Source organism: Choristoneura fumiferana, chromosome 18, assembly GCF_025370935.1.
Source record: "Choristoneura fumiferana chromosome 18, NRCan_CFum_1, whole genome shotgun sequence".
Taxonomy (NCBI): Eukaryota; Metazoa; Arthropoda; class Insecta; order Lepidoptera; family Tortricidae; genus Choristoneura; species Choristoneura fumiferana.
Genome location: NC_133489.1, coordinates 13,585,987 through 13,657,022, shown reverse-complemented (window position 1 = coordinate 13,657,022; position 71,036 = coordinate 13,585,987). Strand labels below are relative to the sequence as shown.

Below are 71,036 nucleotides of genomic sequence, written 5' to 3'. Positions count from 1 at the left end.
GTCATCTAAGTCTTTTTAGAAGGGATAACTAACGTACGCAGTCCGGAAGTTGACTTTATACATAATTTGAAATAGTTTTATTACATTACAGGCAGGGTTATGTGATAAAACTGCCAAGTTATGTAGTAACAACTTAGGTGCCGCAAAAAATATACAGCACAAGGCCGTCTCCATAACGTACTCAAATTTGAATTAGACAACAAACAAGCCAGTGTGCTGCTAATCGGTAGCTCAGTAATTCGACAAGTCCAGATAGATAAGAGTTCGCAGTTTTTGCAAAGTGACGCCGGTCGGCGACCCGCCACAGCCGACTCCGACGGCTACGTATCGCGCCACAACTACAGGTTTATGTATCTAATCTTGCGCAAACAACTTTACAACAGTTCCCCGTTGCTTTCCGCTGCACTCTCTGTTTATTCTTAGTTACGACCCATTTCGCTCGGCACATTGTTTATTCTGTAAATCGCGCAAGATTATTTATTCTTTTATAAAAGTTCGCTTTGTAACAACAGTTTTTAATCTTTACAAAAACACCTTGGGACTGTGGCAAAATGAAAATACCTACCATTTATTTGAACACGACTCATATATTCCGTTCTGTTCAGATCTAGTTAAGTAAGATCCAAATTAGAATAAATACTCAGTAATACAAAACATATTATAAATATACAATTCGATAACATGTAATCGCATAGCTACGGCAATCCATAACTCAAGCTAGCAACGATCAAGAGCATCACATTGTGCGCATGAAACAAAAATACGACGCAGACGGACGTAGGGCGCTAGTCGAGGGTGTTTGGCGAGCTGCCAGGTCTAGCCAGATATTGCTTTAGCACCGCAAATTTCGATGACTGAAACTAAAATTCCATTAATTCATCATCACGTCACATCATTTATGATACCAAATATCGTTAGCGTCAAGTTGCAAACATATACTTAACGAGTTTTGTTGTTAGCAATTAATTAATTTGTAATTATGCAATAAGATTAATAAGAACCTAAATTAAATACTCAAAGATAATATTCCTTGTTTAAGTATGGTTTTATTAATACAACATAACACAGTACAAATACTTTTCATTCAATTAAATGTATTCAATTGAAAACGCAAACATAATTTTGATTTAATTTCACCGGTTAAATTCAAGTGGCCCTTATATTCTTTTGAGTAGTATACTAAAACATGTGTCAGTTGCAAGATAAGAAGGCTCAAACCATTTTGTATTACTCAGTTTTCTAATTTATCCGAATTTATTCCCGCATTTTCCTAAACATGTAGTACGCGTTAATGTAAAAGTAACATTGTTCAGGAAGATCGCAGCAGCAAGGTACAGTAGTTATCAGTAACTTGCATTGCAAAGTATCGCGCACAAACACTAGACGTAAAGTGCAATACCGTGTTGAAAGTACCTACATACATAGAGATACGTAGTCTCCAAGAAGTATTAATAGGGAACCACCTGTGTATCTAACATTGCATGACGTCCGTATACCTACGTACTAGAAACCTAAGAGACCTTTTGTGACCCTGCATCGACTGCTGGTACCGATTTGTTATCCGCTCCGGTTGTCCTAAAAAACGTAGCTGCGACACGAACGAGTAATTGACATTTCCTCACGACACAATACAATGCAGCCGCTTTACAACAAGCTGTTATGAAATACATGCTCTTTACAAATTCTTCTGAGCTAATTGAGCGAAAAGAATACATTATTTTTAATTTAAATCTTTCGCGTTGCTACTTAAAAATTAAAAATCACAAAATTGCTACTTATTTCTGCTCCCTAACCCTCACCTTCTGTAACGCATTTTGATTTTTTGTCCACAGCGTCTAGAATGGCAATCAACGGATGCACATAGGGAGCTATGCCAATTGAAGGGCAAATCAGCAGACGAATGTCAAAACTACCCGCGCGTGGCGGCACGTTCTCACGGCCGCCTGATGGTCTGCGGCACCAACGCGTTCAAGCCGCTGTGCCGGCGGTACGCCCGACACCCGCCGACACACCACCTCGAAGAATTCGATGGCTCCGGGCGCTGCCCCTACGATCCCCAACACAATTCGACCGCCATTTTTGCTGGTAAGCATAAACCACCATTCTATTTCGCGCTAAAGATGATGGTGATGAGACTAAGCTTTACAATTCAAACAATTTCCTGGGTACCGCGTGATCACACACAGCTATCATCTACAGAAAGGGCACGAAAACACTTGTGACGCCTAGCGAGGGGTTGCACCGAACACGACGCGACGGCCGCGATATCGATCAATTTATTGCCTTTACTGTTAGTCCTATCCAGCCCACATTCGGTACCGTTCGTTGTATTCTAAAATCGTGTGATAAACTCAAATGTATTAAAACCGAGGTAGGTAAGTCTTAAACCGCGACTGAAATTACAGTTAACTTAATGATAGTAGTTCAAGTAATGTACAGACACGAATGGGATGAAGAAACCGCATAATTAGGCTCACGATTCCTTATTTGACTCTACCTATCCGTTAATGGGCCTCGCTGTAATTTGCATAAAACTTTGAAACCATCGAACGTCTAACCTAACCTACTTACTTTCACTATTTTTACGACACCACATTGGCTTACTACGAGTAGTGTGTCTTCACTATTTAAAACAAAGTTTGCTAAAGAAGTGTTTCACACCGTGTGGATGTGATGATTGATTACCTGTGTTCCGTGAGTCAATATTAATAGAGTGATACTGTGTAGCAATGTCTTATAAAGGAGATAACTTATATTAAAGGCTATATGCTATAATATGCTCGGTAGTTTTTTTTGTTGGAACTGTCTGTTGCTGTTAGCCTCTGATGGCTTTTAAAGCTTACGAGAGAGGATAAGCTGCCTGATGGGCTGCTCAACAGGGGAAATTTAACTTAGGTAGCGCAAAAAGCTGTCCTACAAATTTAATCTACCCTACAAATTATACTTACCATTGTATGCATTATCTATAATCATCATTGGCCTATCTTAGTCTACTGCTGGACATGGGCCTCTCCAATTGCACGCCACGCCACTGAGCACGATCCTCGGCCACTCTCATCCAGTTCTTGCCAGCCACCTCGCGAAGATCATTGCTCCACCTAGTCTGAGGGCGTCCCACGCCACGCTTGCCCATTCACGGTCTTCACTCAAGACCTCGTTTACTCCAGCGGTTATCAGTTCTTCGGCTGATATGGCCGGCCCACTGCCACTTCAGTTTGCTTATCCGGTGAGCTATGTCGATGACTGACTATAGTTCTGTGTCGGATCTCCTCGTTCCGAATTCGATCCTTCAGAGAAACTCCGAGCATAGCCCTTTCAATAGCTCGCTGAGCAACTTTAAAATTGTGGACCAACCAAACCGTGAGCATCCACGTCTCTGCACTTATCTATAATAACTAAAGACAAATACATTCTGTAAAGCTTTTATTAATTAGTATATTTATTTACTCATTGCAGACGGTCAATTATATACTGCGACAGCGGCCGACTTCTCCGGGACGGATCCGCTAATCTACCGCGAGCCGGTGCGGACGGAGCGCTCCGACCTGCGCCTACTGAACGACCCCTCATTTGTTGGTGCCATCGCATCAACAAGCCACGTCTACTTTTTTTATCGCGAAACCGCGGTCGAATACATGAACTGCGGCAAGGTAAGCAAAAAAAATAAATCGTTAATATCTTTTACGGCAGCTTTTAGATCACATCCATACTAATATTATAAATGCGAAAGTGTGTGTCTTTGTTTGTTTGTTTGTTTGTTTATACTATTTATTGTACAAAAAGGAAAAACAAAAAGGTTACATAAATAAAAGTTGTGTTATGTACAAAGGCGGACTTATCCCTGCAGGGATCTCTGCCAGTCAACCTTTGAGTGGTAGAGGAGCAATCCAAAAAACAAGGATCGACAAATAGAGCAAAACATTTGAATAAATATAAATGCATATGTAAACCTCAAATACCTAACTATATACAATAAATATATAACACATATATAAAACATTAATATATCTATAACTAAATATAAAATAAAATACATAAATACACACATTTACATACAATACATAAATAATACAAGTATAAAGGATAATTACTTACTAAATAATCAAGGAACTAGTGTTGTGTGTTTGTATGGTTGTCCGTCTTTCACGTCGAAACGGAGCGACGGATCGACGTGATTTTTGGCATAGAGATAGTTTATGGGCCAGAGTGTGACATAGGCCACTTTTTATCCCGGAAAAATAATATAAAAAATAGCGCGCGATAACCGAACTCCACGCAGGCGACGCTGCGGGCAAAAGCTAGTACCTCATAATTGAACACTATGTATATACTAGCTGGAGACTGATAAGAGGTTTGCGCAATGTTAACCGTGACAGTAGGATCTGTTACAGCCCGGCCGTAAATAAAATTTCATATGCAGTGTTTTTCGTGTAGGTAATCATTAACTATCAGATGGTTGCATTCGAAGATTAACGTGTCCTTTTGTCGTTTTTTCAGTCGGTGTATTCGCGAGTGGCCAGAGTGTGTCTTAACGATAAAGGTGGTCCACACACGTTCAGCGACCGGTGGACTTCTTTCCTCAAAACCCGCCTCAACTGTTCGATGCCCGGAGAATATCCATTCTATTTTGACGAAATTCGTAAGTATCTAACAAGCAGCGCGTTAACCACGAGTAGCGCATATACTATTTAGTTGGTAATATACGTAATATATTACGTATGTTAATTTCAGAGGCGACGACGGAGTTAATTAACGGGATTTATGGAAGTGGCAGTAGCAGAAATGATATCATATATGCAGTATTTACTACACCGCAAAATGCTATAGGAGGCTCAGCAGTGTGTGCATTTGCGATGAGAGATATTTTAGATGCTTTTGAGGGAACGTTCAAAGGCCAAGAGAGTATGAACTCTAATTGGTTGCCATTAGAGAAAGAAAAGGTTCCTGAGCCTAGACCAGGCTCATGTGTGGAAGACAGCCGAACTCTATCTGACTCGGGCGTTAACTTTATAAAAACACATCCACTAATGGACAAAGCAATTCCCTCTTTCTTATCGAGACCAATATTAATTAGAGTTAGTTTACAATATAGATTTTCAGCTATCGCTGTACATCCTCAAGTGCAAGCCATGAATGGCAATAAATATGATGTTATATACGTTGGCACTGATGATGGTAGAGTCATAAAATCTGTCAACGTAGCATCAAATGAGGGTGTTTTCGATTCGAGCACTGAAGAGGACAGTAGAAGTCCTGTAAGAACTGCAGTGATATCAGAGGTTCAAGTTCTCCCTCAAGGAGTGCCCATAAAGCAGATGCACGTCGCACTCACTACAGAGAAATTAATTATAGCATCCGGTGACATCATTAAAGCTGTGTCATTGTCACATTGTGGCAACGTGCAGTCGTGCAGGTATGTAGAACTGTATTTGTAATTCTTTACATTAACCATGTTATCGTAGACAATGTTGTAAACAATGAATGCGATTCAGCGCAACACGTCACTCGACACACCTAGTTCATTTACTACCTACTGAACTCGACTGATTAGACATTTTACAATTTCAGAGAATGTGTAGCACTTCAAGATCCGCATTGCGCATGGGACTCCAAGCAACAACAATGCGCTTGGGTCGGAAACCGACAATTTCCGAACCCAGAAAGATTTCTACAAAATGTAGAGCACGGAAAGACTGAAATATGTAATAAACTACCCGCCCTTCTGCCGGGTGACCGACATAGTAATAGAAACCCGGGCACAAAGAAGCCCGTGCTATCTGAACCCGACACACGAAAGACTGATGACATTCAAAATGAAATATTAATAGAAGTTGTCGAAACGAACGTTCTCTCCGAAGAAAAAACTAATAATAACAAACACGAAACAGGTATGTAATTCAAACTTTTTGCTGGTGCTGAACATAGAATTTTGGATGGAGGAAAACTAATTTATTTATGTATTTCTATAGACTCGCTGACGGTTGAAGCCGCAGATGGCAACATATACAGCGCGCAGGCGCTGATGACAGCTGTGGTGGCGTCCTGCTTGGTCACGCTGATGGTTGGCTTTGTTATCGGATATCTGTTCTCGCGAAGATTTCGACACCCATTTTTTACCGATACCTCACCCTTTAATGAACAACACAATCATTTAAACAGGTAATTAAAAAATATTATGATGATCAATGTTTTATACGAATGTTACAGTAGATTTGCTTTAGATTTAAAAAAATTGTAACTCCGATTGCTGTTAGCTCGTTGGCTAGAGCTAAGTTGATCTAAGTTAGTAACGCAGTAGTTTTTCTTACAGGCGAGTTTTTATGATTTCGAGAAGTGAGTTATCCGTAATCCACAGCTCACTTTTAAAACATTTTGCACTATTTTAAAGCATCTTCGTATTCAATATTATTTCGCAATAACATCATTACGCACTTGCACGACGCAATGACTATGACAAATAGTCTAATATTTCCATATTTTCGTTTCTGCATAAACCTTGTACATATCTACTCGTACATGCATTCTCGCCAGACATGTCTCTAGGCTACATAGATCATTAATCTTCTTTTGTTTTCCAGATTAAGTCCATTAGAGACGCCTCTGAATGCTAACTCCGCGTACATGCCACCGCGTTCAAAGAACGTTAACATGGTGGCCAACGTCTGTCCACTCGCCAAGCAGGACAACCTACATCTCGAGCTCGGCAAGGAGCGCACGCTAGACCTCCGCAACTCTACAGAATCACTCGACAAGGATCTCAAATGCGGCACCCTACAGAAAGTGAAAAAGACTTACATTTGAAACCTACCGCAACAAACCGATTACGGATCAATTACGAAGTGATAAACAATTTCCATGCGTGTGCCAAGTCTTCCGATAATTCGGCTAGGACAAGTGTGTGCTTGATTCAGTGATTTTATGTGAATGGTGTCTCAGACTCTTGTAAATACTCGTATTGCGGTGTACTGTACAGTTGACTTTGAACATTGATACATGGCTAACGTGCCCGAGACGATATACATACAGTGAGCAGAGATGGTTGCATTTAATTTATAGACGTATGAAAAAAAGAAATGGTCTATTAGTTGATAAATGGCTGAAAAATGAGTAGGATGTTTAAAACTAAAACTGATAGTACGAAAAAATAAACGTTCTAATAACTTGGTATGAATAATGGCTCTTAAGCAAATAAATTGTCATTATATTTTGGTAATTTTCGGTATTAGTAATAAACATCTCTTTCAAACATTCCATAGGTAATCAATAGAAATAAAAGCGCAATCAGCTATTTGTAAATATAATATTAAATGTGTATATAATGCTAAATGAAATAGCAAGCAGGGAGCTAATTAACTAATATACTCAGGGGCACTAAATTTAGCCCACTCTACATACATTACCTATTACTGCATACATTGAGGGCCAGATTTTTTGCCGCTCAGTATATTATGCTCGTTGTAAGTAAGAGTCTGTGAAGTTACAGCAACAGTGACAGGCGTCTAAAGATCATAGGTAATGAACAAATTAGGGAAAATATAGGAAATTTAGAATGTACAAGTTTTCTATTAGTTAGATGCAGAGTAGAACAAGCTCAAGAAATAAACATATTTAAAATATGTTCTTATATTGAAATGATACATATTATAAATTTCGTTAAAATATAAAGTTATAGCATTAAAATTGCTGTGCTAAGTGCATAGTGCCTTGTAGGTTGCCAATTTAGTGCCTAAATTTATGACAATCAGGAATGAAAAATAGTAACCTGATCCTGATGATCTTAATTCACCCTAATGTTTTACTTAAACGAAAATATTTTTAAGTGCAACGTTATGTCTATTGTATATTTAAAACAATATCCTTTGCTTGACTGCATGATTGTGTTTAAACTGTAATCTTGTTCTACAATTCAATATTAGCATTATAATTATTTTTAACGGATGTCCTTTTCATAATGAACATGCGCCTACCTAATTTAATGTTCATGTTTATTTGAACAACAATAACTTGAATTATTGAAGTTATGTTATAAAATTAAACTAAATTGGGCTAAAATAACCACCAGAGATCTAAAAATGAGCAAGTTTTCCCACCGTGAAACAAAGTTTTAAGATAAGGAGGTATCTGTTTGTGTACATAATATAGTACTTTACTAGCAGTAGAAAATAATGCTATTATATAGTATCATGACATGAAATCAATATTATTATTATTTTATTTTAAAATATTTACCTAATTCTACATAAGTATTCAAAAGTTTGAGTGAGTGAAAAGCAGAAATACAGTAAAGCAATCCAGTACCTATACTCAATGAACATTTTTCATTTATATATTTTTTATATTGTAGTAAATCAATTGAATATTTAGCAATTTTATCAATTTCCTACAATACTGGAGAAATATAAGTATTATTACATTAATTCTGTAGTTTTCTTCGATTAAAATGAAACCCCAGTCATCCCACTTTTAAAGATAGAATGAGGCCATATAGCGCAGGTCCTAGCGATCGCATGCGCTGTCTCTTTCTAGCCCCAACCTACAGACCGTATGACAGAAAGTAGTGTTGAAAGCTATTGTAAGCCCAAGCGTGGTAGACAACCGGAAAACCAGACGTCCGCAACACCGACAAAACCGAGCCGACAAGACGACCGGATTAGCCTAGTGGAACGAGAGCTGACCATTGAAACTCAAACAAACGTCGTAAAAGCTTTTACGAGGCAAAAATTATACAAAGTAGAAAACTCGATACGCAGTAAAGTGACCTCAAAATGCCTGCGCTTACAGAGGTGTAGAGTCACCATCGCTTAGCAACCAATCTCTTTACCATCCAATGCTATAATTAAATTTAGGATGGAGATGTTAGTTAGGTACATATTATGAAACTGCAATACCGAACTGTGTTTTGTTATTTGTTTTTAGGGATCCGTACCCCAAAAGGGCAAAATGGAACCCATAATAGGATCACTTTTTGTCCGTCCGTCCGTCTGTTTGTCAAGACCCTTTATCTCGGAAATTTGTGGAGGTATAGTATAGAGTCGAAATTAAATTCATATACTCAGGTCGACAGTCCCTTGAAATTGTGGAAAATTCAAACGTCTAAGTAAAGGCAATCGAAAGTTAGGCATTAAAAGGGTGTTTTCATACAAATTGCCTTAAACGAAATATTTATACGGTAAAAATATATCTAGGCTGACCTAGAAACTTGAAATTTTGTATGAAGGTAGCTTGTCCGACTACCTTTCTCAATAAACCGTTTAAAATGACCTCACACTGCGTACATTTTGTTTAGAAGAGAGGCTCTACTAACACTGGATATTTATAAATAGCTACAAATTTGTGTATAGAACCCTCGGTGCGCAAGTCTGACTCGCACTTGGCTGGTTTTTTTGACTGGCCTCCCACTATGGAAGCAACGTCGACGACGAACGAAGACATTCACATCAAAAATAAAACATTCTTTCAGGCAGTCGGGTAAGAATAAAAATACAATCATTATAATAAGCTTTTCATTTAACCACCTAGTGTAATTTAGTTGGTCAGTTGGTGATTGGTGAGTGAGGTGAGTATGTAAAGCTCAAATTTTAAAAGACAAATTGAAACTGCCACATATTGGTCATATCATATGGACTTCAAATTTGGTAAGTAAGTACATAATGTACCTATACCTACCTATACGATGATAATACAAGTACAAATAGTCGGCAAAAAGGCCTGTGTAAAAATTCAATTCATAAACAAAAACTTATTTTCAGTATATAATTCTTTATATCAACACAAGAATAGTATGTACATACCTAATGTGCATTTGTGGTTTCTGGTAAACAGGTATGGAAACAATTCAAAATTATTTTCAATCCACTTCACTCCTCATTCCTCTCCTCCTTACGAAAGGGAAGAAATGAAATGAAATTCAGTCATTCAAGTACTCTCCAAGTAGTTGATATAATTACATAAAAATTGACGCTTTTCTATTGCAGTTCTGACAATATTTGTATCAATCATAACTCCATCATCGCAAATAACCGCTTCATCTTTTACTTCACTACATCCCTCATGAAGTAAAATAAAATTATGGAGCACACATGCAGCATAAATTAATGTCTTCACTGTCTCAGGCCTATTAATGTCAATATGATTCAATTTCCTGAATCTCTCCTTTAGCAATTCAAAAGCATGACCTATGTAAGAGCGAGCTTTCCAATGAATCTCATTAAACTTCATCTCTTCACTTGTTAACAATTCCTCAGTGGAAAAAGCTGTGATTAAATTCTTTCGTAACTTATATTGAGAGTCACCCAGGATATGATTCTCAAAAGTAACAAAGTTTTTTAACTCCCGAGCCAATGGACTTTCTCTAAATAATCTGCCTTTCCTCGTTTTCCCTATTTCTCCTACATGAATGTCCATGAACATTAAGGATTCATCACAGACTGCTTGCAGGAGTACAATGTCAGGTTTGGACCTCTTATTTCTAATTGAAGACACTTTCAAACGGCAAGCATCAATAAAACCTACACAGTTAGGGAATTTGAAGCGGCTATTCACCTTAAGCCTTGTAAGATGCTGCTCCTCCATTGATGGCCAACTGACGAAATTGTACCTCTGTTCAGTTAGCATTGATGCAATCTCATTGAAAATAACATTGACTGTTGACTTATGAAGATTAAATAAGACCCCAACTTCATTGCAAGATGAGGCATTTGTTAAAAGCCAGAGAAAGACATGGACTTTCTTATCTAATGGTACAATACTCCCACTTTTTGTACAGTCTTCCAAAAACTTGATGAGTGCCTGCAATGCAGAAAACGAAATCCTGGTAATATAATATTATAAATGCAAAAAACTGTATGTTTCTATATTTGTTACTCTTTCACACTTAATAGGATGGACAGACTTGGATTTTATTTGGTAAGGATCTCTAGAATAATATTTAGGCTACTTTTTATCCAATTATTCTCACAGGATCGCGATTGATGCACATAGGCATATATAGAGGGAGGGCCGGGTGGGCCGTGGCCGTGCCCACCCCAGGATCTTGGGCTACCAATTCAAAATTCTATAATACTGATATCTTCACCCAAAAATCCAGGATAGGCCCCCCCTGAAAATTAACCACTAATACACCAATGTTGATGCATGTAAATCAAAACAATTTAAAATGCCAAATCTCATATGTGATGTTTAAGTAAAATTCCAACATTTTAATGGCCATAAAGTTCATGCGAGTTACGAGTATGCCATAGGTAAAAGCTTGGTTGTATATCTTAATATACATAATTCTTCTGTACCTACATAATATGTGTTTACTCCTACCTCTTCCTAAACGGCTGGACCAATTTGGATTAAATGTTATGATACAGACAGACAGACACAGACAGACAGACAGACAGACAGACAGACAGACAAACAGACAGACAGACAGACAGACAGACAAACAGACAGACAGACAGACAGAGTCTCAGTAATAGGGACCCGTTGGCACCCTTTGGGTAACGGAACCCTAAAAATGATCTGCGTAGGCAAAGATAAAGAAAGAAGAAGTAGCTTTCAACTTATTAGGGGGGAGTTTCTATGAGACTTCCTTATTTCTAGACTAAAAATTTGGCTGGTCACAATTTAAAATGATCCCCATGGTGTTGGCGACTTCAATAGGGGAGGGGGGTTTTTCATACAAAATTTACAACTAAAATGTGAAAATTAAATTGATATTTAAAATGATTTATGAAATAAATTTGCAAATAATTATGCCGTAGGTACCTAACTTAAAAATTACTCATCGGGTTGTGCATAATAAAATCAATAATATTATTAATATAAGCATAACTTTTGTGCGATTATACGGATAATCTTAATTATCTTTTAAAAAAATCTGGCCCTCAAATGTATGCAGTTATAGGTAATTATGTATGGAGAGTGGGCCAAATTTTGTGCCGCTCAGTATATTATGTACAGCTCAATTTCAAATATATACTTCGGGTTCTAGAGCAAGATTTGATTCTCGCCAGAAGCACACGCAAGATAATTAATTTGCTCTCATGCTTTGAATAAAACTTTTCATAAACTAGCTTCCAAACTGCTAAAAAAATGTTGTTTATAGCGAAGTACTTTAATAAACTGTTACCTATTGTTTACGGCAGTACTTTGCTATGCATTATTGCTATGCTAAGATACAAATGTCACAATTATAACAGGGGTTAATTAAAACATATGCCCTGATAACTAAAGTACATGCGGACGAAGTCGCGGGCAAAAGCTAATAATAATGTAAACACCATGATATAAATAATTCAAAAATATATAAAAACATAATTAACTAATGTTGTGGCATTGACAGAGCAGATAGCTTCTGATTGTTTGCCACAAACTTTGTGTAAAAGTTGGTTATGTACATAGGTGTATACAGAAGGGGACAGGTGGTCTAGGCCCACCCCAGTATGGTCTAGTTCCCACCCCAGGATGTTGCGCTACTGATTTGAAATTCTATATATTATTCTATTCTATATGTTATATATCTTCATACAAAAATCCAGGCCAGCCCCCCCCCCCCCCATCCTACAAATAACCCTAGATACGCTATTGGTTATGTAGTTCTTGATGCTTACCTCTACAGTACTCTTTTTCATTTTAAATAGTTCCACATAGTCTTCATCACTGAAATTCGCAACAGTTTCTTCATAGAATTTGTCAATTCTATGTGTAACTGGAAATATAGCAGAGCACTTCTTTTGTATTGAATTTGACACCATAAATTGGTCGTATTCTTTCTTGTATACTTCATGAAAAGCTGAAATATTGTCACCATTTTCGTTTACAACTTTTGCTACGGCTATTACCAGCCGATTCATAGAGGAAACGTCGTCGGTATCCAAAAACATTTCAGTTATGAATTTTTTTGCAACAGGATCCATAGCAAATATCGGGATTGAATTCTCGACTTCAGCTTAATATTAGGTTAAATCAAAACTGAATACAGTAAAGATATTTCTTTGTACACATATAATATTCCTTTTCTAGCTGTTTGTTGTGATTGTTCCTATTACTTGCCCTATTTTTTTATTCCGCGGACCCGCGGAATTCCGACAGATGTCAAATTTTGACGTATCAGGGCAGGGATAACAAACACTTTTTTATTTTAAATCTCGATTTTTTTTTTGATCGTTCATCCACCATTATTCTTCTCATATTTCGTTTTCTAGAATTTTTTTACCGTACAACGGCAAAAACTACTAGACACTGGCAAAATTGTCCTCCGATGGACAGAGCCATATTTTTTTAAAGAAACAACAACAATTTTAAATCTCTATTTGTTTTTTGATGGATTTCGCGCTGTCATCGTTCATCCACCATTACGTCTCATATTTCGTTTTCTAGATATTTTTTACCGTACAACGGCAAAGCCTACTAGACACTGGCAAAATGGTCCTCCAATGGACAGCGCCATATTTTTTCTAAAAAAACAACAACAAATCTCTTTATTACTAGACTAGTAGAGTAGTAGACTATACCTAGCTAGTGCAATCCACGAAGACGCGTGATTTTGACAAAATTAGACATTAATGATATTGTAATAAGAACCACGGCACGCGTCATCGTGAATGACTACCTATACGTCCACGGCTTCGCACGCGTAAATCATTAGAAACAGCAGTTGAATTGATATTCCAGGATTTTGCAAAATTCCCTTGGGAATTACATCGTGATCTTTACTGACATTGCATTAAAAACAACAGTGCCAAATTTCATGACTCCATAACCAAACCAGCTGATGAGATTTCGTAATTTTATCTCGATCTCGTGAGAATACCGAGTAAAAAAGTAGCGTTTGTATCATTGGGCCTGGTTGGGGTTTCATCTTATATTGCGAAGCAAAACAAAAACGTAACAAAAAATAAAAACCTAACAAGGAAATAACAATAAAATCAACGAAAATGACCAAACTAACACAGAAACAGGAGAACGAGCACATTCAAACATTCAAGTCAGAAGCCGAATGACCAAAGAGTAGTAATATACAGGGAAAAGAGAGCCCTCTCTCGGCTCATTCATGCAGACGGTTTTGAAGCGCCGTCTACATTTCGTAACGAGTACCATTGATGTATATATCCATCCATACGTATAGCTATTAATAGTCACAGCCTCACAGGTATTCTTTTACTTTACTGGTTTTGCTTCCCAGCTCAAACCACATAAAAACTAAAAACAGGGCTGCAAAGAGAAGTGAGGCCGCTTGAATTCAGTCTTTTTAAGTTTAAACCAGCCTCAATTGTCCGTTTGCAGCACTGTTTTTACTTTTTATGTGGTCTGAGTTTCGATTGTAACGTAGTCATCTTGTTCCTTGTTGAGCGCGAATAGACGCCTGACATAGAGGGTTGCTACACAAAAAATATTTGTAACGACTGAGCGGATACAATTATGTGACTTTTATATTAGAAATTACAATACGATTGTCAATTTCGAAAATACAGTTCATTTTTGCGCTAATTATCAACGACAAAATATTTTTTAATAAATTAAATTTTGTGATCTCAAACTTACAGTGACATCTATCTGAAACACATGGCAACAATCTTAGGTTAAACAGGAGATGGCGGCGCTATCGACATGAATTAGTACGGTATAGGCGACTGTCCCCCCCCCCCCTGCGAATGACTAATATTTAATTTTTTGACAGAAGAATGACATTTGAGGATTTATTTTTTGTTTAAGTAGTTACCTATGTACCTTGTCTATGAAATTGTAAATTACAAACCTATTGAGCGAGACGAATATTGAAACTTAATAACTATGAATTATAATTTAAGTCCGAAGGTTTGTGATATATGTCAATCATAGCAATGATACCAGAGACAATTTATTTTTTACTCATTTAAGGGTTAAATAATTTATTACGTCTAAACAGTTTGATCCAAATCCAAAATTATTCAAACTACGTGTTAGTAAAGAATTTGTGCTTTCTATTTCCTAGTTTTTGTGTTATCTCGTTTAAATTTTTGGGTTTTTTTTGCCTAGTTACACTAAGAAATGTCAGAATTCCACGGAACGGAAAAATAATAGGGTTTTTTTTTTAAGTTCTCTCTCTCAGTCTCTCCCTTGGATCCAACTTGTATTGTGTCAATGTTTTGTACTGTCTTAATGTTTTGTACAGTCTTACCCCCTTATTCATAAACGACAATCAAACCTATTTTAGTTAAAATGCCGCTAAAATTTGTTTGTCCTTATCTGTCACTTCGATATTTCTATTTGTTAGAAAGGGACAAAGCATTTGTTAGTTAACATAGGCTTGTTAAGTTTTATGAATAAGGGGGTTAATGTTTTGTATTGTCTCAATGTCTGTGTATGTCCATTTTAAGTACGCAACAAGAACTTCTCAGCACCCAATGTTTAGAAACTGTTTTTTAAAAGTTTTTAACCAGTTTTAGTTTTTGACCAGTTGGTCAAACATAACATACACTTTTGCTGCTGTCAGGTCAGCAGGGCTACTACGAAACTCTAAACTCGAAGTTCGTGTCGTGCGGTCCCTCTGACACATACACTGTTTAATACGAGAGCGAGAGGGACCGCACGACACGAACTTCGAGTTACGAGTTTCGTAGTAGCCCGGCAGGTCAGGAGTCATTGGCAGTAGTGGTTGCTAACCGAAAGCGACCGGTTGCCAAAAACAAAAAAGTTGTAAGTTCTCCGGGAAACAATAATGTACAACTCGAAATGTACGCGCAATAATGTACGACATGATAATCCGAAGCATTATTGCTTCCGATTATCATGCCGTACATTATCATGGTCGCGCCTTACCAGGGCGTACAAAATATTGCACGCGCTGTAATGTACGTAGTGATAATGTAGGACGTGATAATCTGAATCTAATCGATTCGAATGAATAGACATTTTTCGCCGCGGATCAAGCGAGCGCAGCGAGTGAGATCGATATAGTCGGAGCAGAACCGACCCGGGCGGGTTAGGTTGAAGCTCTCGCCCTTCGTTAGGTTTTTTTTTATTTCAATCACGGAAATCGTAAGGCATGATAATCGGAAGACATTGTCATAATGCTTTGGATTATCACGTCGTACATTATTGCTTGTACATTATTGGTTCCCTGCTAGTTCGGTACGGGATGATAATGCACGACATGATAATTCGTGCTCATAGACATGGATTATCAGGCCGTGCATTATTAAGCGTGCATTAGCAAGTCGTACATTAACTACACCCACCGAGTATTGTATTATTATTGTTGTATGTACTTGGGCGTTAAATTAATGATTTTTGTTAAACAAACAACGTAATTAAAGGATCGCTTATTTAAAATTAACGTAATCCGGATTCTACTAGCAGTTCCAGTTCGATTTACTACCAGTCGTAAAAAAGAACTTCATCAAAGCGAAGATTGACTTCCCAGTGTGGATGAGGGAATTCCCACAAAAACATATTCACAGTTACATTTGATTTTTAGTATTTATATAATACATTGAACAGGAAACTGGTAAGTTATAGACTGGCTAAGAATTTTCAGTCTGATAATTACCTCATGAATTTCAATAATAATGTACATCCAAGTATGTTTAGCTACCTACCGTACTACACATAATCATTATCTCTAATATAATTATGGTAATGGTTGCACAAAATGATATTCTAATAGTGAAGTTTTATAATTTGCGAATAAACTGTCGACATATAATATGTATGTGAAACCACTAAACTGTTCGACCATTATGCAGTTTCTTTTTAATGAGGGCTTATAATTTTTTGTTCAAGGACCTGCAGCTTAAATATGACTGCTCAAAACGATGATGTAATAGATTTGACAAACTCCTTCACTCTAGTTGATCATCAAAATATAAAAGGGGTTATCATTGACCTGGAATCTGACACTAATTCTGATGCTCAAACCGAGCACTCCACCATTACTCGTACAGAAAGCAAAAGGCGAGCCAAATCTAGTGTGATTCCGAGACCTATACCTTCAAAAAGGCCCTCCATTTATGATTTATGTACTCCAGAAAATAAGGTAATTACATCTCATCTCTCTATCCTTAGTCCATTTTAGTAATTATTTGTTACTAGCTGTTGCCTGCACCTGCAACTTAAGTGTTTTAGGAATTTGTTTATAGCTATATAGCTACCTTGCGGGAAATGCTATTTTATAGGATAAAAGTAGGTTAGGTACACTTTGTGATCAGTGTTTTAAACTGATTGTGTTCCAAATTTCGTACAAATCTGTAGGGTAAATAACATACATCCAAACTTTCACATTTAATAATATTAATAGGATAGTTTGCCTACACATTACAGACCATTACCTTGATCATATAATTTAATTTTGATCCCTGACCTTATGTATTCCCTTGTCAAGCAATGAAATGTCACTATAACTTCTGTAAAAAGATTCAACAATTGGACATGATGCAGTTGATTCTATAGTCAAACTAACAGAATCTTGACTGATTCTGGCTGGAATCTTTTCACAGAAAATATCAATGATATTTATGACAGTTACAGTGAGAAAAAAATGGCTTGATTGTACCTGCAGCAGGTGGTCAATTCACAGAAAGTGGTAGTAATGTTGTGCCCAATATATTGCTGCTGTACTTACTTGTTTACACAGGCAAATATTACTAAACTAAACACCTATGTTAGTTTCAATACATATAAATATATTTTACAGGTCAAAAGGAAAGCTGAAAACTCTACAATTGTTCAAGACCAGACAAAAAATACACCTAAAAATAAAAACCAGAATAATGACACAGACTTGAAGCATTGCTGTCCAATATGCTTTGACGCATTTGGAACTAAACCTCTAGTCTCAACCAAATGCGGGCATGTCTTTTGTTCCAAATGTATCACATTGGCTTTGAAAACTGAACCAAGATGCCCCACCTGTCGACGAAAATTGAAAGGAGCAGCTGCTATGCATCCAATTTTCCTATAGTATTTTTAATTGACTTCAATACTTCAAGAACTGCCAAATATTACTTCACACTTCTTTGTATTCCCTAAAATAAAGACAGAAGAACAATGTGTTCAATAAAATTATTTGAATTCATGTAATTCTACACAAAATAATTTAATTTTGTTGAAATAAACTTTAAATTTTATGCAAGTACCTACCCTTTTTTTACGTTAGAAACGAAAAAATGGGCTTTGTGGGTATCTCTAAATCCAATCACGGATCGAATTCAAATTTCGAATATTGCCTAGTGTCAGCTGTGCTGTTGCACATCATGTCATTGGTATGATTCAGAAATGTATAATGAGGAACACTTAAATAATTAATTATATTATTTTCGACTCTGGGATAAAAAAGTAGCCTATCTTCATAAGTTATTTTAGTTTCGAAAATTACAAAACTGTGAATTCTCTGGTCTATGTCTGTCTGTTATAAAAGTCAGGACTTACGAAGTTATAATGGACATTAGTATTTATATATACATCACAATTAAAGAGATACACATAATAAATTATTTATTTTGTTAATAGTTTTTCTTTATTCACAGAAAATAATCTTTCAAAGGCTTTGGATTTGTCTTTCGTTTTGTTTATACTTTATATCCACTAACAGAACTTGGAATATCAACATTAGAATTTCTCCAACCCCCACTAATTAAGACACTACTAATAATTAATTAACATTTTTTTTTCATCTTTTCGGAAAGTTTAATTTTCATGGGTAGATAGCCGGGTGGAATATTGCTTTTTCACACCTCTCCTCCAGAAAAGTAACTTTTCCTCCCTGACGAGAGGGAGCAAAGTGCAACTTTTCTGTTCAAGGCTTTTCTAAGTGTTTTATTGAAAATTCCATTTTAAAAAGTTGATAATTGGAAAGCCACGTCATTTTCTATGCTGGTTATTCTTTAATAATATATAGAATTTCTTTTTTCAAGTTTCTTAATGCTTGGTGTGAAAAGTTGTATGAGCGACTCGGGAGCAAAATTATTTTCATCTTGGGCGTTAACACTTGAATCCCTCATTACGCTCAGGATTCTACTTTAGAATCCTCCGCTACATTCTGGATTCAATGTACGCCCTCGCCGTAAATACACCATTTTGCTCTCTTGTGACACAAATAACTATTTTTTATTACTATTTCAGAAAATATAAGATCTAAGAATTCTTTACCTGTTTTTATTTTCATTATAAGCACAGGGCGGCCACGCCATACAAAATACGCGTTCTTGAATCTACATAGGCACGGCGACGTCTGTACACGCGTCAATGTGTGCGTAAAACACACAGGGCTGACTATCGCAAAACCCTAGTACTATAGGGTATGTAGGTATGGCTTAGATGTGTAAATAAATGTAATAGTTAATCATATATTTTTATTTAAACCTACTTAAAATGTGTCTGTCTATGTATTTAAACCTAGGTATTATTGGTTTTTTCTTCAGTTACCTAATACCTAAGTACATTGTACATGTTGCTAATTAAAGTTGGTTAGGTACTTTACCTACCTTTTCTCGTCCTTCGGAAATCGAAAAAAACTCCTTTTCTTATCTTTGGCTGTTGACAAACACCCATACAATGCACAGTATATCACCATTTCGCAAAGTAATTGCTCCCGAATTTAGTGCCGTGCGTGCGACATACATCGCGTTGCGCAGTGCGCACCCGACTGCTTTCCTGCGGTTTTCCTGCAATCTGCGCTTGAGGGGTGGGGTAACTCGAACCGGTGCGGGGCGGAGCGTGGCCATTCTGTACGTCAGTACTATTGTGGCGTTATCTGGTAAAAGGTACCTTGTTGTCGGTTCTAGTTTCCGAGATAATCGCGTTTAAAGTAAAATGTCGAAAAAAAACATTTTTTCTTTTTTTACTCTATATTATTATTAATGGTCTAAATTTTAGTTTGACAGAGACACAAGTTTTTAAATCGATTTTTTATGAGTTAAAACATCCCTTAAAAGTTTAGGAAGAAAGGTACCTTATTGTCGGTGCCGCTCTTGAATGCTTTCTGTGCGCTCGGTATCGGTTTGGAAGACGTGTCGGACGTCGGTACTATGTCGGCGCGTCATCATCATCATCATCATCCTAGCCTATACGTCCCACTGCTGGGCACAGGCCTCCTCTCCGAATGAGAGAGCTTGAGCATTAGTTCCCACGCGGGCCCATTGCGGTGCTTGTCGGCGCGTAAAAAACGTCAAGAATCATCATAAAATGCGTTTAATTAGAGTAAGGTAAATCATCAATAACTGGCCACCCTTAAGCGGTAGCCAGTTAGGCCCGTATTACACAAGCGATTTGCGGGCGAGTTGAAAGCGAGGTGAGCGCGCAGCGAGTTCGCTTCGAGCGCGTAACGATTTTACCGCGAGCATGAAACGATATCGCCGCGAGCGCGCAACGATGTCGCTGCGAGTTCGCTGCGTTAACACCGAAGACGCCCTATTTATTATACATCATCATCATCATCCCAGCCTATATACGTCCCACTGCTGGGCACAGGCCTCCTCTCAGAACAAGAGGGCTTGGGCCATAGTTCCCACGCGGGCCCAGTGCGGATTGGGAACTTCGCACGCACCATTGAATCGCTTCGCAGGTTTGTGCAGGTTTCCTCTCGATGTTTTCCTTCACCGCAAAGCTCGTGGTAAATTTCAAATGTAATTCCGCACATAAATTTCAAAAAACTCAGAGGTGCGAGCCGGGGTTCGAACCCATGACCCTCTGCTTGAGAGGCGATAGGTCAAACCACTAGGCCACCACGGCGTTATTTATTATTGTTAGAAGAGGTTTTAAGCAAACACTTATACTCTATAACAATACTGGCTGTAACCCTGTCTATTTGATTTGTTATTATCATTGTTGATTGTCAATATAAAATTTTACCTCAACATGGTAGCAGATGCGTATCGAAAAGTATTTTAAAATAAAATATTTGTGATGTTATATTTCTAATGAGCGAAAATTATTATTTATCCAAGAATAATTAATAACAATTTTCACAAGTTTTTTCTAACAAGGCCTGTCAAAATGTCAACTTCATCAACGAGCTGCAAAATTGATATCGGTCGTTTAGAAGGAAAAGAAAATTGGTCTACATGGCGCTGCAAGGTACTGTTATTGCTAAGAGGAACGCCTGGCGGATTAGACGCTATCAACGGCAACCTAAAGCCACCTACGCACCCAGATGCAGCAGCGAACCCGGCAGCCATGGTTTCTTATCAACAAGCTCTACAAGACTATAACGAAAAAGATAGCGCCGCAATGCTTATTTTAATGGCTAATATGTCAGATGTTACTCTACAAAAAGTAATGAGGCTAACAAGCGCGAAACAGATTTGGGATGAATTACACACTCTGTTCGACGGCACATCTGAGGATAAAAGCTATAACCTTTGCTACAGCTTCTTCAGTTATCGCAAAGATCCCCTACATGACATGTCCATGCACATATCCAAATTGAAAAATATATGGCATGAATTAAAGGTTGAGCTACAAAAGGATGAAGCTAAGTATGATCTTCCAGAGATTTTAATCATATGCAAGATTTTAGAAACGCTACCCGATGATAGTTACTTCCCGTTCAAATCAAGTTGGATGCTCATGTCTAAAAAGGATCGCAACATTGAGAATTTGACTGCTCAAATTTGTAGTTACGAAAGATCATTGGCGAATAAAGAAGAGGAACCTGACGCTCAAGCGCTAGTAGTACAGAACTTGAGTCATAAAACAAAGAAAAAATGCGGATATTGCAAACTGTTCGGCCATAAAGTCAAGAATTGTCGTAAATGGATCTCGGATGGGAAACCTCCTAAAGAAACAAAACCATCTACATCTACAAGTCAAGCTAACAATAAAAACTTAAACCTGACTCTAATGCAAGTTGAGACTAATGAAGCAGTAACCACCTTTGAAGATCCTGACAACTGGTACGTTGATAATGGTGCCACAAGTCACGTCACCGGTCAATCTGACGTATTCTCCAGTTTTGAACATTTCACCAAGAATCAAATGGTCACTACTGCAAACGGGTCTACAACAGAAGCTATTGGAAAAGGAACAGTTGAATTGATAGCAAACGTTCATGGTCGACAAGAACGCATCACCCTATGCGATGTATGGTATGTTCCCGCAATAAAGAGAAACTTATTTTCCGTTCTTGCCGCACAAGATAAACTTGAAAACAGTGTCTTCAAATCTGAAAGAGAATCTTGTCAACTGATAAATAATGGAAAGGTTAACTTGATTGGCACACGAGTCAAAAATGGAGGCCTCTATAAGCTGAAAGTTCAAACTTTAAAAAATCAAACTCCAGAATTGAGTACCCTGTCAACAGAAAACACTTTGCAACTTTATCACGAAAGATTTGCTCATCAGAGTAAAAGGCATGTCAAACAAGTGATTGAAAGGGAACTTGGTATCAAAGTTAAACTCGATTCTGAATTATGCACAGGATGTGTATATGGAAAAACACACCGTCATAAATTTGGAACAAGAGAAAGAGCTAAAGAACAAGGAGAGATAATACACACGGATGTGTGTGGTCCATTTCCAAATTCATTCACGAAACTTCGCTACTTTGTACTGTTTAAAGATGACTACAGCAACTTCCGTCATGTTTACTTCATCAAGCACAAATCTGAAGTCAAAGATAAGCTCGTGCAAATGATCAAAGAAGCACAGACTGCTGGTCATACTATAAAAACAATACTCAGCGACAATGGTGGAGAATTCAAAAACGAAGCTATCGAGAAAATACTCCACTCTCATGGTATTCAGCACCGGTTTACAATGCCCTACACCCCTGAGCAAAACGGATCTAGTGAAAGGGAAAATAGAACTCTCGTAGAAGCTGCTCGCACCATGATGCATGCTCACGAAGAACTCCCACTTGCCTGTTGGCCAGAGCTTGTTAACACGGCTGCATACATCCTGAACAGGACTGGGCCTACTTCTGAAAAAGGAAAGTCACCATCTGAACTTTGGTTTGGAAAGAAACCCTCCATAAAACATTTAAGGGTTATTGGTACAGAATGTTATGCACATATTCCAAAACAAAAGCGAACAAAAATGTCCAAGAAAGCTCAAAAATGTATTTTGATTGGGTATGATGGTGATGATGGCTATCGGTTATTGGGTTTTGATAAGAACAACCAACCGATATTGATCCGTTCAAGAGATGTAACGTTCAAGGAATCGTTGATTAAATCGGTAGGATTAGAATCTGATATATCTGAAGAGGATGCACGAACTACGACTGAAATCGAACTTAACTTCCGAAAGAATGAACAAAATCATCCAATGTTTGAAGCAAGGGAGGATATAGCACAAAGCGATAGAGTATTGCCCCAAACATCAAATGATTTAAGTCAAGAAGATGAAGAAGAAGATCCCAAAGATTCGTCTCCCGAGCCAGATGAATGTCGAATAAATTATTCAGACGAAGATCATGATGACGTCCCTGATACCAGAACTCTTCGCGACAGATCCACACTGCGACTTCCAAGTAGATATGACGACTTTATTGTCTCGACTATATTAAATGACGAGCATGAACCCACCACATATAAAGACGCCATGAAAAGTCAGCAGAAAACTGAATGGATGAAAGCAATGAATAGCGAAATTAAATCTTTAAATGACAACAAGACTTGGATCTTGGTAGATCGCCCAAAAGACAGAAAACTAATTTCTTGTAAGTGGGTTTACAAAAAGAAAGTTAATGCCGATGGAAGTCTCGATAAGTACAAAGCTCGACTCGTAGCAAGAGGTTACACGCAAGAAAAAGGAATTGATTATGACGAAACATTTAGTCCAGTTGCTAAAATGGCTACAATCAGATCAATCCTAAGTATTGCAGCTAACGAAGGACTATCTCTCATGCAATTCGATGTAGCCACTGCCTTCCTTAATGGCTCAATAAACGAAGACGTCTACATGAGTCAACCAGAAGGGTTCAGTGATGGCACAAACAAAGTCTGCAAATTGAAGAGGAGTCTTTATGGTCTCAAACAAGCTCCACGATGCTGGAATAAATGTATTGTTGACTATTTAAAATCAATCGGATTTAAACAATGTGACACAGATCCATGTTTATTTATTCGACAAACGAATGGAAATAAAATCATAATCGGACTTTACGTTGATGACGGTTTAATAGCCTCAACGAATCCAAAGGAATCTGAAAAGTTTTTGGCTGAATTGAAAAGAAGGTTCAAGATAACCACAAAGCCAGCTTCCTACTTTCTTGGACTAGAAATCTTCAACGATAAAGATGGTTCCATTAAAGTGTCTCAAAAACACTATACAAACAAGCTTCTAGAGAGATTTAAAATGAGTGACTGCAAGGCTATCAGTACACCAATTATTAAAGAAGCACAACCAGATACGGAAACGGAGAAGGAAGTAAAGTTCCCCTACCGCGAAGCTGTCGGTGCACTGGCATACCTCCAGACAGGAACCAGACCAGACATATCGTACGCCGTAAGCGTCGTATCCAGAACACTAGACAATCCATCTAATGAAGACGTTCTCAAAGTTAAACGAATTTTTCGTTACCTGAAAGGAACTATCGATTCAGGGATTGTTTACAAAAAAGGACACAAACCCGGAGTGTTGGAATGTTATAGCGACTCCGATCACGGCGGAGACACAAATACAGGACGTTCTACATCTGGAATTTTGTGCATCTATGCAGGAGGTGTGATCTCTTGGGCAAGTCGCAGACAAACATCTGTAGCGATCTCGAGCACAGAAGCTGAATTAGTTGCGGCTAGTGAAGCAGGACGTGAAATAGTTTGGCTGAGAAGACTGTTCAATGAAATAACCATACTGAAAGATATCCCAACTCTACAAATTGACAATGATGCAGTTATAAAGCTTGCACAAAACCCAGAAATGCACAGAAGAACGAAGCACATTGCGATAAGGCATTTTTATGTCAGAGAACTTGTAACAGACAAAGAGCTGCAAGTTAAATATGTTCCCACAGAATATCAATGTGCAGATATTCTCACAAAAGCTGTTTTTAAGCCTAGATTGGCATTTATTAGTGGGTTAATTGGCCTAACACTGTAGATAGAGTTTGCCAAAAAGGGAGGATGTTAGAAGAGGTTTTAAGCAAACACTTATAACATCTGAAAGTTAAAAGATAGTAAAATTTTTGAACTTGCTTAACTAAATTATTTGTTGCAAAAATTCAAACATAAGAGATCCTTGCACGTTTATTTATTAAATATTACATTAAAATACTTCTAAAATTTTTGTATAACCTAAAATTAATATTTGTAGGTATAATGGATTTTCTACATAAAATTGGCACAAAATTGCTGACAAGGCAAAATTAATTTATCAAATTCACACAAAATAGCCAAAACTGTTTCACATTATAAATTTTAATGCTTTCATCTACTATTTCACAAAGGTGAGAAAATAAATAAAGGCAGTAGGTACTACAATAATTTAAATAATGAATAATTCTTATATTCCCAAGTTTGTCACTAAATTGCAGTCCAGGTTCTCAAGATACAGGCTCAGCCTAGTTTGAGGACCGCCAGATATTTCTTTGTTGTGTAATTTATGTAATGTTTTTAAGCAAATAAATAAATGATTATTATTATTATTAGTTAGAATATAAGTACAATGGAACGGTCAGCATCAAAAGAAGCTGGTTACTTTTTTATTCTGTCACATTATCACATTTGTCAATCTTGTATGGCGCTAAGCATGTGGCTGCAAAACGCCAAAGTGTAAAAGTAACCAGCTACTTTTGATGCTGACTGAACAAGTACAAAGAAGGTGCAAATATAATCCACTATTAAAATGTTCCATTCCTTTTTCTAGACGGGTGACACTTACCCGGCCCGGATATTACCGGGATGGAAATACCGACCCTGCTTTTCGTGTACACAACAACAGAAGCTCATGCCAGTTTCAATGGGTGTATACACAAAAAACAGGGTTGGTATTTCTATGTCGGTATTATCCGGGCCAGGAAAGAGTGTCACCCTTCTAGACGTCTACGAGTAATATGGCCTGATATTCTACTGAAACTATGATTATTGACATTTAAATTTCTAACTCTAGCTGTACCTACCTATATGTAAGTATGAAGTTTAAAGTTTCAGGTAAACATTTGGGAAAGGCGAGTAGAGTTAGAGAGAGTAGTTAGTTTTTCTTCCAAATCAAAGTCTTATTGTTAGAAGGCATTTCAATAGTGTCTATTAAGGACAAGTTATTCTCTTCACCTAATTCTATTAGTTCAGTTATATCACGAAGACCCCAAGAAGGGTCCCTAGCTCTCAGACCAGCATCAAACTGAACATTGCTGTCTGGTGTTATTACACCATCTTTCATATAAGGCCCATAAGTTATCATGAGCGCATCTGACTTTAAGTAAACACCAGCATTTCGAAATAAGCCTTCTGTACATTCATAGGGGCTAATATGAATTAAATTAGAACAATAAATATAGTCAATGTTACTTTCCTCAAACTTGTAACTAGATAAATCGTTAGTTATATTAATAACAATTGGAGACAGTATATTCTTAGTTGGGCAATTGGTAGCATAGTATGTGATGCTCCCTAAGACATTCTCGTCATATTCTGAGGGTTGGAACTTTACACCAGGGAAATGAGGGGCAAAATGGGCTAAATGTTGGCCAGATCCAGAGGCAATTTCAAGAAATAAAGGACTGTCATCTCCAAGGATGTCGACATCTGATATCACGAATCTTTTCAAAACTTGCAGTATAGGCTCTTGATTTCTAGAAGCAGCTGGGTAAATCAGCTTTTCTCCATTAATTCTGAAATAGTTGAATAAGAAAAACTGATGTACAATCTCGAGAACATAATGGTTGATAAAATAACATAATATTTCCGTATAGCTTACTTTTCATTCCCATGGAATTCGCTGGCAAACTCCCGACCCTTCGACAGGTAACTCATTATTTTTTTCAGAAATGAAAGGGTGGCAGATGATTTAACTTGAATTTCCAAGAATGATGAAATTTTATACACGTACATTAAATACTGTAGCGACTATTCGACTGCAAGATGCAATAAAGAAACTTTGTTATTTTATTTACTTTAACGAGCGAACAAAACCTTCTACAGCACAGAGTACATTATTAAATAACTGACAGACAGGCAGACAGGCAGATGGGTGACCAAAGAATATAAGTTTTAAGTACCTGTGACACTTTCCCGGCCCGGATAACACCTACATGGAAATACCGGCTTTATTTTTTGTGTAAACGCCCATAGTATCTGACAGGAGCTTCTATGGGCGTGTACACGAAAAACAGAGTCAGTATTTCCATCCCGGTATTATTTGGGCCGGGAAACAGTGTCACCCAAGGCAGAAGGCCTACTCCGAAACTCGAAGTTCGTATTGTACCGTCCCTCTCGCTGTCGTATTAAATAGTTTAAGGTTTAAGTGTCAGCTGGGCTACTACGAAACTAAACTCGAAGTTCGTGTCGTGCTGTCCCTCTGACACTTATACTATTTAATACGACAGCGAGAGGGACCGCACGACACGAACTTCGAACTGGACTCGAATATAGTACACAATAAATGTCACAAACCACACACAACACACGGACACGACGTTGTTATTCAATAAATTAGGTATCCAATGTAAACTCTATTGTAATCTCGATTAAACGATTTCTTATTTGTAAAATGGCTAAGAGATCTGCGTCTACAGCATTCGATTTAGACGAACGGGATGAAAAAAGGGTAACTAAGAAAGAGGGCAAGAAACATTCACTGGACTCTGACGAGGAAGACAGTGGGGCCGAAGAAGAAAGGAACAATGTTCTTAACGCTGATGACATCGAAGGAGAAGAGGAAGGAGACGCAGGGATAGAAGGTGAAGTAAGTGAAAGATATATACATAATTAGGTTAGGTCAATAATTGACAACAATTTGCCTTGCGAGGGTATTTCGCATAGGCTGCCTGTACATCCAAATACATAAACGAACTTACTTATCCCAGCTCAAACGCTATTATTCTCTCATAAGAATGCTTACAGTAAGTACTAATCCGTCTTATTAAAAAAATGTGTAACTATCCTGAGTGCACAATTCAATTAAATTACGCATTTATAAATTACAGGCGAATGTGAGATATGTAGTCATAATTTTTAGTTAGTCTTGTATATGCTTTTATTATGTTAATTATTTGTTGTAAATTAATGTGTATTGTTATTAACATTATACTGCAAATTGCATATTCTGCTGTATAATCTACCCCTTACCTTTTTTTTGGTATACAAGGTTGCCTTAACTTAATTGGAAAATATTAAACCTTGCTTTTTTAAATTAGATCACCATTACACCATTTAACATGAAAGAAGAGTTGGAGGAAGGTCATTTTGATAACCAAGGCCAGTATCATTGGAAGAAAGAAAAAGAGATCCGAGATGGTTGGCTTGACAATATTGACTGGGTCAAGGTGAAAGGTAGACCTGAAGACAAATACAAGGTGCACAAAGATGATGAAAACAAAGGTCTTGGTGATGAGTCCAGCAGTGAAGAAGAGGAGATGGAAGAAAAGTTTGATTTGATTCAAAATTATAAGGAAATTTTACAGCATATGAAGCCAAAGGAAACAATTGCTAAATCATTGCAACGACTTGGTAAGTTGAGCATCAGATAAAGGTTAATTACACAATATAAATGTAGTGTTTATGTACCATCCACAAGCAAACTCATAGGAATCCTTCTCTTACTAATATTTCAATGAAAAAGTTTATGAGCTTGTGTGCATGTTTGTTACTCTTTTACACTAAAACAGTAAGAATGGATTTAGATGAGATTTGGATTGTGGGAATGAATGTATTCATGTAAAATCCTGAAATCTCAACTGCAAAGTCTAGAGACAACATTTTGCGAAAGTGGTGCTCATACAACAAGTATAGTAATGATAAAAAAAAATTGAAATTTAGTAATATTCTGGAATTTCAATTCAACTGTTCATGCTTTATGCAAGTGATGCTGCAGATAGACTAGCAGGTGGTAGGACCTTGTGCAAGGTCCGCCCGGATTGCTACCACCATCTTGCTCGCTAATCCTGCCGAGAAGCAGCATTGCTTGCACTGTTGTTTCGGCGTGGAGAGTAAGACAGCCGGTGAAATTACTGGCACTTGAGGTATCCCATCTTAGGCCTCTAGGTTGGCAACGCATCTGCAATACCTAGGTATTGCAGATGTTTATGGGTGGTGGTGATCTCTTACCATCAGGAGACCCACTTGCTCGTTTGCCATCCAATGGAATAAAAAAAAAAAGTTTTTAATGTTAATTTGACCTAGTAGGTACCTAGTTGCAATTTAGTGGACACCCACCTATTTCTTTAGTCTGGCCCTCTATTCCGTAGAGTTTGCATGAAGACTGCATTAGTTATTGATTAATGTCCCTATTAAAACAAAATTTTATGTTCTCAGGTGCAACTTCAAATATATCAAGTGCAGAGAGATGGAAAAGGAAAAAAGCGGGCATTGTGGATGAAGGCAGTAAAACTGTGACCAGGGTAACAGAGCTTGCTAACCAGATACTAACTAAAATGGGCAACATGGATATATATCAGGAGACTTATGAAAAAATAAGTGCAATTTTATCTAAACATGCCAGCAAGAAAGATAATGCTGATTTAGATATGTATGCTGATGACTTTGATCAGAAAGAAAAAAAAAATCTTGATAAAGACCAAGGGGGAAGTGAAACCACAAAAACTGAAAATGAGGAGGATGATGATGAAGTTACAAAAGAAGTAAGGTGGGAGTTTAAATGGAAACAGGATGATAATGCTGAATTATCGGGACCACACTCCACAGAGCAAATGCACAAATGGGCAACAGAAGGATATTTCAAAACAGGTGTTTGGGTTAGAAAACATGGAGTAGATAGTCAGTTTTACAGTTCAAACAGAACAGATTTCGAGTTGTACATGTAAATAAGTTTATTCTTTGAAAATAAAGTTTATTAAAACTTAAACATATTTTTTTCTGCTATTTAACAGCTTATTACAAATATTAAATATGTTGAAATCAGTCATAACTTTTGCTATTTGATTAATTAAAACTATAAACAATGTGATCACTTGAACAATAACAAATTGTGATATTGATGTGCCAATTTCTAGCCAACTCCCCGTGTTTTTAACATAATACAATAGTTGAATTCCCATAATATTGGAGTATATTAGTACTATAATGTTCAAGTAGCCTGTTGGTGCCTGAAAGCAGAAATAATGTTGATTAATATAATTACAAGCTTGATATTTACTTTGCTTCACTTGTATAAAAAAATAAATGTAAATCTACTACAAAAGTTTTAAAGTAATTCACCATCCACTTTCATCAATCAAATTGCCTTGAAATCTATGTGTGTATTTTATATCAAAATCATTAAGTACTTAAATTTTAATACCTCTGTCAAGAATTGCACTCCCCTAAAACAGCACGCTACACTAAGAAACGGCGATAATGTCTTCAATAAGATGAGTCCAGTAATAATAAATGGCTGGAATGATGTTATAAAGCATGTCACCCATCGCACTTCAAACGAGTTGAGTGACGCTATATTTCCTGTTCCAAAGAAAGCTAGAATTATATATGTGAGCTGGATCATTTATTAAGGAATATGTTAAGGGAGCGCTGACATTGGCTTGAGCTTTCTATGAGTATTATATCATAATGTGGTGTAACAGATATAGTGAGGGGATTAGAGCTAATTCGACCAGCATACGCTCTAAGGGTAGTCTAAGCCGTGATCCCGTCCCAGACAAAACCAAAATTTAAAATAGATTGATATGAAAATAAGAAGTAAGCATTTTTAGGGGTCCACGAATCTTGTTATGGAAGAGCTAGGGGATATGCGATTTGCCGCTAAAAAGGTTAGGGAAACTGGAGTATGGTAGGCATCCACTATGTTACTGCAAGTGGTAATGCCAATATCATTATATAAAGGATACAAAAAAGAATGCTCTCCTAAAATCTTCACTGCCAATACTCCTTTCTATTGTCGTCAGACTTTGCTTTGCTCTTGATTCCTCTATTGTTGTTTTATTAAATGTGCAATCAACTATCTGAAATTTAAAAGGTTTCATTGTGTAAGATTAGGTAGGTAGGTACAATGTGCTGCCAAGAAAATTAACCTGCCTTTCACAATAACAATGGCACCTGAAAGCTTAGCTTACTATAGGTGAACCGCTGTAAGCCCGATGTGCAGTAGAACGTTTTCACAATAAACGTCCCAGTTGGCTTCGTTGACGAAAACAATGAAGGCTTACTGAGAGAAGGTTGTATTGAGGGTCGTGCTTATTGCGATTTACCTATATCCGCGTTCAATGCGGACATAACGGCTTGATCACGGCTATAGAGTAGGGCTACTACGAAATTCGGAAATCGAAATTCGTATGGTACCGACGCTGACTCTAATTTATTATTTTATACGAGAATGAGAAGGACGGTACGACAAATGGCCTAGTGGTTAGAGAACCTGACTACGAAGCTTGAGGTCCCGGGTTCGATTCCCGTGTCGGGGCAGATATTTGTATGAAAAATAAGAATGTTTGTTCTCGGGTCTTGGGTGTTTAAAATGTATTTAAGTATGTATCTATCTAAATAATTATATTTATCCGTTGCTTAGTACCCATAACACAAGCTTTGCTAAGCTTACTTTGGGACTAGGTCAATTGGTGTTAATTGTCCCGTTATATTTATTTATTTATGTACCTCAACCCAATCCACATTACATACCTACTTACAGCGACTCTATGCAAACGCAACGTTTATTATGTTGTATAGGTAGTCATTCACGATGACGCGTGGCGTGGTTTTTTTACAATGTCATTAATGTCAGGATTTTAGTTTAGTTTCAATTTAGATCATTAGTAATTTATTGGATTAGGCGTTATTTTGCGGAGGTACATTTCAATGAAGTAAAAACATTTACTTTGGTCACCGGCGACATTATGACAGTTAAGTCTATGCAACACATGTGTGTTCATCCAGCTCCTCTACCTCCACACTGTAAGCACACAAACCCAAGTTAACCACCACCACCACCACAGTACATTGACGCCTTTCGAACTCAACTAGAGTTCATCCTCAGAGCTTAGCAACACAACCATTCATCACGCTACGAAATGTTATGGTGTGAGCAACATTGGCGGATTTGCCCTAAGGCCCAGTAGGCCCGGGCACCCTAGGCCAGATATTAGGGGCAACCAAAATTGAGACATAAATAGCCACCATGATGATAAAAGTGCTGAAAAGAGGGCGGCGATACTTAATACATGGCCTGGGGTCTAGGGCAGCCAAGACAGCAATTCCACCACTACTGGTGAGCAAAGTAATTGTTTTTAGTTTAAATCTTGGTTAAATCATTTGTTTTTGCCGTAACGCTTACAAATAAGTCAGGACTGTAAGGGGCTGTTTCACAACCCATTGATTAATTTTATTTGACGGATAAATTTGATGCCGTCTCCATCTATTCTAACAAAACAAACAGAGACGGCGTCACATTTATCCGTCAAATAAATTTAATCAATGGACGGTAAAACAAGGGGGTAAGTGTAAATAATATAATAATAATGGTACCTTGACTCGTCCCAAGTAAAGCAATCTGAACTCGATCAATACCCAACACATGACATTGCAATTTAGTGTGACTAAAAAAATACCCTCATGCGACACTGACAGTAGAAGGTAAAATATAAGAATTGAAGTATTTATCGTCATCAGGCGACTTATCAATCTCTTAGAACTGGCCATTGGCAGCACAAATGTAACAACTGTAAAAAAAAACATCTTTACCATACCAACACGGCAATCAATAGCTATCATTAATCTTCGTGTTTCGTCTGCTTTTTTTTTTGGCAGATATCCCACTAATCCCACTAATATTATAAATGCGAAAGTTTGTAAGTCTGTTTGTTACTACATCACGTCTAAACCACAGTAACTTACCTACAAACTTTCGCATTTATGATATTTATTAGTGAGATACGAATGTTCCTTCTCGGGTCTTGGATGTCTACTATTATTATGTATTTATCTATATAAGTATGTTTATCCGTTACTTAGAATCCATAGTACCTCTGCTTAGTTTGGGACTAGGTCAGTTGGTGTCAAAGTGTCAAGTGCCCCATGAAATTTATTTATTTATTATTAGTGCCCTTTGCGTGTGATTCAGGCTCAGCCTCGTTTGAAGCCTGATAGATATTCAATTTTTTGTAGAACTGTTTTATGTCAAATAAACATTTATTATTATTATTATGTTTTAAACTTTTCGTTAGATTACAAGGTCATCGTTCATCCACCATTACGTCTCATATTTCGTTTTCTAGATTTTTTTACCGTACAACGGCAAAACCTACTAGACACTGGCAAAATTGTCCTCCAATGGACAGCGCCATATTTTTCTAAAAACAACAACAACTTTTCGTTATCTCTCCTAGATTAGGAGGTATTGTAATATAATATTGCACGGGCCTAAGCCAAGTACTTTCAAATATGTATTACCAAACTAATTTCTAATTGTAACTTTGTGTACTTATTATATAGAAAGGAATTTGCGTAGGTAAGTACCTACTCTATGCGGCAAGTGTTTAAAGGTGACTGCTTTTTAGGGTTCCGTATCCGTAAAGGGTGCCAACGGGGCCCTATTACTGAGACTCCGCTGTCTGTCAGTCCGTCTGTCACAGGGCTCTATCTCTTAAGCCGTAAAAGTTAGACACTTGAAATTTTCACAGATTATGTATTACTGTGGCCGCTATAACAACAAATACTAAAAATAAAGTAAAGTTACAAATTAAAGGTGGTCGTCATACAAGAAGCGTGTGTTTTTCAGCGTTTTTTGGCTGCTAGACGTTATTAGCCGTTGCTAAGGCGACCGAGTCGCCTAGCAACGACTAGCTATTTCGGTTGAATATTTACCTGTTATGTTTCCGATTTTAATTATGTTTTATAAAAGCTTCGATAATATAATACAGTGACTGTCTGATTGTGTGGTTTATTCGATTTTGTGCAAAACTAATAAAGCAATTTATGAACCACAAACCTCAATGAAGCCAACTTTGATAAAGCGCTCGCCAAATCCACACCGTATAATCACCATGTTTACCTATTGTTTTTTACACTAATAAAAATCATACTAAGTATTTAATACTATTTAGAAGGTTTATAATACAGTTTAAAATTTATTCACACTAGTCGAGCTTCTTAGTATTTAATTACACAACATCAACATACGAAGTCCACTGAATTTCCCGCGAATGAACCGAACTGACAGCTAAGCTAATTTTTTTTCTGCTACGGCGCATGGTAAGCCTGAAGCGCTATTCAGCCTCCGACAGGGCGACAGCCGAAGAGGAGGAGAATTTAAAATTGTTCTTGTGCTTACATTTTGGTGATATGTTTTTATTAACTTGTAATGTAATGTAACTAGTTATGTTTGCTCGGGTGGAATTAATATTTTAACTTAAATTTGAAGTGGATATCTTTACCCATTTGAGCTGAAATTTTGCATGCATGTATAAATCCGATGACAATGCAATATTATTATGACGTAAAGCTGATCTGATGATGAAGTTAGATGTTGGCCATAGGAACTCTGTAATAAAACGACACGACTGCATCGATTTTGGTCTCATTTGATTCGTCTCGACGACTACCTACTTTGGTAACCAGGGGCAAAAAGTACCGCCAGAAAAAAGCTTGTATTAGATTTTTTTACAAAAAATTATTACTGAACTATTTGTTTTTAAAACATTGTACGGAGGTGCGGAACCCTTCATGCGCGAGTCGCTCGCACTCGCACTTGACCGATTTTTGTAAAAGAGTGTATGTGGCTGGGGGCATATTGAGTGCCTGGAGGCTCTCATGGATTATTATTATATATTATTGTATCTCATGGATTATTATTTGTATGAGCCTTGATATGCTCATAAACCTTTCGATGATGATGATAGTAGATTAGCCGTTTGCTAAATGATGAACACTAGCGTGATTGATATAAGTTTATTTATTACACGTGTGAGCCGTAAGCTTGCTTAATTACAACTAACTTAACCTATTATAATAATCCGCGTAGCATAAAGGTGCCGCGGCGGCGGTGTACGATTTCAAAGATCGTACATTATTATTATGTATTTATTTAATTTACGCCATGAACATTGTAAGTTGAAGAACGACGTTTCTATTACACACTTTTTTATGCATCAAGTGCAAATTATGCAAAGGATAGTGACTAGATACACAATGACAACCAAAACATGAAAAATGCGGGGGGCTGTCTCTTATCCATCTGTATAAAAAAGTTATTGTACAGAATGTTTTTTTTACTGGTGAACTTATTTATAATGTAAATGTCCGAAATTTAAATATCCACATAAACTAACTTATTCTTTTACCTGCAGTAATCCACGTCAAGGTTTGATAAAAGTACGACACCGGTGTGCCATTTTCAAATCTTCTCGATTGTATAAATATATTATGTAAAGATAAGATCAATAAGGCTGCTTGTATCACAGTTAACAAAAGTTCAGTTCGATTTTCTTCTTCTCTATAATAGAGAGGCAGTAACACTTTCCAAGTGTAATATGCTATCACAGATAGCCACAATAAACCTGCTAAAATACTGAAACAATATATATAATCAAAATAAATATTATTATTAAAATAGTATGATTAGTAAGCTAAATGAATTCAAATGGAAACCACACCAAAAAGTTGACTGTCAAATTACTTAATCAAGAATAATATAGAAACATGATTTACTCACACTAATTCTATAAAGACATCTTTCCCGACTACAGGTACAAAAGAAAAGAAGCTTAGCATGGCACAGCTTATTGGCCACAGTGTAAGAATGGGAGTAGTCAAACGATTTCTAATGGAAGAAAAAAATGGCCACAAACCCATCCCAGTCAGAGGGATGCTCAGCATCCACCGATAGGTGAAAGACAGACCCTAAAAATAATAAAGCTTTTACATCCCAATAATATATCAAATTAGTAACACAGTATAGAAGAAACATTGATTTGCAGATGTTAGCCTAAAACTAGAGAAAACTTATTTATTTACTTTATATATATATATATATAATCATATTTATTTCTAGCTCTATGAGTCTCTTTCTGATATATTATTTTTTTCGTCCAGTTAATCTTCATAAACTAGATATGAAGATAACCCCGCGAAAAATGAAAAATGGGGTACAGCTGTTTCGCATTTACTTGTCAAAAAAATAGAATAAGACTTCTTCTCACCATTGCAATAGAACCCAAACCATAGCATACAACTTCGATCCAAATAACATTCATTTTCTGACTTCTTTTGAATAATCGTAATGCTTTTGAGCAAACATTTGGTGATGGTAATGCATACCACCATAAAAAAATTGGCATGAAGAAGTGTAAATAATACTGGAATGGAAGTTTTTGAGCTGAAAGTAATAAAGAGTATGTAATAAAATTTGTAACCTACATGGTACACATGGCCTTTTGAATCAAGTGATCCATAGGCAAGTAAATCTTAAAACTTGAAATCCTAAAATTGCGGTAGGTATAATAAGCACCTGGCTTGCCAAGGGATCCCCTGCTTAACTCACTTACCAAAAACAATATAAAATGATAAAAAACAAAGCAATAAGAACACTGTGTTGAAAATTAAATGTGACCCTAAAATATGGAATTTTCTTGAGTTCCCAGGCTCCACTTGGGAATTAACTTTTTGCTCTAATAATACTTTTAGTAAATACATAATCCAGCCCATAAAAGACAATGTAACTAAGATCAGCAATGGCCTCTGATAATAGTTCTGGTAATAGTTCAAGCCCTTGAGACTTAATTGAGTGATTTCTTCACTAAAATGAATAAGTTTATCATATTCTTCATCCATAAGTAGTCTTTCAGTGAACTCAATAATTTCATTGAATTTATCTGTACTAAATGGCTCAAAGGGCTTGTAAAGTAATGATATGGCATTGGCTTCAACATCTAACTTTTTCCTCTTATATTGTGCAGCTAATTGTCTGCTATGACTATAGATCGCTTTGGCTCTATTTGGCAATGTCATATTCAATAATTCAGCTGGTAATCTACCCTGTAAATTAAGATTTTATAAAGTAAATACTATATTTAAAAAAAAAAATGGAATCAAAATATGCAAAGAATTTACAATAGAATTGACTGGTACAGGAATTGAAAGTATAGTTGACATTAATGGTGTTAAATCTGCCTGTTTTATGTCAAATCTGTGGTTGAGTGACATGCTCTCAGTTTCTGGGTCCAAGGGGCCTTCATTCGATGCCTGTGTTCCTGCACCCCATAATACAAATGGGGTTTGTGTTTCATGATTGTCACCAGCCCCATGTGAACCTAGAAAATTTGTAGAAAATATTAATAAATATGAAAATAATTATCCAGCCTTTTAGCTGCATAATTCATTTATTCTTCTAGTGATGTGTAAAAGCTTATAATATAACAAGATATTACGTAGCATATTGATGATGATCATACCCCGGCACTTTTGGGGCACGGACAATTTACATTAGCCAAAGAGTAGGTATTGCGTTAAAAAACAGAGTGCACTCTTGCTGGTTTCTAACTAATGAATAATTAATGCTATTAAAAAGCTACAGGGTTCAAGCCTGTCCATCAGCGGTAGTTTAAAAATCGTTAATAAAATTTATCGAGATATTTCCAAATAAAACTTGAGTGTAAAAGAAAAAGCATTTTTAATAAATTGAAGTTGGTTTTAAATAAGAATTTTGGCTATAGCACACTAAACATCATGAACGGATTGTTACAAGGCAATGAGTAGAACTGCAATTGCAAACACATCGTGCAACAATTTTGATTTCTTCAAGAAATTTAAATATGCACCTATTACAACTGCCGATGTAGAAAGATCATTCAGTGGGTTAAAATGGATATTTACAGCAAGACGCCACTGCTTACCTGTTTAAAATTTAGAAAAGTTAATAATTTATTTAAAAAATCATATCAACTACTAAATTTACTTACTGCAGGTAATTAATTAACATTTTTTTTATTCTTATCTCATAACATAAGCCTTGTTACTAAACCTAAAGTACTGTATAGTTTACAATTCACAATGAGGTAATTATTCATTAGGCATAATATGATGTTTTGTCAGAATAACCTATCTATTAATGTCTACTCTTTAGCAAATTGTTTGTGCCCCAAAAGTCCCGGGGTATGGTAATGACATTAGCCATTGTTGGCTATGTGGTATTGCAGTATCAATGACAGTATGTATGAATAGAAAATAAGTCAGTGGCATACAGATACTCATCCAAATCTAAGCCAATTACCAGTCCTTTCATGTTAAAACTTAACTGTTAAAAATAATGACTTTAAAAAAACCTTACCCCAGTCTGTCATGCCATGATCAGAAGTCATAAGGAATGTAGTTTTTCCATCATCCACATAAAATTCTCTTATAATTTGTTCTATTTCTCTTATTCCCTGGTCAACAAAGCTCACAGTAGTTAAAAAGTTCCTGTAAAATGAGCATGAAAATTATTAATTAAGTTAAATTTAAAAGCGCAGCTGGTACATCTTATTATTATTCCTATTAGAATAGAATAGGATAGAAATATGTCTACCTAACTATTAAGCATATACTCACTGTGTTTTGGGCTTGTGTGTATGCCCTGATGTATCAGTTCCAAGTAAATGTAAGAAGAAAACAATTTTCTTGCTCTGCAACCTTGCTTTCAAATCAACATTGTTCTTAGCATTGTTAAAAAAATCCTTAACATTTTTAAACACCCATGAATCTAGCTGTGTTGTATTTTTGTCAGTGCCAAATGTGTTATCATATGGATCAAATTTATGGACAAATATATGATTGTCTACTGTTCCCTTGGTGAAGATGTCCACTATGTCATAAGTGCCCCAACACCATGTATATGATGTTCGATTAAATACCGAATCAAAGTCAACAGGATTTTCTTTCCATCCCTTCATGATTGCTGAGGGGTCTTCGTAGAAGCCTGCAATGACAGCCACATGCCCCGGTCTGGACTCAGTGGGCACTTGAGTACTGGATATACCCCATCTGCCATGTGTATTTGCTATTGACCTGTAAAGTCATAGTAACAGAATTTAAAGTACTAGAGCTTACATTACCATAATGTGGCCAGTTTTTTCATAATTTTTTAGCGTTTTTGGATTATTTACCTTAAATATGGCATGGTTGTATAGTTGGTAAAGGATTCTGCTCTTAAGCCATCAACCACAAAGAGAACGAGGCGTTCAGCCACTGATTCATGACCTGGCTGATAAGGAACTACATTGTTTACGATAGGAGACTTAAAATAGATATCAAATATAGAAAATAAAAACACAATGTGTATGAAAAAGCCTACGATAAACATTGTTAATAACGATCTGTGAGAAACATTGTTATTTATCTAATGTTTAGCTCTTTGAAACGGAAACTATACATTAATTTTTTTTATTCCGAATTTACTAGTCATTCTAAACTATTAAAAATAATGACTGACTGAACAGAACAGGTGAATAACCAATGAATAACTTCAACTTCAAATGCATTAAATGCTCAGCCGGCACTCAACTCTCTCATACTGTCACTGTATATGTATAAAGTACTCTGTGCTGTCACTGAAATGACTGGACGGACTGACTGGAAACTGGCCACGACCGAATCCGACACTTCTTTCAACTGATTGATAATTTTGCTTCTTTCTAGTATTGAAAATGAATTTAGCGTGATCCGATTTCTTCGCAACAATGTCCGTACGGTGGAATTTTTTAAGTAAATTCGCCGAGAGGAATAAAATTCGTTAGTGCTTCAAACGGCGAACCGGCATTTTCGAGGAATAGAATCCAAGAAATTCGATCTGTCTGACGAACTTAAATAAAACCATTAATATTTTCCAATTTGATGATTTTCAGGGTACGACTATAAGTTCGTGGCGAACACGCTTTAACTTAGTGTAAGTTTAATTAATACTTTTTTTTTTATTTTGATAATGTGCGTACAATCGATCACAAATTAAGCGAGCTAGTGTCCAGGGCGCCCTGGAATGCGATATAACCGTCAATAATATAAAATCAAGTGTCGAGGGATACCAAAATCGAGTTTCTCCAAGATCTTTTTTTTACAGCTCGGAATCGAAAAGACACCTATTACGAAAAAGAAACATGAGCTGTTAAACGAACTGTTTTTATGGATATGCTATTTTAAATTGTTTAATTAGTGTATTTAAGAATTAACCAGGCAATACGATGAACTCAAGTTAATTATATTTTACCATTGTCATTTTATTACGGATTTCAGTTCTATTTTATCAAAGTACAAGGACAACTTTGAAATTAAAATATAAATACTATGTATTAAATGGAACTTATTTTGAAGTAGTATAATATATAAAGAGAGAATTGACACGTTTTAGATAAAAATAGAGTAGCCATGTTTATTTTTTGTTTTTTATTGGGCTTCTTACAATAAATAACCGCACCGTACATTCTTGGATTACATCTTTAATGTAGAATTGGATCGCAAAAAATGTATTAATTAATATTAATGTACTATAAACTTGTAATACTGTTTAACGCTGAAGTCGTGTTTACTAGGCCAAATTTCCGATGTCAATGTGTGCTTTTATCATCTGTACACGAATTAGTGTATTTTTGGATATGAAACGCAGAAACTATTTATGTCCGAATTATTTAATAGCCTGTGCATTATAGGAAAATTATTTTAATCATGGCGGCGCCAATGTCAGTTGTGTTGCGGTTGATTCTGCCCCAGTTTGACAGAAAAAAATAATTTTGAAAATAGAAAACAAAAACCTTTTCGGCCGAACGCTGTTGCGGGAGTCACGTCACTGCGACAAAGACAAAAGATGTTGTTATTGATTAGATAGAACTATAGTCTTATATTGTTAGAGGATATAAAATCACACAGAATGGTAATAAGGAGAATATACATAACGAAGGAGGGATTTAAAGTTAACAGGGCGAGGAATGTAAGGGGGGAGGAGGTCATACAAGGAGGATGTCAGCTTTGAACATTCGAAAAATAAGTGGTCAAGACAGCCTTCGTCTAAACCACATTCACACAAAGAGTTGTCTTTTACACGAATCTTGTGAAGGAAAACAGGAGTACATGAGTGGCCCAGTCTCAGTCTGCATATTGTTGACGTAGTTGCTTTATTAGCGGCCCGGAATTTAAAGAACCAGGGTTTGACGGGAACATTATCTTGAACATCAGAGTAGTGAAGTCCTTTCATCTGACTAGATCTTGTCCAGTGAGCGAGCCAATCCGAATCCAGTCGATCCTTAGCTAAAGAGGTCAAATCGAGGAATAGCACCTGAACTGATCCAGGCAGCCTGAACGGTCGCATCCTTAGCAAGCTGATCTACAGTCTCGTTGCCCGGATTCCAATATGACTAGGGATCCAGGCCAATGAGACCTTCACATTCTTACCAGAGAGACCATTAAGAACTTGCTTAATTTGAAGAATGACCGGGAATTTAGATTTACTACGCAATTGTTTTGACATTATGGCCTGTAAGGCGCTTTTGGAGTCTGAAAAAACTATGCAATTATTAAGATTGTGCGAGTCTATATATTTAAGGGCCTCCAAAATTGCCACTGCCTCGCCAGTAAATACAGATGATATTCGGCAATTTATAGCTCAAAATAATCTTAAATTTAGGTATCCAGAAGCAGATCCTACACAACCCTGGTTTGAAAGCTGTGAAGCATCCGTGTAAAGTTAAAAAGATTGCAGGCGCGCTATCTCGACAATAATGAATTAGCGCGCCTGCAATCAGTCACATTTTTTGAAGTTAAAAAGGCCATGGAAATGTTGCACAAGTCGTATACAGCCAAGTCTAATGGCCGGTATCAGATATTTTGTTGGAACTCCGGACTTTTTCTATTGGGTCTGAAATAGCTTGTGGTGTTTTCTGTGGAAAAATGCACCTGCAGTTTATTTTTAATGAAGAAAGGCGGGAAAGCATAAGAAAAATGTTGGAATAAAATTAAATTATATAATATATTTTGAGAAAAAGCTTATTCTATTTCAGAATTATTCACCATTTTTGAGAAAAGCTTTATATTAGTCTCGGCTGGAATAGCAATATTAGTTAAAGGGACTCGCAAGCTCGTCCGTTTAATACTCATACTTAGCCAGCAATTGCCTACTTCCAGGCCACGACAATAATCTACTATTAAAGGTAAATCTACCGGTAAGGCTACTCACTTCCGGTAGGAAGCCCGCGTTGCTCTAAGATGTCGGCTCTCGGATCGGATGTCGTCTATCGTCCGATACCGGTATCGGATCGGATTATGTGAAAACGCTCTCACGTCGTACATTATTGCGCGTACATTCCGAGTTGTACATTATTGTTTCCCGACGGATTCCCGTTCTAAAGAGGGCTTTCGTTTTTTGTCTCACTAGATGGCGCACTGTAGCGTGAGGTTTTTAAGTATGGCTTTCAAAGTCTGTTATTACGGGCGTGAAAACAAAGTTTATATTAAAATCATATTTAATACACCTTAAAACCGTGCCATAAAAATATCGAGCATGCCACAGTGTTGCATAGTCCCCGTTTTGTTCGGAAAAAAGGGAGGACAAAGGTTTCCGAAAGACAAAACTGTCTCAAAATACAGACATTCATTGCCCCAGAACACATATTTGCTATAATTAATTTCAGATATTGCAAAATATTCACAAATTTATTCTAATTATAAATAAATCCGCGTAGCTCACCCAAAAACTATGAGATTTGACATTTCGGAGACCTCACGCTACACTAGCGCCTCTAGTGGCGAATTCATACGCGATAGCCCTCATTAAAACGCAGTTACAATGTCATCTGACTCATCTGATACGTTATATATCTCTTAGTAGTCTGTGGTCATCTGCTTAGATGAATGATTGGTATCGCGCGCTCGCTCGACCGCGCGAGACCAATCATTCATCTAAAGGTCATCTGTCATTAATGTCTAATTTTGACAAAATTACGCGTTTTCGTGGATGGTGAGGTCAGATAATGGATGGCACTAAAATATATAGACGGTAGATGTCAGAAGAAATTTTGTACTAAATTACAAAATTACTCTTTGCGTTTCATTTTGGCAGACGGTTATTATATAGTATAGTTTGTGGTATAGTGTAGACAAGGTGTAGACACACAGTGTAAACCACGTGTAGACGACATAAATCGGTTGGTGGATACGACCCGAAAATTATCGATCCGGAATGTACGACCTGGCCCCTATTTAATAAACGTTACAATCCTATATTTGGTTTGGTTTGGATAGGTATTTAACTAAATGTAAACAAAACAACGTCATTTGATGTCTTAAATACTTATTGAAATTCCCCGAGTCGCGCTGTCATCGTTCATCCACCATTACCTCTCATATTGCGTTTTCTAGAATTTTTTTACCGTACATACAACGGCAAAAACTACTAGACACTGGCAAAATTGTCCTCCGATGGACAGAGCCATATTTTTTTAACGAAACAAGAAATTCCCCCATTAAATTAAACTATCTAAACATTGGCACTCGCGATACAGACCCAGTCTAGTGCGAGCGAATGCCATTGAAAAGTCAGATGATGTTAATTGTATTTTATTCAAATGTGTATTTCTGTAATTTTTTGTGCACTATGTAGGTAACTTTATTGCTAAATAAAAATTATTGTATTCTATTCTATTCTATTTACATTTATGTATTAAAATACACTAGTCTAGTTTGTATTACAATTATTACAATGTTAGATAAGGAATAGTACATTGTGTCTTAAGGGTGGTAAATAAGGAATTACGAACGAGAGTATTAGAAGCCCGAATTCGAAGACTGAGGGCTTTAATGATTCGATGTTCGTAATTTTAAGTACTTACCACCCGTGAGACATACAATGTTTTCATCACATTTGCGAGTAAAATTTTATATTTGTAAAAGAAAAAATATAATACTTACTTCCAAATATTGCAGATACCTTAGGCTGTGCTCTTGGCAGCGCCGCCCTCCCCCTCCCGCGGCATGCGCCTGAGGTGCGTGTGCATGTGTTTCTCCTGCTGCGCGGCGCGGAGCAGCAGCACGCGTAACAGTATATCAGTAAGGGCAATGGGTCATTTACCGACCTTGGGCTTCATGACAAGAAAATTAGTACGCGTAATATAATGACGCATTACCTATACCTTGGGTTTCATGACAAGCACATTAAGGTCGAGGGTTTTGTTTGGGGGGTTGCAATCAAGTTAGCCTGCATGTTACGACACTGTTTACGAGCAAGTGTGATGAAAAATGTTCAAAATCCTTAAACGTACCAAATCTGACAGCAGAAGTTTGTTTACATTTAGTTAATTACCTAAACGTTTTAAGTATCAATTTGTAAAAAAGTGTCTTTGTTAAGTTTTACGACAAGTTCTATTTAATATAGTTTACCTTGTTTGCCTTATACTTTGCAGTAGTAGTTCGGGATGCGTTGCAAACTTTGTATGAAGGTATCCGTATTTGCTGGCGCACCGGTGGTGGCTTGCTTAACTTAGCCAGATTTAAGGTCAGCACCAAAATGTTGCACGGTCTGATTACGGAGATGATGTATGCAGATGATTTGTGTTTTGTGACGGAATCCCAGGAAGCTCTACAACAGCTTATGTTGAGTCTGAATGAGTCGTGTCGAAGATTTTGTCTTAAAATAAGTGTGAAAAAGACGGAACTAATGGCCTTAGACACTATGACCAATCCGACTAAGAGCAATTCAAATATCTGGGAAGCATGATAACATCAAAGTGCCACCTTGACAGCGAAGTCAACTGCAGAGTGGGAGCAGCTGCAGCAGCTTTTGGGAAACTTTGCTCTAGGGTGTTCCCTTCACACGATATAAAGCTCTCCACCAAGCTACATGACGATAATTCTGCCAAATCTTCTCTATGCCTCCGAGACATGGTGCCTGTACCGCAAGCATATCCGCGTCAAGCATATGGGTATCAAGTGGTCCGATCGCGTTAGGAACACGGAGATCCTAAAGCGTGCTGGTGGCGCGGGGATGGAGGCTTTTTTTTTTCTTTGGCTATGTCTATAGATTGAGCCAGCGTCATGTCGATTTATTGGGTAAAATACAGAAACGAAGGAGAAAAGCATTTTTACAATGGAAATCAGTTGCTATTCCTGAAAAGAAAAAGGGAAACAAAAAAGCCACAACAAAGCAGGAAAAAAAGGAATGGTTAGTCAGTTAAGTAAGTACCTAAGTAATAAAGAGTTAGGATGGAGGCTTATTTGATGCGGCGGCAGTTGCCATGGTGTGGGCAAGTCTTTCGTATGCCAGACGAGAGTCGTTTTGGATATAGCAACATTTATATTTTATGTTCCATGTTGGTATACTAAAAAAAAAAAGTGTCTAGCAATTATATGGCTGTTCTACTTGCAAGATGTTTTTGTGTACGTTGAACGAATAAATACTTGACTTTGATTATAATAAAAAGCCTCTTCTTCATCTCACAGCAAAAAGTCGCATCTTTTATTCCGAACTGCAAGATGGTAAGCGGAAACAAGGCGGTCAGTGCTTATACCAAATCCCTTTAGTAATGCACTATATATAAGGTCACCTGAGGTAAAAGCGACTATGGGGTTATTGCGTTTATTTGAGTTATCTTTTTAACAGCGTGAGTTACAACAGTTTCTGCCATCTAGTAATAGACACTTGAACTGTCTTGAACTACTTGGAGAACAACTCGTAACATAGAGGGCGTCTCGGTGAATCGTTTTCAAGATGTCGGCAATTTTAAAATTTGGTACCACACCAGAGTTTAGCATCGCTTGAGTTAGTGAACAAAATCCATTTAAGTACATCCCCATTTTCTTCAGGGTTTTGGTGTTTATTTTGTCTTAAACATGATGAGTATTTAGTTGGTTCACATGTCTGAATTTTAATTTTCATTAAAAATGCTACATTTTTAGAATTATTTCCATTTAAAATCTTTGCAAGTTATTTATGAAACTTTGCTAAATGCGTCAGTATCTTTGACGTTATTGCGTCTATGCAACGCATTTACCCCAATGTCAGTGGTCAGTAACCTTTTTTTTATAATGTAGTTTTAACAATTTTAACACATTTTTCATGTTAAGTAAGTATATTATTTTACCTGTAGAATGTTTCACTGTCTATCGTCTAAATAATTTCACTTAATTATTATTAGTTATTTCACTTAACTTTTCATCTCACTCTATCAATCGTAAAATCTTCTAGTTCAATCGGTCGAATCGGAGATTATTTTTAAATAAAAAATAATACACACACACACAGGAACTAAAAAGCAAAAAAAAAATATAAAATAATAATTGAATCGGCTCAAAAACCGACTGAATGAGAACCTCCTCTTTTTTTAAATAGGTTAAAAATGTTTGCAACGTCTGGTATTTAGCTTTGGATAAATGCGTCTGTACCTAAATGAAGACGCATTTTCCCTAATAATTATACTATTTTTGATCTCAGCTGATTATTCGCGGTTTGTGGTTCTTGTATTATTAATATTTTCTAGATTATTATATTGCGATATTGCGAACATGTGCCATGAAGTTTTGAGGCTAAAATCCCAAACGTTAATAATTTTTTTAAAAAGATGCATTTTCCCAAATTGAGGTAAAAGCGTCTAAAATCCTGTTTTTTAAAAAAATGCTTATATATCTTTTAATTGTCGTGCAGAAAAAAGTAAATTCAGAAATTTTAATGGTAAAGTCGTATAAAGCACTGAATGCAAGAGTATTTCAATATAAGTACTTAATACTTATATACTTCATAATTTGTGATTAAAAAAATATCAAAAAAACACAAAAAAACAGTGACGCCTTTACCTCAGGTGACCTTACTTAATATAACAGACGTTTTGTAATTTTGCGGTTATATGTGTATCCGAACATTTGTTTGTTTCTTTTTAGGCCTACAGAACTTAGTATCGATTTGATCCTATCTCTCGCTTTTTTTCATATTGAAGTAAAAGTGACACATCAAAGTCAAGTTCAAATATTTGGAATTCAGTGAGTGGACCAGCACTGTCCTCAGCATTTAAAAATAATAATTAAAAAGCTACTTTGTCTCACGGAGTGAGCAAAATGCGATTTTGCTCACTGATTTTTCATAGCAAAACCTGCCTGTTTGAGCTGCTGAGGTGAAAAAAAATACAGATGCCTTTAATCAGTTTTACTCCGATCAATTTTATTTAAATTAAAGAACTCTAGAGAGGTACGTATAGTTAGTTGTACAGGTGTTCAGCAGGGGCCTATTGCATAATTAGACTAATAATATTAGAAAATAGTACAAGTTACTAGTTAGCAATTTATAAGTTGTTATTTCGTGTTGCATATTTATCACTCATATTTTGTTATGCAACAAAAAAGTACAAGTTACAACCAAAATCACTGATATTATTACCTTTACCTTGTACTTTATTATGCAATAGGCCCCTGATCGTGTGCCACATGACGGGTGGGCTTGTAGGGTCACTCGCAATATATTTTGGACTAATTAACACACAATATTAACCTACCGAACATTCTGTATAAAATTAAAAATTACGAAGATAAGAACCTCATCGCCTGAAAGCAACACTGAGGTGTACCTAACCTCTCTCTACACGTTAATTAGGTGGAATTACATACGTCCGTATTCGTTGATAATGCTAAAAAGCTAAGTATAACTTGAAAAATTAAAATGTGATTACGGTTTTTTTGCCAAAAAGTCCATTTTTGTACTAGTTGAGCTTGTATTTTCACTTAGATCTTCCGTAGGCATACCTGCTGAGAGCAAACATAATAATTCAGACTCTTGAGCTTTTTTCACGTTGTTGAAAACCACTTCTGTCGAGATTCTATCGTCGAGATCATCTTCTGGCGTAAGCCCTAGAGTCGTATACAGACGTCTAATTTGTCCTGCACTTAACCATCCACGCTGTCCAGGATCAAAACTTTTAATAACAGCCTCTAAATGCCTGCATGAATTAAATATCTAATTATGTAACATCAAAGTAAATACTAGTTGATAGGCATATATCAGCGTTTCCCAAGTAGTAAGTTGCAATATCCAGCACCGGGCCACGAAAATAAAGACGTTATCGGGTTGCAGCATTGTTTAATTATAAACAATCACATTCGTTCATGATCAAGAAGATGTCTTGATTTTGTGTTAATGCAAACGAATGCTCGTTGTCACACATATTTTAAGGACATTAAAAACTGTTTTTATTTTATTTTCCCTGTGTAGCGAAGCGACTCTTAGTGCCATCTAATGTATAATCAAATACAGAAACCCCAACTGCCTGGATCGCGCCATCGAAGTTTCTCAATTCGGACGAATAAATATTACTTCCGACGTTCTTCCTTCATTAACACACCCTTCCCACACCCATCATGTACTAAGCAGGACAATGGTCAATATGGGGAAAAATAGAAATGCCGCTTTTTTGCGCGACTTACGGGGCACTGCCGCGCCCGCAGATAAGCGGGCTAGAGTTAGTATATGTTATGTCAGGAAAACGCTGATATATGTACCTATATCATATAAATTAAAACATAAAATAGGTACTTAGAACTAGTCCATCAAATTATAGTTGTATTATATCTTACTTAGTTTCATACAAAACAGGGGCCGATCCATGTCCTGCGCGATAAAGCATACAATCGTCTAATAACTTTTCAAGATAAGCAATAGGCTTATCTGACCCCTCAGCTATTACTTTTGTGAGCATAAAACGAAGTAGTTCTGGGATTCGACGTTCTCGTAAATAATTTTCAGTTCTGGCGACTGTGCTTAAAATTTTCTGTTTGCGCGGTGGTATTATCACTGGTTCAGAAGAAGCATCGTCTATCAGACATTTACATAGTAAAATAGGATCAATATCTGGTTTCTTAGATTCGTCCGGTTCAAAATCTTCTCCTTCCATCATGCTAAGCCAATTATAATTAAATGAACGCTAAAGTAGGGATTTGTTTATAATGACATTATTATCAGTCAACAAAAATAAAAAACCAAAACAAGAATCGTATGATACCTATACGACAACGCCAAATGTCAAATCCAAAACTATTCAAATCTTTGATTCAAATATTTTTTAAACATCAGTATATAGGTGGGGTTTGTTTTATGTCATTTATAATTTGGTATATGACTATTGTCAAGTCAAGAGGGCTCTATTGTTCTTATTTAAGTATATGACAATAGTTCAGTATAGTCGGAACAATGCGAATTGGTCACTCGTTTTGACTTACTTTCATTCGGTGTCCATATTTTATTTAGATACCAAACCAACAGTTAGATTAAAGTTTTTTTTATAATCTGTGGAACAACATGGAAAAACCGATCCTGTTTTTCGTGTACACCAAAGCGAATATAATACGTTGTTTGGTGGGGTGTAGTTAATGTACGACTTGTTAATGCACGCTTAATAATGCACGGTGTCGTGCATTATCACCCCCTACCGAACTAGCAGGGAACCAATAATGTACAAGCAATAATGTACGACGTGATAATCCGAAGCATTATGTCTTCCGATTATCATGCCTTACGATTTCCGTGATTGAAATAAAAAAAAACTTAACGAAGGGCGAGGGCGTGCGATTGAGGCGGTAGCCTCGCTTCAACCTAACCCGGCCGGGTCGGTTCTGCTCCGACTATATCGATCTCACTCGCTGCGCTCGCTCGATCCGCGGCGAAAAATGTCTATTCATTAGAATCGATTAGATTCAGATTATCACGTCGTACATTACAGCGCGTGTAATATTTTGTACGCCCTGATAATGCGCGACCATGATTATGAACGGGATGATAATCGGAAGCAATAATACTTCGGATTATCATGTCGTACATTATTGCGCGTACATTCCGAGTTGTACATTATTGTTTCCCTTTTGGTGTACACTACACGTCCATAGAAGCTCATGTTAGTTTCTACACAGGAGCATAAAAAACAAGGTCGGTATTTCCAATTCAGTATTATCCGGGCCGGGAAAGAGTGTCACCCACCCAAACCGTCGGTTCGAATGTTTTGACATTTGTTTAAACCAAGTTCAAACTGTTACAGCTGTGAAATACGTTACTGAAATATAATTAGGCCAATACTGAGTATGCTAAATCATCTCCCAAAACATCGTGTATTGCGGCGGTAATGATTGACAAAAGATAAGTGGTGGAAGAAAAAAAAATTACTAAAATGTTGTCGGTTTTATGTGATAATATGGAAGATATTCGAATTGGCAAAATTGACGACTGTGAGTATATTCTTGTTTGATGTTTTGTTTGAGTAATTTCACTCCTACCTACCAAAGTAGTTTTAATAATGTTAACAATTTTGAACAGGCGATACAGACGTACGTAAGACTGGCCAGGAGATGGACGTGATCAGACAAAGAACGATAGCATACGAGTATCTGTGTAGATTGGAAGAAGCTAAGACTTGGATGGAATCATGCCTGAAAGAAAAACTTCCTCCAACCACTGACTTTGAGGAGAACTTGCGTAATGGTGTATATTTGGCAAAGTTAGGGAATTTCATTGCACCTGAATCACTTTCCTTGAAGAAAATCTATGATATTGATCAAAAACGTTACCGGGTAAGAAATAATTGATTATTCACGTTTTTTTATTTTTAAATAGCCAGACACATTATGGTTGTAAAACATGTGCCTTAGTGCTAAAGCTTATTTTTAACCAATTTCAAAAGTTTATTCAATATTCAACTGAATTTTTTCTGTTTGTTGACATTGTTTTTGATGAGGTAACAAACCAACAGACTTACAAAGTTCACATTTATAATATTAGTAGGACTAACATTTTAAATTAGATGTTTAGTTAAATCTTAAATGTTTATATTTAATAAATTTCAAATATATTTTACAGGCCATGGGATTACAGTTCAAACATACAGATAATATCAATATGTTCCTGCAAGTTTTGAGGAAAACTGAACTTCCTCTTGTAAGTACTATCAGCATTAACATTATTTTATAATTAGGATAATGATTACATCATTTTTGACTTGCTTGCAATTTATGTAACACAAAACCAAACTTATTTGGAAACTAGTTTCACGGATTTTAAACAATATTATCTTATCTATCATTGTAATACAAACTAGACTAGTGTATTTCAATATAGAAATGCAAATGTTTAGATAGTTTAGTGGGGGGCTCCCTGCCTCGCAACTCTGGGTTTTCGAAATTCATGTGCGGAATTACATTTGAAAGCTTTACAGTGAAGGAAAACATCGTGAGGAAACCAGAACAAACCTGCAAAGCAATTCAATGGTGTGTGTGAAGTGCCCAATCAGCACTGGGCCCGCGTGGGAACTACTGCCCAAGCCCTCTCATGCTGAGGGGAGGCCTGTGCCCTGCAGTGGGATGTATATAGGCTGGGATGATGGATGAATGGGGGGATTTCAATATTTAAGACACCAATGGAGTTGTTTTGTGTAAACTTAATTTTAGTTAATTACCTGTAAATGTTAAATGTTTCAAGTATATGTAAACTTGAATATTTTAAACATATTCACTTGTAAGTAAATAATTAATTACTTCATTTATTTACGCTCCAGTCTGTGTGTGTGTTGCAGGTGGTAGGACCTTGTGCAGGGTCTGCCCGGATTGCTACCACCATCTTACTCGCTAATGCTGCCGTGAAGCAGCAGTGCTTGCACTGTTGTGTTTCGCGTGGAGAGTAAGACAGCCGGTGAAATTACTGGCACTTGAGGTATCCCATCTTAGGCCTCTAGATTGGCAACGCATCTGCAATACCCCTGGTGTTGCAGATGTTTATGGGCGGTGGTGATCTCTTACCATCAGGAGACCCACGTGCTCGTTTGCCATCCAGTCGAATAAAGAAAAAAAAAAAAAGCAACAATAATCAGAAGGAGAGACACCTTTACCATACTTTTTAATAACTTCCAATTACTTACTAACTTGATTCTTACCCAATTTAATGTTGGGACCCCATGTATAATTGTATAACTATAGCATATAGCAGTATTCCATATAGCAGTAGTGCTTAATTTAAAAAAATACTGTTTTTGTCTTTTTTTATTAATAAAATGGTTTTAGACTTTCCAGCCTGAAACCACAGATATTTATGACAAAAAGAATATACCGAGGCTGATATACTGCATACATGCTCTAAGCTCGCATCTATTCAAATTGGGGTCAGCTCCTCTTATTCAAGATGTGTTTGGAAAAGCTGTGTTTACAGGTAAGACATTCTAGAAGCAGTTGTTCTCAACACATTTTATACCTTTCAATGGTTGCATGAAACCACCAAATACAATTATTTTTTTTTATTTCCTGGGAGACTTGACACCAATTGACATAGTCCCAAACTAAGCAAAGCTTGTACATGGATACTAGGCAACGGATAAACTTGCTTATATAGATAAATACATACTTAAATACATAATAAACATCCAAGACCCGAGAACAAACATCAGTATTATTCATACAAATATCTACCCCGGCCGGGGATCAAACCCGGGATCTCAAGCTTCATAGTCAGGTTCTCCAACCACTTGGCCATCCGGTCGTCAATTTTATTAGGCAGTTCTATTTTCTAGATATCAGATCCAGTGAAAAAATTAACAGTCTGCTCTCAAAATTTTAATTTCTTTAAAGTAATCTAAGCCACAGTAAAAAAAAGAGCAGTAACGCCGTCTTCATACAAACAGCCGGACCGCGAGTTATACCTACGCCCACGAATTCTCAGCATACCTCGGCAACCATCAGTCGCGAGTGCTCCGCGGTTACGTCCGCGGACACACGCGCATTTATTATGTACCTTAATATGTCACAACGATATAAACAGTATTGTTTGGTGTATGGATGTTTAAATTCATCTAGTATAATATAATAAAAACGTATCTATTGAATTTATTTATCAGAATGCGAATTTGTTATACTCTTAAATTCAACAATAAAGCTTTTCGCAAATCCCATAAGAGGCGCAAATACATCTCCGTACCTAATTTGTAGGTAACAAATATACGTAGTGGTAAAGCCAAATAAAACCGTTTAAAACATAATACGTTTTGTGGTTTATTAAGAGGGTTAACGCTCTTAAGATAACGTAAAATGCATTCATGTTAAACTACTTAGCCCATCTTTAAATCTCTCCTAATCCTTTTCCCTATATTAAATTTCATGTGACATTATCAAAACAAATACATAACTGAAGAGTGACAGTTAGTAGAGTAGGCAGCCCTATCGCATCGCGCGTTTGTGTACCGAGCCGGCGTAGGTAATTATATCAAGGACGCTGTGTGACGGAATACTACTCCTTTTTTATACTGTGTCTAAGCACAAAATTATGAGTACATTCAATTTTAATAAGTGATTCCTACTGATTTCTGTGTTTTTTCCCCTATCTTAGATGAGGAACTTGATTCTGTATCAAAAGATTTGCTAAAATGTGAGCATCCATTGCCCATGTTTCAAAAGATTGGGGGCATCTTGTCTAAAAATAATGTGGATGATGGCCAGGCCATGCACAAGGCTCTTGTTGAATTAAATAAACTTTTAGATGGTCCAAAACCTATCACTTCGGCTTTACTGAATCCGCAATTGAAATTAAAATATGTTCAAAATCGCCTAATGGATGACTACAAAAAAGTGTTAAAAGCAGCAAAACATGAAAAACTGCAAACAGCTCACAATCATTCACTTAATGAAAGCTATGTACCAGATGAGTATGATGAATTACTCACCATTGTTGATATTCAAGGCCATATAACTGCCACTAATTACAAGTTTCTCTGGAAAAAGTTGTGCTCAACTTTAAATGAAAATGATATTAACAGCTTACATAAAATTTTCCATGAATCTTGGGTGAAAGTTAAAGATTACAACTCCAAAAATTTAGATTTCTATTGTGATGTTGTCAAAGAAGTAATAGAGTGCAATAAAGATGTTGATGTTGAGAGCATCACGAATTGGCACAAGATGTTTCAGAATGTGATCAATGAAGGTAATCGTAAATCTCTTGAGCATGGAGACCACAAGTGTGCTATTGCCAATGTTAATAGAGCTCTAGATGAAGGGGATTCTGAGGACTTATTTAAAGCTTTGACTAATCCTCATTTGGGGTTGAATATAAAAGTGGATGAATATACAATTCCTCTTTTATTTGAAGAAATGAAATTAGAAAAGTTCGAGCTAGAGAAAAATTTAAATGAGAGTGAAATAGCCGCATCTGTGTCTTATTTGACGTCGGTAGCCGCAGTTTCTATGACTGTAGAAAGGGGTGATGAATCGGCGCTTTGGAACTGTTTGACATCGAAACAAGTACATCTGGAAGGTCTACGGCCTCACTGTCGCCGTCGCTACATGTCTGCGCTCATGAATGCCTTGCAAGTCAAAAACAGGGAACGGTGTGCCTGTCCTCTGCTTACACTGGAAGATATAAGGGATACCATTGAAATGGTCAACATGGAGGACGACGACAATGAAGAACGTGAGTAGAATTAAAACCATATTTATATCATATTAATTATAATCTGTTCCATTAATGTTTTTGCTCATAATTGTTTACATTTTATGTTTACAGTGATTGAAATTATTGAAAAAATAAACAAAGCAGTCTCTGAAGACGACGTAGATCCATTGATGTCGCTTCTAAAGAGTGCATATTTAAAAATTCCCGCGATTAACAAAGAGGAAAAACATCTTTATCTCCGAATGTTAAAGAAAAAGTTCCTCCTAAAGGAATCCCAAAATCTATGGCTTGACGACATTATTGAAACAGTCAAGGAAGTAAATGAGGAGTCCTTAAAGGTTAAAGACTTAACTGATGCCTTAATTCAGTTAAACTCGGCGCTTTTGAAAAATAGCGTTGATGAATTCTGGGATGCACTGTCATGCCCTGTTTTTACAAACTTAGGCATGGTCGATAGTTCGTGTAAGAATATTTATTTTCAAACATTTACTAAAGCTTTAAAAAAACGCGGACATCACATCTGCCCTTGGATAGTATGCCACACCGACGCCGGTAATGCAGTGTACATCGATGTAGAATCTTATATGTACAGCTGGACAACTCCTAAAGATTTTGTGCCGTATGCCCGTTATTTTAGCAGAAAAGATGTTAACGGTCTTATTGATAAAACTAACAAACATCACATCAACAAATACAGGCAAGTCACGATTGAAAAAGCGATTGTGAAGCTTCAGGCATATTGTAGAGGATATCTGTTAAGAAAGTTTTTGCTACAGAGACTCAAGTACTTTAAAGAAAATGAGGTATTTGTTGTTAAAATCCAATCATGGTGGAGAAGTATATTGATCCGAAAGAAATATGGAACAATGATTAAGATGAAGTTGATAGAAAAAAAATTAAAACGAGAACGGAAACAAAATCCTTTGGCTTGGTATAAAATTCAGGTAATTCTAGTTTTTTTTGATGTCTGTTTTTTATTGCATAATGTAACTACTCATAGTTTTCATGATGATATTTTTCAGGAGCATAAGATAATTAAAATTCAAGCACTCTGGAGAGGTCGCCGCGCACGGAGAGCTTTCACGTCACTATTCCATTCTGAAAACCCACCACTTAAGGTCGTAAAGAGGTTCATTCCTTTATTAGACTTTTCCACGGAAGACTACGACAGAGAGATTGAGTTGCAAAGTATGAAGGCAGAAGTTGTTCAGTCTATTAGAAAAAATCAAGAATTATCAAAGCAAATAGATGATATGGATTTAAAAATAGGTCTTCTGGTTCAAAATCGTATAGCTTTGCAAGAAGTTGCTGCTCATGGGCTGAAACTGAACAATTTGGTCAAACACAACTCCACAACTAAACTTGTGTTGCAAAGCCAGGGTAAAGGAACTTTAATGTCTGTTTCAACAGCAGTAAAAGGTTTGAAATCACTTACGAAAGAAAGTAAAAGGCTTCTAGATGGTTATCAACATTTGTTCTATGAGCTGCAAACAAATCCTACTTACCTGTCCAAGCTTTTATTCTGCATACCTCAAAATAAGACGAACTTTTTCTTGCAAAATGTTGTTTTGAGCCTTTACAATTTTGGAGCTTATCCACGAGATGAATATCTGCTGTTGAAACTATTTAGATTTACATTAGAAGAAGAAATAAGCTGTAAAGTGATGAAACCGTTCGATATAATAGCATCAACACCTTTGGTGCTCAAAATGGCTGTAAGTCTATCAAGACAGTTGTCTGGGTTGAATAGTCTTCAAACCATAATTGGTCCTCTTGTCGATAAGATGCTGAAGGATAAAGATTTGAATATAGAAACTGGTCCTGTGGAAATTTACAAAGCATGGAGGAATGAGACAGAGATGAAGACTGGAGAAATCTCGTAAGTGACGTGTCTTACTTTATTATTATTAACTTTCAAATGATTAGTTAGCCTACAACTACGTCACTTCATCCTTTGTTTTTTTTTTTCAGAAAACTACCTTATTCTGTGACTCAAGAAGAAGCTCTCGCATACCCTGAAGTTAAGTCAAGACTCGAGAGTGCCTTAACGCAACTAAAATCTATTGTCACGATGTTTCTAGACAAAATAACAAACTCTACCGAACTGCTACCCTTCTGCATTACGTATATGGCTCGTGTTTTACATAGAGCACTATCATGCAGGTTTCCTCACACACCTGAGAAGGATATTTTAAAAGTATGTACCTACTACTTGATATTCCATTTTTTTCTTTTGAGGCTGTATGTCGTAGCGTGCAATAATATTACATTTTGATTTTTAGGTGATTGGTAATTTAGTTTACTATCAATTTCTCAATGCTGCGATTGTGGCGCCTGACGCCTTTCATATAGTCAATTTACCTAACGGTGCTGGTCTTACAACCGACCAGAGAAAAAATTTGGCTTCTGTTGCAAAAATATTGCACTTCGCGGCAGCAAAGAAAGGCGTAAGTATTACTTAGGTTTAGTATTGTACTTTGCATTTTACTCTGATTCTGCAACCTACGTGTAATAGTGCTATTAGTTTTAGCCGGTGTTCTGCCTTTCCGCAGAAACTCGTTTGGCCGAATATCACTTGCCAACCAACGTTTCGCCGAAGATTCACTTGGACAACTAACTATTACCAACTTTTTGTATGCATAATGATTCAAAACGTCTGGAAAACTTATCATTTGTCAAACTTTTCACTAGGTCTAACAACTATCAAACGAATAACGTTTCGTCAGTGTAACAGTTCCCTCTTTATACATAAGCCAACTTTTTACTGAAATTAAGTTTGAGTTACACACCATTTTATCAATTTGCAATATCATTTACAAATAAGAGTTTTGTAAGTAGTATAGCAACAGAAATCTAATGTGTGGCAAATTCCAGTTAGGTGCGACGACGAGCGAAGCGAGGAGGAGCGTGTTAGGTTAACGGTGAGCAAACGGCGCACGAAGCCGAGCGAGCGAAGCGAGCGTGGCACGGCAGCGGCCGGCCAGTGCCAGAATAGTATTTTTATTTTTTAATATTTCTTCTTAAATATCCAAAACATGAGTCTCATGAAAAATAATATTGAACTGTAAATGGCATCCTTGTAAATAAATGTTTTCAAAATTTGTCCGAAGACTCAGTAATTGGCGGTTTTTCGAAATCTAACACACACACATTTGGTACCATCAGCCGAATAATTGGTCTATCAATTTTAAAACAAGTTTCTATTAAATAAATATGTCGCTAAAGTTGAACTTTCAAGTTGACAGACACGGCTATTGGCATTATTGTTTTATGACATGCAAACGATTATCAACTTTAGGGTGGTAGACCACATATTTGGCTGATGGTACAAGATTGATACCGTGATCATTGCCATATTGTATCAAAAATTCAAACATTGTCAAATGGGCGTTTGTCACAAACGCTTTACCTATTAGTGCACAAACAAAAACACAACGGAAATGTTGCGCTTACCCACATTACTTATTATATTAAATAGTTACTAAACGAAACCTTTATTCAATAAAACATGGGAAACATTGTACAACGAAATGAATTATACGTCAACCAAAACATTCTACCAACCGAAAGTTGGCATTTTTGAAAAGTGACTTTATAACAAACAGGCCAAACGTAGGTACAGTTGGTAACTGTGAGGTTGGGAAATAAAACTAAACATTTTAATAAGTTGGTGAGTGATCATTCGGCGAAATGAAATTCTGCGAAAAGTTGGTTGGGAAGTAATATTCGGCGAAACAATTTTCTGCGTAAAATTAGAGAACCGTTTTAGCCTTCAATTAGTAATAGCGACAAATGTAAATATGCCGCTGCCGCAAACCGAAATAAGCACAAAGCGTTAAAACTCTGAAGGGGTCAAATATCGTCTAACGGCGATTGCGCTTTGATCAGTAGTAAATCATGTCTTTTTCTAGTTCGGTGAAGAATCAAGTCATCTCCGTTGCCTGAACCCTTTCATAGTCCACTGCCATGAGCGGATGAAGGAGCTTTTCCGCCGCTGCTGCCGCGGACCTACGCTCGAGGATTACTTCTTGGTGGACGAATATACCGAGGCCACTTTGCTACACCACCCGCACATTTACATTACAGTACAGGTTCGGTTAATTTAACCCTTAGATATGAAAAGGATAAAATAAGTTTTCATCTCTCCTGTTCGGAAAGTTTAATTTTCATGGGTAGATAGCCGGGTGGAAAATTGCGTTTTCATTTCTAGGGTGAAAAGTATTTTTTTTTTTAATTTTTCGATTAACCACGGAGTCGAAGATAATTGAGTTACGTCAATGATACTTTTTTTTCACGTTTCGGCATGGCCATCTAGATGCATGTCGTGACCAAGGAGCTTATATACAACACTGGAGGTTGAACACCGAACATCCATTTAAAACAAGAAATTTGATCTTTACGTCACGAACATATTCCATCTCTTTCTTTAGTTAGGTTAAGAAAGATATGGATTTCATTCGTTAAATGTGAAAGAAGGAGATGGAATATATAAATAAGTAATACAGGTCAAACTTCTTCGTTCGGCGTTCAACCTCCAGTTTTGTAGGTATATAAACTCCTTGGTCGTGACCAACTCGATTTTTTTTTATACTCGGCCGTGGCAAGTGGTCAGGTCGAAAAGGTACCGTTGGAGGTTGGATATAAATAAATTCAATTTACTGAATACTAATATTCAATTTAATGATATTCTAATTTTTTTTGTACTATTTTACTTTCCTCACAGTCGAAATGAAAAGTAGTGTGTCTAACTCGGGTGAAACTACCCATTTGCCCTCGAACTATTGGCGCTCTCACTACGTTCGAGCGCCAGAAATATCTCAGATGAAATGGGTCACTTTCCACCCTTGGTTATCAATCTACTATTTAACTTAGCTGTGAATGTTGTTTTTTCATCATGAGGTTGTAAAGTAAGATAGATAAAGCATTCCTCCCCTTCGTCTTCCATGAGCCAAAAAACTCCCTTTGTCAGACGCATGTTGCTAGAAAAGAAATTTTCTAACAAAAAAGTGAAACCGACTCCAAAAAAATGAAAAAATAACAAATAAAAACCGGCCAAGCGCAAAGTGCGAGTCAGGCTCGCGCACCGAGGGTTACGTACAAATGATTAAATATATTTTTATTATATGATGTAACTAAAAATTTGCGCATTTCGAAATTTTTCCTTTATCTGCGCTATAAGACGTTGTTCGTACCAAATTTCAAGATTCTGGGTTCACGGGAAGTACCCTGTAGGTTTTGATTCCCTTGCGTGTATCGAAAATTTGTAGCATAAACGGCAGTATCTTTTCATTGCGTTGGCTTAGAAGTTTGATTTTTTTATAGCTCCAAGGGACAGTAGACCTGAGTATTTGATATGAATTTCAGCTTGATACCTCCACGGGTTCCTGAGAAAAAGTGTCTTGACAGACAGACAGACAGACGGAAAAAAAAGGGATCCTATAAGGGTTCCGTTTTTCCTTTTGAGGTACGGATCCCTAAAAATGGAACCGACTACAAAATCCTTGAAAATATTTTTCTAGGTACCACCTACTAGCCCGAACTCGGTGTCTTAGCACGAGCCAGCAGGAGTGGAACAACAGTCGTCTACCTCACCTACATACTATGGGTTTCAATCCCTCCTGCGGGGTCGTGCTGAGTCACCGACTTCGAGCTAGTAAGTAGATACCTAGAAAATTTATTGTTTATTCAGGAGATCGTAGATACTCACGCCTTACTAGTCGAGTACCAAGACGTAGTAGCACCAGACCCTCGCGACCGCCTCAATGATTTGTTGGACGACCTCGGGGACGTGCCCTCCGTGGCACAACTCGCATCGAGAGACGTTGATTCAGTATGTAACAGTAGTTTATAACTCTTTAATCTATTGACCTTAGCATTTCGCTCTAGATCAGCAGGAATGAAACTAATTTAAATATCTTAAATTCATGTCAAGCTAGACTTGGCTTTGCGATGTGAATTGTGATTTAAATTTAAATCCTTCAATTTTTACAGAAGAAGTAAGGGTGCAGGTCAGTCAGCAAACATATATTTATTTATTTGGAGATAGTACTTCACCCCGTCTCATTATTAAACATTTAATGTACGACGCCATTTACATTTTTTATAGCTAATTGGAGATTCAGTTGAAGAAAATGCAAGACTAGAAGTATGCTTGGCACTTGTGAATAAATTCCAAGCACCGGCAGACGATATGACTGACTTGAACAAGCTATTTATCAAAACCAAAGAATTATGTGTCGCTATTATACCCTTCCTGAATGGTAAGGTCTATTTTACTACTAATAATAATTATATTTTGGTGTCTCCTTCTATTTGGGTGTGAGGGTGTTATCTCTTGTTTTATAGGTGAACACCTGTTAGAAGCGATCTGCATCGGAACAACGACAGAACAGCAAGAGCAATATGCATCGAAAGTACAAAAACGTATATATTCCGGACAAGCACGCCCAGACGAGGCTATGACATTACGCGAACACATTGCTAAGCTCCGTAAGAATCTACAACTGCTAGAAGAAGATGGCTATGTCACTCGCGAAAATGGTTATCAAGCATTAGTGACGTCTATTGCCCTCGACCTATGCAATAAGGGCAAGTACAGGCAAGCCCAGAGGCGGGCTTTAGCAACTCTGACCAGGACTAAACAAAGTTTGATGGAAAAAACAAAGTATTATGAAGAAAAATGCAAATCTTATGATGAATACATCAAGTCGTGCCTCGCGAACCTCCATGCTGGCAAAAGGTAAGGAATTAGCTGTATCATACTATTTTAAAAATAATTTACAAAGTTTTATTTTACTTGTGTGATCATATGGTTCTTCTGTTTTTAGGAGTGTTCATGCATGCCTACGAAGATCTGGAAAAGACGTACAGAAATTGAAATCAAAGTTGACTGTTAAATATTCTGGCGCAAAACTGATGGAGAGAGGAGTTCTACTGGAGATAGATGGTTTGTCGCCATCGCAATTCAAAAATGTACAGTTCGAAATAGCACCCACGGATCATAATGGAGTATTTTCAATAAAGGGAAAGTTTATGGGCGTTGAGATGGACTCCATCGATGTTGATATACAAGATCTTCTTCAAAAACAATATGAAGGCTGTTCCATCATGGACATGTTTGGAAAAGCAAAAATAAATATAAATCTTCTGATATTTTTACTGAATAGCAAGTTTTATGGCAAGTCTTAGATAAACATGGATTCAGGAATATTTTAATTTTAATTATGTATAATTAATGAACTCACATAAGCAATTATAACATTTCATTATATTATAGTCATCATATGATCGATCACAATCACAAGCAACCATCATATAATCACATGGCATAATTATGCCATATTATCACACTCGGAACTTTATCACGCCTTTTATATTGCTAAAGCTACCTAAATATTTTTGTAATTTAAGAAAAGACTTGATTAAGTCCCGGGTTTTGTGTTGTAATTTTATTTGTACCTGTATTTTAACAAAGTACCTACCTTTTTTGAACTGAGAGGTGCATATGAAGTTTACGCTTATTATGTATGTTACTGTAACCGCCTTAATAATTTTAAACTTAGCATAACTGATTATTAACCCTTATTTTGGTATACCATGAAGTCTAGTGTTAGCATATAAACATAAGATACTGAACTTTTTAGCTCTAAGCGTTGAATATCACTTTGTTTTTACTCCACTAATGAGTTTCGTGACCAAGCAGATCCTATGAACCGCCTAAACTCTGCTGGTTAGAACTGGCTGGATTAATAAATTTAAGCAGCCAGTAATACTTGAAGGTTACTTGAACCTAATATACTGAATAAACTGGAAAAATTGATGCTTAATTAGGTAGGTTCCTCTTGTTTACGCATATTTTTTTATGTCATAATTCTATTTTGCATAATCTGTTACGCATAACAGTTTACGCAGAATTCTCTTACGCATAACCAGTGTACGCTGAATGGCCTTTACGCATAATTTGTGAATTCCGAATATTGTTTAGGCAGAAAATTAGTTACGCAGAAAGTTACTTTCGCATACTTAATTTTTAACGACTTATTTAACAAGGCGAAGTCGACGGAGCTCCTAAGGCGCTACGCGCCTTGACAAAACACTAACCTATAGTTGAGCAATCACGTTACCGGGGTTTTCTTTATTGCGGCTTATATAGAATTATGTCAAACTAAATTTCGGCAAGTTTAAGATTCGGCGTAAATAAATTATGCGAAACCTGTTATGCGTAATCAGTTTCGGACATTAAAAAGTATGCCAAATAGATGTCACCCAATTAGGTATGTTAACTTTAAAAAAAAAAACCAAATATTTTAACATTATTGTTAGTGAACCAAATGTGATTTATTTATTTTCCATAACACATCGATTTAAGTACCTATGATTTATTTCATTATTATGATTGACAGAATATATCCACACCCTTCAGATTATGACCCACCGCACCAACTGTTAAACCTTGATTTTAGAGAAGCTCGATATTTCAGCACAGTAAAAACATTGTGTTGAACTGTAATTTGAAGTGCCGGAAGTGCCTCATGATCACATTTATTGTGAAATGGTTCTAGTGTGGGTTACAATGATCACAATTTGAATACGGATAATCAAATCTGTTTTTCAGGTCACATATTAAATCAATCACCCGCTGTGCGAAGGCGTCACGTAGTTATATATTTTTTTTATTGAAGTCCCTTTTACTGTTTTACTTACAATAGGACTGTTTTTTTTTAAATAAAGGAGGCTACCAAAAACGCTTTTTTACTGTCGACGAAACTCCCAAATTTCGCTTACCCACAGAATAGTCCTAAATCGCGGACAGGTGCTGCGTGTATGTTACGTGTTTGTGTGTTTTTATACTGATGTGCGTGTGGGTGTGGGTGGGGTGGGGAGGGATGCGGTTATAAAGTACATTACTGCAGAGACCAGTAAGTAAGCCATCCTGGATGAGTAGAAGTTTGATCAATGAAACGAGGCCAGGATGGCGATTATACTGGTCGAAGCTTGTATTGTGCTTTTCTCAAAAATAAAACAAAAATTGTTTCCATTTGATAAATTTCTCATGACAATTCATAGGTATACTTATCTCTCTTTGGATTTGGGCAGCAGCAAGTTGTTTTTTGCTAATTCGGCCTCGCTTTTGTATCAGGAGGTGTGCCGCCCATATCAATATCAGAATCTTCAGATCTCATACTTGGGCTATTCACTTTTTGCTTATAAGAAATTCACTTAATAAGAAATATTTCCAAAATGTCACAAAACGAACGTACCGTAAACTGCTTCAACTTTGCCCTCTGGGCCCAACATTGCCTGACTCGATTTAGAGTCTAATAACTAGCACCCTTCTAAATTTTTAAACTTTTATCGCACCGTAATAATAATTCCCGTGTATATAAAACCTATAAGAGTGCTAAGTTATGGACTCTAAATCGAATAAGGCAATGTTGGGGCCAGAGGGCAAAGTTGAAGCAACGAAATTCCCACTTATTTAACTTTTTATGTTTTTTTTTTTACATTTTAAGTCGCAAGCAAGTCTCAAGATCAATCATAACACCAACCTAATAAAAAATACTGTGTTGATTGCAATCTTAAATTAAATTGATAATTATTCAAAAAATATGTTGATAATGAATACGCTAATTATAAAAGTGATATTTAAATTTATAATAAATTACATGACAACGAAATATTTCCAAACATTTGGTAAAATTCACGTAAAATTTCCCGCTTTTTTAATAAAGTATGCAACTCCCTATATAGACTGCCTGCAGGGCTACTACGAAACTAGAAACTCGGAAGTTCGTGTCGTGCGGTCCCTCTCGCTCTCGTATTAAATAGTATAAGTGTCAGAGGGACCGCACAACACGAACTTTCGTAGAAGCCCTGCTGTAGTCTTCGGTATGCAATGCAACCTCGTTGTACGAACGAAACGAACGCCGCTGCTGGGCTACTACGAAACCTGAAATTCGAAGTTTCTCTGACGTTGGCACTAAGTGATGAACACTTTATTTTTAACTGTGCTTAGATTTTATCACTTTATCGTAAAAGTGCATTTATATTTACAAAATGGAAAGTATAATATTCTATGCTATAATGTTATTTTTGCTATCGTAAAATATACATTTTATCGGTTATTTACGAAACCGAAATCATGGAGCAGCACTGTTCCTTTTATGCTGGCCACATTATTTTTACTTTTGACATTTCAGACTATCATTTTAGTATCTTCATTTCAAAAATAGATCATAGCAGGAATAATGAAAAGAATAACTCAGCAGACTCGATCGAAACTCGAAGTTCGTGTCGTGCAACTGGTCGTGTGCGCTCTCGCTCGAGTTCGATCGGATCGGCTGGGCTACTACGAAACTCGAAGTTCGTGTCGTGCTGTCCCTTTCGCTCTCGTATTAAATAGTATAAGTGTCAGAGGGACCGCACGACATTGACCGTAAATCTCGAAGAAGTGTTCGTAGTAGCGGTCCCTTAGGATCGCTTCTCGGTATTGGAAAAATAGTATTAAGTGTCAAGAGGGACACCGCACCGACACGAACTTCGAGTTTCGAGTTTCGGAGTAGCCACTGCTTGTGGTCTACTTCGAGAGACGATACTCGAAGTTCGTGACCATAGCAGTAAATGCCTGTTCGCCTTGTCGCTCTCGTATTAAATGAGTATAAGTATAAGTCAGAGGGACCACGACACGAATTGGTTGAAACTTTAAGATACTTCGTACATTAGCGTCAGACTTATCCCTTTAAGCCATAGGCACTTAGTTTACATGTCATGTCATGTGTCATGTGTCAAACTCAACTTGAGTGTGGACAGTGCTGCCACCTTAGGGTATTTTACTCTAATTTTGGTTATTTTTACGAGTTTAGGGTATTCATTAGGGTAGAAAATGATTTAGGTAATTTTTAGGGTAAAAGTTTTCGAATGAAATGTCCGATTTCAAGAAAAAAATTCTGCAGATGACATAGAAGCCAAGACTATTATGGTGCATTCCAAGAATGTTTCGAAACGGTGGAGTAGTTTAGGCATTAGTTTACTAATAAATTGCATTTATTTGCTTAGTTTTTATATTAAGCAATTTTTAGGGTCATAATTTAGGGTAATTTCGCTTTAGGTGAGGGTAAACAAAATATCTGAGGTGGCAACACTGAGTGTATGTGTACGTACATTGGGATTCTTTGGCGGGAATTTGAAACGAAAGGGCGTCAAACTTGAATTTTTTGAAAAGAAAATTCATAATATTGTATATATTTGTGTTTTAGTGTTTTTATTTGTCTGTAAATATCTAATATTAAGTGGAGTATTTAAAAATGGTGGGTAACGAGGGCGGGGGTGGCGATCCCCTCGCCCCCGGCACAAAACGGAGCAGGACAATGGACAGTGAAAAGAAAAGTGGTGGAGGCGGTGAGGACAATCTTTACTTACCTTATCACAAACCTGATTATAAGAGACTCTATCCGGAAAACTCGGCTTCCACGGAATTTAAAGTATTCGTCGAATCTAGTACGAACGAAAGACTAGGAAACAAAAGCCCAATTTATTTGAACCACATATTCTCAAATGGAATCAAAGGTGTAGTGGCTATTCGCAGAATAAATGCTAGTAAGATTGTGGTGGTATTTAAACAATTTAACACGGCCAACAACTTTATTAACAACACGGCTTTTCTGGAAAAAAATGGCATGCGAGCTTTCATCCCCGCAGCTCATATTGAAAAACAGGAATTATTCGATTTGTTCCAGTGAACATTTCTAACAAGGACTTGTACTCCAAGCTGTCGTCGATATATGAAATAATTTCAGTCAGACGTTTTTCGAAAAAGGTAGGTCAAGAACGAGTGCCTTTGCAAACTGTGAGCATTACGTTTCTGTCAAATTCATTGCCTGACAATGTTCAATATGACCTGTTCTCGTACAGGGTATTCGATTATATTCCTCCTCTGCAGCAATGTTACAGATGTTTTAAGTTTAATCACTCGGCCAAGATCTGCAGCGGCAAACAGCGCTGCAGTTGTTGTGCTGGTGATCACCACTATAAAGAATGCGATAAACCAAACGAGCTTTCTTGCGTAAATTGCAGCGGCCACATATGGCTATTTCAAGGACTTGCCAATAAAAATGCAAAAAATGATGGAGAAAAAGAGTAAAATTACTTACTCTTCTATTGTAAATACCAAAAACGCTGTGGACTTTCCCCCGTTAAAAACTACTCAGCAAACTGTACAAAATGTAAATTCGGATGTAAATAAGCCTTTATATACCACTGTAAATAAGACACAGAACCAAACGAAAGTCACTTCTGTTGCTGATGTTAAAACTCAGCTATTAGGTAATAATGATCTGACTATGGCTATTGTTCGTACATTAATCCAATTGGCTAATAATGCTGATGACACTCCCGTTACTACCACAACAATTAAAGAGATGCTTTTTAAAAATTTATCTTAAATGGATTCTAGTTCTCATAATTCACAGTTAAGAATCGCTCTTCATAATATTCAAAGTGTTAAAAACAAAAAACCTTTAATTATTAAGTTTTTAAAAGAAAATAATATAGATATCTGCCTACTGAATGAAACATGGCTTAAAGAAAATCAAACTTTTAACATTCCTGGTTACAATATATTTTATAAAAATGCGAAAAATGAACATGGAGGTGTAGCCATCCTGATAAAATCATTTTTTAAGTGTAAATTATTACAAACTGATTTTTATGAGGACATTCAAGCAATTGCTTTATCGCTGTCTGTTGAAAGTGGTAATATGTCAATATTATGTGTCTATTGTCCACCAACTGGAGGCCTTATGCGTATTAATAATTTACGGAAATTAATAAATGACCTACCTAAACCCATTTTTGTAGCAGGAGACTTTAATGCTCACCACATAGCTTTCGGCTGCGTTTCCACTAAGGGTCGTGGCCAACAATTGTTCGACATGATTGACGAGTGTAATTTATGTATATTAAATGATGGCAGCTTTACAACTCTTAATTATCCTAATCGCAATCCTTCTGCTATAGACGTTAGTCTAATCAGTCCTTGTATTGCCCTCTTTGTGAGTGGTCAGTACATGATGACAACATGGGAAGTTATCATTTCCAACTATAACAGACATAACACTCTCAATAGACAGATATCAAATAAACCCTCCTGTTGACAAGTTTTGTATAACAAGGCAGACTGGGAAAAGTTTAAAAAATTATCAATTGATATGTTTAACGATTTGACTGTGGACAATGAGAACCCTTTGGAATCATATAATCAGTTTTGTATTCGACTCAACACACTTAAGCAAGAATGCATACCTAAATTTACTAAAACTTCAACTTTTCGAAGTAAACCTCCGGCACCCTGGTGGAATGATAAATGTGAACAGAGTGTTGTCAACTCTTATGAGGCTTTAAAGTGCTACAGAGCTACTCCTACTATTGAAAATTACATACATTACAAAAAAATTGATGCTATTAAAAAAAGGACTATTGCTGAGGAAAAAAAGAATGGCTGGCAAAGACTTTGCGACAATTTTAATAGAACTACACCAATAAGCGTTATTTGGAATTACATTAAAATGTTTAAAGGTATGAATAAAAGTAAAAACAAATCATACAACGATGAGTTTATCGCATCCTTTTTAGATAAGTTGTCAGAGGACAGCACAGTTAGTTTCGACAATCTAGATGTATACTTTAATCTTAATAATAATAATGAGAAATCCAAGTTTCTGTTAGAACCTTTCTCAAGAAATGAATTTTTACTAAGCCTTCAATCTCGTAAAATACAAGCCCTGGTTTAGACGATTTTCCCTACATACTAATTAAAAGCTTGGATTCAACTGTACAAGATATTTTATTAGATATATTCAATGCACTATGGTCAAAACAAATAATTCCTCAGCCGTGGAAAACCCAGTGCGTGATTCCAGTTCTCAAACCAGATAAGTCCCAGATTGTGCTGATTCATATCGGCCTATTTCCTTGTCATCATGCATTGGTAAAGTTTTTGAAATATGGTAAAATGTCGCCTCGACTGGTTTGTTGAATCAAATAGCATTATTCCGCATGTGCAATATGGATTCAGACGAGGTAGGAGCTGCGCAGACAGCTTCTTATCCCTTATAACAGATCTGAAATATGCAAAAAATAGTAATGTTAGTGTTGCATGTGTTTTTTTGGATGTCAAAGGAGCATTTGATAATGTTCATCCTGGAATATTAGTTAAGGTGTTAACTAACTTGGGAATACCGGGGTTAGTTGCCAAGTGGGTGCATGAATTTCTAGTTAACCGAACATTATATGTGAAACATAATAATATAATACATGGCCCAAGATCTGTGTCTAAAGGCACTATGCAAGGTGCAATTCTGTCACCTTTGCTATATAATTTGTATACTAGTGAGATTTGTAAATATGTAAATACAGATTTTGTAAATATTTTACAGTTTGCTGATGACCTTGTACTATATAGTGTCAATAATGATGTAGACATAGCCATCCATAAAATTAACTATGCTCTTAAGGAACTACATTTATTTTACCATAACAGATTACACCTACAAATTAATCCAACTAAAAGCAGTTCTATGATTTTTAGTAAGGACTCTCCTTCTAATAATATTATATTCAATAATGAAGTAATTTCCCAAGTTAACCATCATAAATTTTTAGGCATAGTTATTGAGAATAACTTAACTTTTGAAAAACATATTAAATATATATCTCAAAACTCCACAAAAGGGCTAAATATTATGAGGTGTCTAGCGGGAGTATCTTGGGGGCAGACCCAAAGATACTTTCAATTTTGTATAAAGCAATAGTTAGAAGCCATTTTGACTATAGTTGTTTAGCTTACTTAGATAGTAATTATGTACATAGACTAGACATTATTCAGAATAAGGCTTTGAGGGTGATTTCAGGAGCTTTCTGCTCAACTCCCATTAGAGCAATGGAGGTTGAAACAACAATCATGCCTCTTGTATTGAGAAGATTACTACTGGCAGAAAGACATAGTGTGAAGCTATTAGCTTCAAACAATCAAAATATAATAAAAAAATAATACCTTGTGAATTAGACTGCCATGATCCTATGACTACAGGTGCCGATCTTCTCAATGGCCAGGCTCCCAAAGTCTCTCGCATCCTGCTGGAAATGAGGAAGAAATTCCCATCATTGTATGCAATATCACCTTGGCCATGTTATTCACATTCATTCAGTTTTTTATTCCCTCAAGTTTCAGTAATTAGGGCTTCCATCACCTCTAATCAGGATATGTTAGAATTTTTAAGTGAAAATGAAGATTACTACAAACTTTATACAGATGGCAGTAAGGGAGAAAATTATGTTCGTAGTGCTGTTTATAATTGTTCAAAGCTTTGTTCTGAATAGTAATTGTAGTATATTTACTGCGGAGGCATATGCTGTTTTAGAAGCACTCAAGTTAATTGCATTTACTAATAGTTACCATAAATTTTTGATTCTTACTGACTCTTTAAGTCTAATTAAAGCTCTGGAAAGCTTTAAAGTTCATTTTAAAACATCATACATGATTTTTAAAATAAGAGAAATCATTAACAATTATAGAAGAAAAGGATTGGAAATTTCTTTTATGTGGATACCGTCACATAAAGGAATAACAGGCAATGAAATAGCTGATAAGGCTGCATATGATGGAATCAATGCGATAGATGTGTCATTAATTGTAAATATTCCGGTTACTGATTGTTATGCCGCCATTAAACATGACATACAAAAATTGTGGCAAGAATTTTGGAAGAAGGATCAGGAAGTCAAGGGGAAATGGTATGGAAGCATTCAGCAAGACTTACCAGTCAAACCATGGTATAATAAGCTCAAGTCACCCAGCCGTGATTTTATCACCACAATCAATCGTCTTCGTTTTGGCCATACTAAGACACCTGCACATCTGACCAGACTTGGAATTGTACATAATAATAAATGCAACAACTGCGGAGGTATCGGCGATATAGACCATTTGATTTTTTCCTGTCCGGCATACTCTTTGGATAGGTTAATCCTGGCTAGTGAAGTTAAAGTGTTATCATCAGCTAACGACCCTCCCGCTCCCGCCGCCTCAGTGATTTGTTGAAAAATGTGGACTGTTTTATACCAATCTTTAAATATATTAAAAATACTTTCAAAGAACTTTGACATTACAGTGAAATGTGAAACATACTCTGATGCTCCGATCAACGATTAGTACCTCTGATGTGAAAATTAAAAGTTGTGAAGTGAATGACTTACGTGACGTTTAATAAATGGTGTTACCAATGAGCAATAACTGATATGACAACATGAAAATAAAGACTTGGCTTAAAGGTCTAGTAACCAGGCCATAAAATTACAAAAAAAAAAAAAACGTACATTGTTTTGGTGTTTCTGGTTAATGTTTGCTTGAGTTTGAGTCAAAGCTCAAAGAGTATAAGTACCTATGTAGAGTTGAGTTGAGTAGTTGAGTTCACGTTTGAGTTCCTCAAGTCGATCGAATTGCGAGCGAAGCATGATCGAAGCCCGAAGCGCCTGAAGCCTGTGATATCTATTCGTATTTGATCGTATTATTGTGTTGATAAGAACCGATACGGTAAATTCAATCCAAAAGTCCGGAATAG

General features: G+C 36.6%; 7 protein-coding genes and 1 long non-coding RNA gene across 13 annotated transcripts in view; 4 read left to right on the top strand and 4 right to left on the bottom strand.

The window, feature by feature from the left end:
- The window catches only part of LOC141437612 (semaphorin-1A-like), a 143,156-nt gene extending 134,739 nt beyond the window's left edge, over positions 1–8,417 (top strand). For all 3 annotated transcript variants that reach the window (XM_074101059.1, XM_074101058.1, XM_074101057.1), the window contains 7 exons: positions 1,833–2,085; positions 3,457–3,650; positions 4,498–4,639; positions 4,732–5,413; positions 5,569–5,888; positions 5,970–6,159; positions 6,579–8,417. In XM_074101059.1, the coding sequence (XP_073957160.1) occupies positions 1,833–2,085; positions 3,457–3,650; positions 4,498–4,639; positions 4,732–5,413; positions 5,569–5,888; positions 5,970–6,159; positions 6,579–6,801 (2,004 nt within the window). In that variant the 3' untranslated portion in view covers positions 6,802–8,417. The remainder of the gene's footprint in view (positions 1–1,832; positions 2,086–3,456; positions 3,651–4,497; positions 4,640–4,731; positions 5,414–5,568; positions 5,889–5,969; positions 6,160–6,578) is intronic.
- A 7,765-nt stretch (positions 8,418–16,182) lies between these two features.
- LOC141437610 (uncharacterized) lies at positions 16,183–18,103 on the top strand. 2 transcript variants are annotated; one of them, XM_074101049.1, is made up of 3 exons: positions 16,183–16,477; positions 16,762–17,005; positions 17,663–18,103. In XM_074101049.1, the coding sequence occupies exons 2-3, from the start codon at positions 16,769–16,771 to the stop codon at positions 17,927–17,929; spliced, it is 504 nt and encodes a 167-aa protein (XP_073957150.1). In that variant the 5' UTR covers positions 16,183–16,477; positions 16,762–16,768; the 3' UTR covers positions 17,930–18,103. The 2 variants fall into 2 exon arrangements, with proteins under 2 accessions (XP_073957150.1, XP_073957149.1); XM_074101048.1 differs by having other exon boundaries at positions 16,185–16,477; positions 16,753–17,005.
- Positions 18,104–25,079: 6,976 nt separating this feature from the next.
- LOC141437608 (UPF0585 protein CG18661-like) lies at positions 25,080–27,112 on the bottom strand. Its single transcript, XM_074101046.1, has 2 exons — positions 26,824–27,112; positions 25,080–26,737 (listed from the first exon to the last, which is right to left on the bottom strand). Exons 1-2 carry the CDS (start codon positions 26,955–26,957, stop codon positions 26,098–26,100), a joined length of 774 nt encoding a protein of 257 aa, XP_073957147.1. The 5' UTR covers positions 26,958–27,112; the 3' UTR covers positions 25,080–26,097.
- Positions 27,113–27,427: 315 nt separating this feature from the next.
- Positions 27,428–29,928, top strand: LOC141437607 (CD2 antigen cytoplasmic tail-binding protein 2 homolog). Its single transcript, XM_074101045.1, has 3 exons — positions 27,428–27,810; positions 28,262–28,574; positions 29,379–29,928. The coding sequence occupies exons 1-3, from the start codon at positions 27,616–27,618 to the stop codon at positions 29,885–29,887; spliced, it is 1,017 nt and encodes a 338-aa protein (XP_073957146.1). The 5' UTR covers positions 27,428–27,615; the 3' UTR covers positions 29,888–29,928.
- On the bottom strand, positions 29,869–39,609 carry PIG-N (Phosphatidylinositol glycan anchor biosynthesis class N). 2 transcript variants are annotated; one of them, XM_074101044.1, is made up of 13 exons: positions 39,475–39,609; positions 39,149–39,246; positions 38,595–39,050; positions 38,335–38,465; positions 37,119–37,318; positions 36,554–37,043; positions 36,209–36,384; positions 35,722–35,909; positions 35,351–35,577; positions 32,538–32,731; positions 30,908–31,021; positions 30,364–30,555; positions 29,869–30,169 (listed from the first exon to the last, which is right to left on the bottom strand). In XM_074101044.1, exons 2-13 carry the CDS (start codon positions 39,160–39,162, stop codon positions 29,924–29,926), a joined length of 2,628 nt encoding a protein of 875 aa, XP_073957145.1. In that variant the 5' UTR covers positions 39,163–39,246; positions 39,475–39,609; the 3' UTR covers positions 29,869–29,923. The 2 variants fall into 2 exon arrangements, with proteins under 2 accessions (XP_073957145.1, XP_073957144.1); XM_074101043.1 differs by having other exon boundaries at positions 39,149–39,609.
- Positions 39,610–47,166: 7,557 nt separating this feature from the next.
- Positions 47,167–49,028, bottom strand: LOC141437609 (uncharacterized). The gene is made up of 2 exons (XM_074101047.1): positions 48,579–49,028; positions 47,167–47,944 (listed from the first exon to the last, which is right to left on the bottom strand). The coding sequence occupies exons 1-2, from the start codon at positions 48,896–48,898 to the stop codon at positions 47,674–47,676; spliced, it is 591 nt and encodes a 196-aa protein (XP_073957148.1). The 5' UTR covers positions 48,899–49,028; the 3' UTR covers positions 47,167–47,673.
- A 960-nt stretch (positions 49,029–49,988) lies between these two features.
- LOC141437672 (ras GTPase-activating-like protein IQGAP1) lies at positions 49,989–62,080 on the top strand. Of its 2 annotated transcripts, none has more exons than XM_074101122.1 (14): positions 49,989–50,219; positions 50,308–50,561; positions 50,848–50,925; positions 52,053–52,188; positions 53,359–54,438; positions 54,532–55,364; positions 55,443–56,299; positions 56,392–56,617; positions 56,703–56,867; positions 58,332–58,511; positions 60,110–60,250; positions 60,527–60,680; positions 60,766–61,159; positions 61,248–62,080. In XM_074101122.1, the coding sequence occupies exons 1-14, from the start codon at positions 50,162–50,164 to the stop codon at positions 61,606–61,608; spliced, it is 4,917 nt and encodes a 1,638-aa protein (XP_073957223.1). In that variant the 5' UTR covers positions 49,989–50,161; the 3' UTR covers positions 61,609–62,080. The 2 variants fall into 2 exon arrangements, with proteins under 2 accessions (XP_073957223.1, XP_073957222.1); XM_074101121.1 differs by having other exon boundaries at positions 49,990–50,219; positions 52,044–52,188.
- Positions 62,081–68,241: 6,161 nt separating this feature from the next.
- Positions 68,242–70,479, bottom strand: LOC141437732 (uncharacterized). The gene is made up of 3 exons (XR_012452414.1): positions 70,236–70,479; positions 69,470–69,552; positions 68,242–68,537 (listed from the first exon to the last, which is right to left on the bottom strand). It is a non-coding gene; the product is annotated as an uncharacterized lncRNA (long non-coding RNA).
- Between the last annotated feature and the right edge of the window lie 557 nt (positions 70,480–71,036).

Excerpts from the sequence above, each read along its gene's own strand:
- LOC141437609 (XM_074101047.1), bottom strand. The coding sequence starts at position 48,898 with ATGATGGAAGGAGAAGATTTTGAACCGGACGAATCTAAGAAACCAGAT. Across the intron at positions 47,945-48,578 it reads CCTGTTTTGTATGAAACTAA|GCATTTAGAGGCTGTTATTA; the intron begins GTAAGATATAAT and ends TAATTCATGCAG.
- LOC141437608 (XM_074101046.1), bottom strand. The coding sequence starts at position 26,957 with ATGTACGTGTATAAAATTTCATCATTCTTGGAAATTCAAGTTAAATCA. Across the intron at positions 26,738-26,823 it reads GAATTCCATGGGAATGAAAA|AATTAATGGAGAAAAGCTGA; the intron begins GTAAGCTATACG and ends CAACTATTTCAG.
- LOC141437610 (XM_074101049.1), top strand. The coding sequence starts at position 16,769 with ATGACTGCTCAAAACGATGATGTAATAGATTTGACAAACTCCTTCACT. Across the intron at positions 17,006-17,662 it reads TATGTACTCCAGAAAATAAG|GTCAAAAGGAAAGCTGAAAA; the intron begins GTAATTACATCT and ends TATATTTTACAG.
- LOC141437607 (XM_074101045.1), top strand. The coding sequence starts at position 27,616 with ATGGCTAAGAGATCTGCGTCTACAGCATTCGATTTAGACGAACGGGAT. Across the intron at positions 27,811-28,261 it reads ACGCAGGGATAGAAGGTGAA|ATCACCATTACACCATTTAA; the intron begins GTAAGTGAAAGA and ends TTTTTAAATTAG. Across the intron at positions 28,575-29,378 it reads TAAATCATTGCAACGACTTG|GTGCAACTTCAAATATATCA; the intron begins GTAAGTTGAGCA and ends TTATGTTCTCAG.
- LOC141437672 (XM_074101121.1), top strand. The coding sequence starts at position 50,162 with ATGTTGTCGGTTTTATGTGATAATATGGAAGATATTCGAATTGGCAAA. Across the intron at positions 50,220-50,307 it reads AATTGGCAAAATTGACGACT|GCGATACAGACGTACGTAAG; the intron begins GTGAGTATATTC and ends AATTTTGAACAG. Across the intron at positions 61,160-61,247 it reads AACCTCCATGCTGGCAAAAG|GAGTGTTCATGCATGCCTAC; the intron begins GTAAGGAATTAG and ends TTCTGTTTTTAG.
- PIG-N (XM_074101043.1), bottom strand. The coding sequence starts at position 39,345 with ATGTTTATCGTAGGCTTTTTCATACACATTGTGTTTTTATTTTCTATA. Across the intron at positions 38,466-38,594 it reads ACACACAAGCCCAAAACACA|GAACTTTTTAACTACTGTGA; the intron begins GTGAGTATATGC and ends CTCATTTTACAG. Across the intron at positions 32,732-35,350 it reads CTTGACGTGGATTACTGCAG|TTGTTACATTTGTGCTGCCA; the intron begins GTAAAAGAATAA and ends TTTTTTTTACAG.